The 53,053-nt window shown below is 38.0% G+C and overlaps 3 protein-coding genes across 3 annotated transcripts in view; 1 reads left to right on the top strand and 2 right to left on the bottom strand.

Moving 5' to 3' along the window:
- Positions 1 to 6,633: 6,633 nt before the first annotated feature.
- Positions 6,634 to 19,009, top strand: LOC140237261 (uncharacterized). The gene is made up of 4 exons (XM_072317205.1): positions 6,634 to 6,670; positions 7,433 to 7,759; positions 16,779 to 16,973; positions 18,806 to 19,009. The coding sequence occupies exons 2-4, from the start codon at positions 7,474 to 7,476 to the stop codon at positions 18,925 to 18,927; spliced, it is 603 nt and encodes a 200-aa protein (XP_072173306.1). The 5' UTR covers positions 6,634 to 6,670; positions 7,433 to 7,473; the 3' UTR covers positions 18,928 to 19,009.
- A 9,235-nt stretch (positions 19,010 to 28,244) lies between these two features.
- On the bottom strand, positions 28,245 to 36,068 carry LOC140236800 (protein FAM32A-like). Its single transcript, XM_072316735.1, has 4 exons — positions 35,923 to 36,068; positions 33,394 to 33,541; positions 31,527 to 31,580; positions 28,245 to 30,104 (listed from the first exon to the last, which is right to left on the bottom strand). Exons 1-4 carry the CDS (start codon positions 35,988 to 35,990, stop codon positions 30,036 to 30,038), a joined length of 339 nt encoding a protein of 112 aa, XP_072172836.1. The 5' UTR covers positions 35,991 to 36,068; the 3' UTR covers positions 28,245 to 30,035.
- Positions 36,069 to 42,988: 6,920 nt separating this feature from the next.
- The window catches only part of LOC140237147 (gamma-butyrobetaine dioxygenase-like), a 47,116-nt gene continuing 37,051 nt past the window's right edge, over positions 42,989 to 53,053 (bottom strand). The window contains exons 2-6 of the mRNA XM_072317089.1: positions 49,789 to 50,099; positions 47,016 to 47,121; positions 45,149 to 45,351; positions 44,226 to 44,392; positions 42,989 to 43,225 (exon numbers count right to left, since the gene is read on the bottom strand). Coding sequence (XP_072173190.1) covers positions 43,074 to 43,225; positions 44,226 to 44,392; positions 45,149 to 45,351; positions 47,016 to 47,121; positions 49,789 to 50,099 — 939 coding nt within the window. The 3' untranslated portion in view covers positions 42,989 to 43,073. The remainder of the gene's footprint in view (positions 43,226 to 44,225; positions 44,393 to 45,148; positions 45,352 to 47,015; positions 47,122 to 49,788; positions 50,100 to 53,053) is intronic.

Here is a 53,053-nt window from a genome sequence, read left to right on the forward strand (position 1 = left end):
GGGCACCGCTTTGCTATGCCGTTTCACGAAAAAACGGCGCGAAATTTAATAATAGGATTCGCGCCACGGCATTGTTGGAATCTTTTGGAACGCCACACCCAACCAAATAGCGTCTGCTACGGTAAACTCCGCTCACCTCTAAAGGTGAAACAATACAAAATATACGTTAAAACAAAGCAAATAAACACATATTAACGAAAATTAAGTAACGTAAATCAATACTTACTTATACTTTTGCCGTTTCCGAGCAGAATATTTGTTCAAAAACGGACACCCTGCTCGCAGCGCCATTTGTTGTGCGGCGCGCTGCCACCAAAACGCTGCTGTGATGCGCCGTATAAATTATTTGGTCGCGACGCCTCGCACAACATGGTAACTTATATAAATGTACTTACCTTGCTTGGTAATCCAGGACCACCGGAGAGACAGGTAGGCGCGGATGCCAGGTAGTAGTCCCTGGCTGGCATACGCTGGTATACGCTGTCGCTGGTCGCTGTGTCGCTAGATCGCTGGTTCCTTGGTTTCTTGTTCCGTTCCTTTACTTGTTCCTTGTCTCTCTCGTCTTCAGACCTTGGTCTCCCTTATATAGGGAGGCACAGGTTGAAGTAGCCCGCGCCGACAGCCGCCCTCAACGGGGGACAGGCCGCCCGCGCCGGGCCCGTGCGGGGACCGGCACGCGCCGCACGCCCCAGGTGTGTGTGTGGGCGCGCGCACGCGGCGTGCGTGCCACGCACCGGCGCACCGGTCATCGGCGCCCCGATTATCGCCCTGCATATAGCACAATTGCCGGTTTTAAGCCAGGCACTCTGCGCTGCACGGGCGAACATAACATAAACATGTATATCCCTATGTTGCCTTATGCAACATAACTATAGGAGGAGAAGAAGAGGAAGAAGAAGAAGAATAAGAACTAGAGCTAGGAGGAGAAGAAGAAAAAGAAGAAAGTAATAATGTCGGGTTTGGTTTGAGAATGTTGATATTTACTGGCTTGAACCCAACCCTGGCCCTGGCCCTGCCCTGTCATGATCACTATTGTGTGTACCTCACTAGATATTTACCTTATCATAATAGTCAGCCTCTCTATATAGCTAAGGCCAGTAAGGGCTGAAAAAAAGTAGTAACATGCCAGTTAAAAATGCATATATTTGAGATAGAGGTCTATACTTTGTCAACAGTCTTTGATGCAATACTGTAAATGCAGAAATTTTCATGGTACATTAATTTCGGCGTATTTCGCACAACTTCTGGCTAGCGCGAATTCTGAGACCCGCAAAAATATCTTCACAATTTTATCTGCACAATTGGTCGACAATTGCACAGCACAAATTCAAGAAGCAACGATTGCGAATATGTTTGTGAGCAGCTCAGCACGAAAAATGAATCAAGCGAAAATATTGACATTTACAGTAGGCCGTACAGTTTGATGCGATGGCGCATGAAGCAACTTTCAACTCTGTACTCCTCCATCAATAAAAACAAGTTTCATTTATCGCAGAAACATCTTTATGTTGTATGATTATCTTGGACTGCAAAAGGTGTGTATTAAGATCAGATGTTTTAAAATCAATCCCAGTGTGTTACATTTAAAATACATTTCTTATCTATTGAAAAGTACAAAGTAGATTGATATGTATTGTGTATTATGTTTATGATGATTCTCACCACCCACGTTCATTGTTACACAGGGTAATCTGTCACAACTGATACTGCAAATTGCTTTTTGTTCCCTTATTCTTAGCTCCTACAATTGTAAGTTCATGTCATGCTGCTGAGAATAGCTAATGGTTGTCAGTTGCTGATTTTATGTACACTATACATGGGCCATTTGTCTGCTTGTCTGCACTTAGTAAGACACAAAATTTTGTAACTGTGCAAAACTTTTGGAAGAGAATGAATAGTTTGCTGTCAGTTTCCAACTGCCTGAACCAAGTGCAAAGTTTGCTCAACTCGAGCCCGAGCATTCTGTGTCCATCTGGATTGTGTGAGAGTGACTGTATAATTGTGCTTATCTCATAATCTTGGACCATTATGCAGCATAAACACTGCTGAATAATCAAGCTTCACTAGAGTTGACCATCAATAATGAGCTTTAGGGAGCTTTAGATTTTAGACGCGCGGACGTTCAGAGGAAAAAAACATGTTCTGAGCGTGCGCAGTAGCGCGCGTCAAGTCGATCTATTTTTAGCTTGCGTCGCCTGAGTTTTTCACTACGCGTGCTGGGCTATTTTTACGTCCGCACAGTTTGCAACGTAGAGAGCTACTTCATGCACTGATCATTTGGGGGCGCAATTTTATTTTTTATACGTTGCGTCCCAGCGTAATCTAAAGCTACTTTTCAATGCGACGCATGGGATGGGAGAACGTCCAGCGCACTCGTCATCTCAAACATCGGCGCATCAAAATCTAAAGCTCCCTATTATATGCTACAGTACACATATTTGCCGATGAGCAATTCTATTCTACGATAGCAGGCATGCACCAGTCATGTTTTTTAATGTACCACGGTGGACTGCAAACAAAGATTGGTTCAATGGTAGAACCATATCTGACAACTGACTCCCTTTAAAAAGGGGTGTTTCCCCCAAACAATATGTGCATTCAGTGAATACAGAAGGAAATACAGTACTTAAAGGGACTGTACAGTACTACTGGTTGAGGTGGGGATTTATGTTTTGAACATTCCAAAGTGAGATAATGAAAAACCTCTTATGAAATATGAAAGAGCATGTAATTCTAAGAAGGATTCAATGTTTACTTGATGAAAATTGGTTTTCAAGTGGCTGAGATATCCAAAAGAGTAATAATAATAAAAGGCGACGGGCCATGCCATTTATTAGGATCTCTTTGTTTCACCTTGTTTTTGGATATCTCAGCCATTTCAAAACCGATTTTCATCAGATAAACTTTTGATATCCCTTAGAATTGCATGCTCTCTGACATCTCATAGAGTGGTTTCTGAATATCTGGCTAAATCCTCACCTCAACCAGAACTGTACACACCCTTTAAAGAGTGAAACACTCAAAATACCTGCTCATGGAAGTTGTAAGAATATGAGTCATTCAGAAGTTGATAAACTGTTCAAGTTTGATTAATTTAATGAGCTGCCCTAAATCTAAATTATTACTTTAAACAATTAGTGATATGACAGCAATATTAAACAAAAATGAGTCAGAATTTCACACAAATCAATTTTTCAAGGACAATGAATGATCACTTGACCAAGCTCTTCCTGAAGAAGGGGAGAATTTTACATACTGAATATTTTCTCAGTACTGTACTTTTCACTCAAAATGAATATTTGTAAATTTTTTCTTGTAGTTTGATAACATTGTACTTTTTGTCACCACAAACTGTAGGATCCCCATCTACAGAGGGCAGAATTTAAGCTTTTGTAACTTTTGAATAAATCTTTAAGTTTTTCTCATACTTTCACTTAGTGTTTTACCAATCTTTCTGCATTTGCTGAATACATATTGGAGAAAATTTTTCCTTCAATAATGATTAAAATGCATCTGTGGAGTTCTCACCACTGGATTCTGGAAGACATAATAGACATGTATTGTGATGTTTCAAACTGAATTAGATACAATGTTACAGATTCTTTGGAAAAGTATATGTGTAGTAGTTGCATCAGAATGCTTTCCTGGTGTTATTGTATTTTTTTTATCTCTCTCTTTCTTGGGATCATTAAAATGAAATTTTATCCAAGTCAAAGTAGACCACCCAGAAGTCACAAGTCATCCAATTGACTCCTTCATGAAAATAGAAAAATTATGTTTCTGGTTAGTTGAAGTAAACCCTATGCCACTAAAATTATATTTGCTGTGTAGGTTATTACTTCATGTTAAAATTCAAGGAACTTAAGGGAAGATTTTTTTTTTTAGGTTATCAAAGAGAGACTTGAAAGGCATAACATCATCACCACATATAATTTGCATATATGGTAGTTTATAATATTGTGCAACTGTTTCATGTGATGATATGATGTGTTAAAATTTGGATGATTTTAAATCAGTCATGGTGCAATTTTGATGAAATCTTGAGCTACCATATCATGTGTTTAATTCTATTTTGATCAGTCAACATGAATATAGTGCATTCTATATTGCACTTTGATAGATCACAGGTCAAAGGCCAAAGTTTTTTTTTTTTTTTTCATAACCTTTTCAGGACACTTGACATTTCATTAAATTTGGCATGTTAATGCTGTATGACTGTGCAGTTTGTGTTGGTCAAAGCTCGTGAATGCAAAAGAACAGAGCTCATTAACAGTTGAAAAATTAGAATTTCATTGTGGACACATTACCAAATGGTTATGTTGATTTCCTCAGATATCAGATCATCAAGATTTGTATGAAGAATGAGATATTATAACTGTCAGTGTCAGAGATTTAGTCAAGTCAAAGAATATTGCTTCATGCAGTGATGTATGGATTGTTTTTAAATACCAATTTTTGTACATGATTGCATGGTAGGCATTCCATGGTACTACTACTAATATGTGTATTAAGAATATAACAGGATAATGTGGAACACAATTTGTACATTTTATGATAAGTGAAAGGTTTGATTGAAGAATATAATGGGACAGAGTTTCCCCAAAGCTGGCATGTTGCAGCACAAGGCTTGTTGTAGTCACAGACTCTGTTTCTGTACTTGTTGTTTTGTATTAGTGACCAGCACCTAGGTAATCGGTAGCCTGTCCAGTGTGCAGCACAGCACTTGCAGCAACATGGTTGTTTATAGTTAGGTAATCTGTATTGGTAGCTACAGTGCACTCCCGTTAGAACGAACACAGTTATGATAAAAACTCTTGTGGTGATCATCAAAGTAGAAACTCAGGTCCCCCAAATATATTATCAATTGATGTAAATAAATTATTTATGTATCAGTGTACACTTAATGGTTTGGCTTCAGTGAAATTTCAATATATTCTATAATGAAAGAAAACCGCCGGTCCCAAGGATTTCGTTATTTAATTGGAGTCACCTGTACATTGTGTACTATGCAACCTCATGGTATACAGTTTTGTAGCTCAGAATATTCAAGCTGTGCAGGCAAACATCATTCTAGTTCATTCAGCATGTAGGGACAAGTGCACTGCAGCTGTTGTATTCATCCAAGCTTCAGGGCAGAGCAAGGGATAGAATAATAAAATGAAGATGTTAATTGGCCTTGCTTCTTAAGTTGCATTCAAGAAGGATAACTGGCAACTTCAGGCAAGAAAATACAACCGAAGAAAGGCATTAGAATTGGTTATTCTCTTGGTTTGAGTTGTTCTGGAAATATGGACATCCCAATTTTATTTGAAATATATCCTTGTGATATAGAATGTCATTTTCAAGACTGAATGTGTTAATTGATTCCCCATGTACTTGGAAGCATACTGGAGGCAAAAAAAAGAAGCATGTTTCCATAACATGATATAGTATAAGAGTTAAATTTTTTCTTTTTTATTTTGAGTGGTTTTAAGACAAGTGTATATTTATACAGCTGAAATATGAGATTTTTGTCATTTCTGTATGATAATATGAAATGAATAAGAAATTGTGAGAGCATGACATCATCAACTTGCTGATTTGAATATTCATAAGGACTGGTCAAGAAATGTTTTCTGAGAAAATGTGAAATTTCAAAGTGTCATATATATCTTCCTTATTTCTTACCTAATTTTTGTCACTTTTGTATCGTTCTGTAGGGATTTTTTTTCTTTGTTTTGAAGTTTATTTACTTTTGGGTGGATTTCCTCTGTAATGATTTGTGTGTGTGTGTGTGTAATGTGATTATTTTCAAAATTTTATTCAATTAGATTTTGTTGTCATCATAGCAGGATGAGAAGGCTAACATTTTGTGACATCATGGCAAAACAACAGTATAAAGAAAAAATGAAGAGAGTTCTGCAAAATTTTACTTTTCTAGCATACTGAAAGAGCAATTGACCAACTTCTATCAGAAAGCAGGAGAAATAATATTACCTTTAACATAGGTCAGTAAACAGTCAGATGACGATTCTTTTTCATTAAAATCTGAAATTTAGTGGAATTCTCTTTACATAACTTCTTTTATATCGTTGTTCAGCAGTGACATCGTAAACTGTTGTAGTCTACTCATCCAGAGATGGCAGCACCAACATTTGAAAAATTCATAACTTTTGAACGGATTGTTGAATTTTCCTCAAATTTCATGCTTTTGTTCTACTAATATTGCTGCATGTACTTAATCAGCCTCGGAAACGTCCCCTATAAGAAGATCAAAATTGCTGTTTCCGCTGTAAAGATTAGCACTTTTTTGTGTGTGTGTGTGGTAAATTACATTCTGATTTTGTGCAGATTTCATGAATTTCTACAGTTCCATCTGATCTGTCTCTTACATGAGAAATGCAGAGCAATTCAAATGAGCCAGTCCAGTGATAACAAGATGATAATATCTCCAATAAATTCTTCCAGAACTTGATGGATAAATAATCAAAACATCATTTTTCTATAATTAGATATTCTGTCTCTGTACTGTTCTATGTGTGAAACTATGTGGACTTATGTAAAATATTTTTATGTCTGGGTTTCCATTTCTCCACAGGATGTACCCAGCGCTTCAGAGGTCTCGACGTGACCCAGTTTTCTCAAGTCTGAATCGTCCTGATGGCACCATTGTAGCTGCGGTATACCCAAGGTTGCTTGAATGATTTGAGCGTTAGTTTTAAAAGCAAATGTAGGATTGCCTGAAGGGTGAAGCAAAGAGACAGGGGAGGATGTAAGAGCGAGAAAAAGACAAAGAGAAGAGAGAGAAAAGAGAGATAGAGAGATAGAAAGACAACTGGTGATGATGTGCCGTTTCTCACGCTGGGGACATTGAACTTTGGACGATATCTTCACTGGCAGCCCTCTCTGGGATCGTCTGGCTTACTAGCTCTTCCTGTTGATTGGAGGCACACTGTTATGACGCACCTTTAGCCCTTGGACTCTGTTAGAGTCTTAAACTTCACTCCGGAGATGACCTTGCTACTGAGATAATACTAGTGGCAGTAAATAAAGACCAGAAGGGATGAGAAAAGGTGAAAGTATGATAGATACATTGATAGGGAAGAAGAAATAGAGAAGAAAAATAGGACATTAACAAGCGACAGAGGTAGAGATAATGGTATACATACAGTGGAAACTCAAGGGTATCAATAGGTTACAAGAGAGAGGGAAAGAGGAAGAGGGAAAGAGGGGGAGAGAAGGTTAGAAGGGAGAAAAGATAGATTATGAGGAAGAGAGATCTGAAAATGGATCCTTTCTTCACTTGAGTGAATCCTAGTGTAAATTTGCTGGTAGCAGTAAACATAGTGTGTTGTGAAGTGTTGAGGGCATGGTTGTCCATGTATTGTAGGGCTTTTAACAAACTTTGCTCCTGTCTGTGTGTATGAGGGGGTGTGTTTGTGTTTTGTCTCAGTGTGTTAGGGGGGTGTGTCTACCGGTCTATCACCGTGTCCCATGGACGTCCCTGGGAGTCCGTTTGGCAGCGCCACCAGCAGCCCGCCAGCAGTCGGGCGCTGCTGTAGGCACTGTCATGGACTTGGCGGAGGGCGAGCAGAGAGTAGCGGTCGCTGCAGTGGTGGTGGTGGTAGCATCAGTATGGCACAGCACGAAGTCATGGAAGAGATGGTGCACAATGGCAGCAGGGCGGGGCCCAGCTTCTCAGACCGACGCAAACGTTTGAGAATGGATGACGAGCAAGAGAGCGAGATGGAGCAACTACAGAGGGTGCTTTCAGTCAGAGGTGAGCGACGGAAAATAAACATACACTGTAACTTTTTCTTGCTTTCCATGATTTATATCAGTGTATACTGCAGTTGTTTATACTCACTTTCTTGAGTTGTATTTATCTAAGCTCCTGTTTGTCGAATTATGTGGTGCATGAATAATTTTTTTTTTTCTTGATGAATTCCAAAGTGTGCAGTGCAACTGTTCCGTTTGATGTGGCATTGCAATTACCAACGAGATATGATCTGGCAAATATCATAATATGGTAGATGATCTTGAAGGGAACTGAGCAAGAGAGTACAGCTGTACAATGCAACAGAAACTTGACATGAGAGGGAGTTTCCAGCATCTGATTTCGTTTGACCTTTTTGACTGTCGCTGATGATTAGAGGTCAGAGGTCACATGGTGGAGGGGTCATTGGGGACATTTTTGGTGCTGTCTTGAATGAGGCATTGGACTTTGTTTTTGTGGGTTTTTTTTGCAGCTGTTCCATTCCCAAGAAAAATTCATGGGTAGATGAAATATTGCCTCTAGGAAGATTTTCTCAAACACTTGTTCAAATATGCCATGTAAGTTGCTATCCCACACCACGTTCAAGTTGACTCTTATAAATCAAGTAAACAAAAGCAAGTATTAACAAAATGGCAGAAGTTCATTAAATTTGGCCATGAAATTGAAAAAAAAAATGTTATGGAATTTTTATGATAACAAAAATAAATATTTTTTACCAGATAGTGGTCCCAACCACACATAATATCCATTGTATGAAAATAAGAAGAGGCACCAATGCGATTACTGCACACCAACATTCTCCCTTTTAAGTTTTTTTTTCACAAAAAAATGTTTCTAAGTCATATTTCAAGTCATTGATAAAGCAACCACAATTCCCTTTTTGCTGAATAATCATTAGCCGTCGATGCTAGGTCATAATTGCCAAACTAGTTGCAAAGGTTACAGCTTATTCTTGAATTGCTTTCATATCAAAGTGAGGAAATGTAGCAAAGATGTGTGAATCAGTTGGAGACTTTTGAGACGATGACATCATATTCCTCCTCCAATTTGTGTATATGTGGTTGCCCCTAGCAACACTACTACAGCACTACAGCATCTGCAATATTCCACAAGTTTCATGTGATGTCTGAATCTGATGAAACCTTTTCCTTATTAATCTGTAATGAAGCCAACTTTGATCAACTAACCCCTTTACCAAACACTACATTGGTTGCATACAAAACTGCCACTTACTTTTTATTTGCCTAGCCTCAGAAATCCATAGCTGAACCCTCAGCTGTCTACCCAGTATGGAAGAAATCTTTAATTTATGGTTTATTGAACTTTTGTCACAAAACACTTCTATGAAGTGCTAAAGAACTTGCTTTGAAGAGAGAGGTTTGGCCATCGTAAGGGACCTGGTATAGAGTTAGATCATGTACTTGATAGTAGTAGTACCAGCAGTAGTAGTAGTAGTAGTAGTAGTAGTAGTAGTAGTAGTAGTAGTAGTAGTAGTAGTAGTAGTAGTAGTAGTAGTAGTAGTAGTAGTAGTAGTAGTAGTAGTAGTAGTAGTAGTAGTAGTAGTAGTAGTAGTAGTAGTAGTAATAGTAGTAGTAGTAGTAGTAGTAGTAGTAGTGGTGGTGTGTAGTAGAGTAGTAGTTATTAATAGCACTAGTAGTAGTAGTTGTTGTTGTAGTAACTACTACTACTACTACTACTTCTTCTACTATATACTACTACTAAAGTGTGATCTACTCTGAAGCAGGTCCCATACGATATCCAAGCCTCCCTCTTCAAAGCCACTTTCTTTTCGCTAATACTTCCTTCAGCATTAATCTTCACTTTATGTCTCACCATGGAATATTCCCATTCAGTGATGAATTCCCAACTCTGAATGAAATGCAAAGGTGTAGTGGGAGGGAGAATTAAAAAAAAATAAAAAATGTCACATGGGACGGGATCAACAAAGCTGTAAAATATTCAGAGACGGGTCACACAATCTCACTGCTTGTCATGGACAATTTCCTGGGGTCGGGAACCCTCACATGATTCAAAATATGAATGTGGCATCTAGGTGAAAAGACCTACTGCCTCGTAGAATAACATTTCCGTTTTGCAAGAAGTCCCTCCTTACAGCCTTGATGCAGCAGGAAATGCTGGTACATTTTGTACAGTGTATGATTTTTGGATGGTTAGCTACAGCAAAGAGTTCATTTCATGCCTGTTTACTTAGTACTGACAGATTAATCATGGATTTGAATACAATACTAGTGTCCCACCGATATAACTCCACAGCTGTGTGTGTATGTATGTCTGCATCATGTGTGTGATCAGTGTTTGTGTTTGTGCATAACAGTTTTTTTTTTTTTTTTAATGTTTGAACCAATAATTTAGCTTTCCAGAAATTGCTCTGTTTCCTATAACTAAAATTAAACTAATCTAAAGGCTGCCACACACTATATGACTCTCCATCACATGACTAAATGACTTTGGATCCGAAATTAACTAGTGTGTTTATTCTGAGGCTAATGTGATTTATTTTGGATCCAAAGTCTGTCAGTTGTGCAACTGAAAGTTGTATAGTGTGCGGCAGCCTTAAGACAAAGACTGTTGTCTCGTCCTTAGAATATTGAAGATTACATGTGGAAGAAAAAAAAAGACCAACAACAAAAAAACCCCACGGTAATAGGTAGGTAGTCAATTCCCCATCTCCAATATAGACACAAAGTCAATTTGACAGCAGGCCTGCATTTCAATAACACTCGCTGTATAGGAGGCATTATATTTCAGATCATAATACATTCTAATGAAGACCTATAGTACTGAACAAATGATGTCACAGTCTTTTTTCACAGCTTAGGTTGGAAACAGGTGTGAGTATAGTTAACAACAATAAAGGTGAGGTTGTTTAGAATCAGTTGCCATGGCAATGAATGGCTATAAAATCATACTTCAGTACTCTAATACAGAGTGTAGGGAAACTACATGTAGCAAGCAGTGAAACCTTCACTTTCGAGTCCCGAACATACATTGTGATCAATATTGAGGGAGGTTATAAGTATATAACCTCCCGAAATAGCATTTCAAACCCTGAGAGTGGAACGTTTGGTTCATGTTCCAGACAACAAAAGTCATCATCTGTTATATTATATGGGTTAGTCAAATACGTTAAATACGTCAAAGGCAACTACCAGCACTACACACTCGATATCGCTCGCTCGCTCGCTCGTGTGTTGTAGGGTCAAATTCACTGTGCGCGCGTGCGTGTTCCTAGGCCTTCTGTCATTTATTATGTGAAAATGTTTTCCCATGGGAGAACATTACAAAAATGTTTGCCCATGGGCGAACATAACGAATGTGCCTCCATCACTTGACTGTGTTTAGCCAATCACTAACCGGTATTTGACTAACCCATTTAATATAATAGAATGTGTGATGTTGTGGAATAGTATGCTGTGCCTGCAACATTTATAAGTTCCATATTCATCAGACTTGGGAAAATAGGATTTACTTATGATTCATAAGTCTTATCATGATGTATTGAATGAATGCCATCTTTGTAATACCATCTAATGGATTACAGTCATGTAAAAACCACCACTAAAGCAGTTGGGGTGGGGGGAGAGGGGGAGGGGGAAAAAAGCTGAAGTACAGACACTAAGTCTATGAAATACTTTCAATGTCTTGTAATTGTTTGTCGTGACATGAAATGTTTCAAAAGATATGTTTAGCAACCTCTGGTTATAAATTAACTCGGTGATAAAAATCTAAACGACTGTGACTGGACATGACAGTCATGACAAGACATGTTCCAAAAGTAAGCTTTTACAGCCTATCTTTAATGTACAGAGTAACTTTCAAGTGTGTGGGACTCTTGTTGAGTGTAATTAAATATGACACAACCAAATTTATCAACTGACTGCACTCTTAATTAGCAGTAAAAATTTAGCATGTGCACTCCAAGCAGCAATGAGTAGCACTACACATTATGTTTGTTTTAGAGAGGAGAGTACTTCAATAGTGATGATTAATGACCAATATTTAATTGTTGGAAAGATGAGATGATATGAACTTGAGTTTCTTATTTTTCTTTTGAAGGTTTGGAAAGTCATGTCCCATCAATTTTAGAGGTACTCAGCAGAATGCCTTAGGATGGTCTTTGCTGCTGTTGTAAGATTTGAGGAAGTTTTGGTATTATGTATATAAAATAAACATCACTGCTTGAAGCAAAGTTGATGAAATGGTGGAGACATAAGAAGAGGAGACAAGAGGCATGAGAAGATGAAAGCATTGAGGATGAGGAAAGGGAGGAGGAAAGGGAGGAAAACAGGAATATGATGAAGAAAAGGAAAAAAAAGGAAAAATGATGAAGAACAAAATGAAAGAGTGAATGATTCTTGTTTCTTTAATAATGCTGGGAACAGAGTCAAAGTGCAGGGAATGCTGGGAAAATCAAGAAAAAAAAAAAAGCACCCAAAGATGTTTGCAGAATTTCTGTTGTGTGCATGTCTGATGTATGACACATAGTCGAGAGGCGCGCCAATGCAAATCTCCGTGGGAAGCATTGAAATTATTTCAAATGATTTTATAACTGGGAGGAAAAACCAATGGCTGCGTTTCATTTTTTAGACAGATTCCTGTCATACATCAAGAGTGAAGGGAATATTCTGAAGTGTACTTGTCTAAAAAAAAAAAAAAAAGAAGAAAAAGAAGAGTATGCTACCATAAAATACCCCCCCCCCCATAAGCAGAAGGGTTCAGGAATGATGGATGTAGGACCCCCTCCCCCCATGTGTGGAAAAAATATGATAGTCATGCGAGACAACTTGAAGTTGCTGCATTCATTCATTCATTCACTCATTCATTCATCCATTCACTAATTTATCTATCTATCTGTTTATTTATAATTCATTAATTCATTCTTGTATTCATCCATCCACTTGTTCATTCATACATGCATTAGAGAGAGATTAGGGAAAAGACATACAGATGGGGGGGGGGGGAGGGGAAGTAGGAGTTAAGTTTAAAGGTTTAGATGCATTCCAAGAAAGTCATGCAACAGCAATGTAGTTACAGGGATGATACAGTTTTGGTTGAGATGGGGATTCATATTATCACTTGTGAGATAACTAGAAACATGAAATATTAAAGAGCATACAATCTTAAGAGGAATTCAATGTTTATTTGGTGACAGTCGGTTTTGAAATTGCCGAGACATAAAAAAAAAAGAACCACAAACAAAAAAGTAAAACAAAGTGGTTCTATCTTTTTTTTTGTGTGTGGATATCTCAGCCTTTTCAAAGCCAATCTTCATCAAATAAACTTTGTATTCCTCTTCAAATTGTACACACTTTAATAATTTCATGAGGTGTTTCTCAATACCAGTATCTTACAAGAAAAGCTGGAAACCTGAAGCCCCATCTCAACCAAAACTATTTCATCCCTTTAATATTTGACATTGATTAAAGCATACAAAGGTATGAAAGTAAATGCATCAATCCAACAGTTCAAGTAAACATGGCTCAACACTTGGTGGTATAAAATATGAAGGGAACAGAATAGAAAAGAAAGACATGATTGTTTAAATTTAGCTATGTAAGGGGAGGGGGAGGAGTAACATTCTACCAAGTAAGATTGCATTGAAAAAAAAAAATCACCAACAGCCAAGTAAAAATGTAGTTGATCAAGGTTGGTAGATGAGTGCTGCTACCTTCTGACAGAGACAGTGTGTTGTTTGTATAGTTTGCTATACCTTGATGTGATTGTCCTTGTGGTCAATGGGGAATTGTCAAACTTGACCAAAACAATTTCTGCTTCAGTGACTGTGAATAATAACTTTCCTCTTTTTTTCTTGACCTGGTTTTGATTGGCTGTTTATACAGTCATTATTTTGACCACAGATTCTTGTTGCAGCTCCTGTAGAAAGTTAGCCTTGATTCCAGGCTTTGTGATACCGATGTGTAATTTATTTCCTCTTGTTCATCATAGCTGTTTAGCCTCAGTGAAATGACAATGGCTGTCAGTGCTACATTGTCGTATTGTTGGGTGTGAACAGGGAGGTTGGACCGATTCTCACCTCCCTATTGTGAAGCATTACATTGATGATCATCAAAGTTTACTTGAACAAGAAGAGAAGAAGGTCAAATGTTGAGTCAGGAAAACTTTTTGACGAGGAAATAGAACCATAGGTGAGAGAGATTTATTATTCTACGTATGTCATCACAAGTTGTACTTAGTAGTCTACTCTCCCAGCAATGGCAGCACTGAAACTTCAAAAATTCATTACTTTTAAACAGATTATCCATTTTCCTCAAACTTTGCTGCTGTGTTTCACTAAATTGCTACATTCTCTCAATCAAGATGTATATTTCTAGATGTTTACTTTTCCTTTATGATAAATGGGAGTTAGCTGACTTCAAATAGAGTTTTAAAGTAGGTTAACCTTTGAGGGAAGGGTTCATGTAAATTCTCTCCTAGCACACTAGCTTCAGATTACTGTATCTGTGAGTGAACTTGATGATCTTCATGAAAAGATATTCTGTGGTGTAGTCATGTATAGCTCAATGATACCTTGTCTTCATGGAGTATCATGGTTCACAGCCTTTGAATGCACTTATCAATGAGCTATAACTAATGACTGTCCTGTGTAGCTGAGTAAATGAGCATCTTTAAAATTTCCACATACTTTAAAGGTATTAGCCCACATTTGTAAACCTGCAGCAATTGGTCTCATAGTTAGCATGGAGTTTGGGTATGATTGCAGTAACACCTGTGCAAAATTTCGTTCCAATTAGTCCATTACTTTCATAAAAATAAATGAAAATGCACCGTAATCCGTACGCATGCATATAACGCTCGCTAGCTCCGGTCCACGTACGTGTTACATGTACAACGTACGTAGCTATAGCCCGCGCTCGTAATTCGATTTTGGGTCGGGTTGACCCGGTTTGAAAATTGTTTTTAAAATGATGATTTTCTCTCTTTTATCGAGTGGTATAGACAAAGAGCGACAGGTGAGGTATGTTACTGTTATAACTTGTACTTGAAGTCATATTGGACCTGTTTTATGCAGTTTTGATTTTCGTGGGTTTGCAAATGTGGGCTAGTACCTTTAATAAGCAAACCATACATATTGTACACATACAGTAGGTCCTACATTGTAAAGCATTAGCATTGTGTGTGTGTGTGTGTGTGTGTGTGTGTGTGTGTGTGTGTGTGTGTTTTGGGGGGAGGGGTGGTTGAGTTGTAATCAGAAACACAGTCACTATCCTGAAAGTTGGTTGCCTGTGATCGTGATTGTGGTAGCTAAGTAGTTGCACTGTTTGCTTTGTGATGAAGTATCACATTTCACCATGAATGTCCCCTCTGCTACAACAATTTAAGGTCATATCAAGCTACACACCGAACATCTTACACTTTTATCCTCAAGTGGTACTTGTTGATAAAAACTACAAGCCTTTATCAAGAATGATAAGAAGCAAAGTGTGAATGAGCTTTTGTTCAAAGTAGCAAATTCCCCTATCTCCAACATGTAAGTTTAGTGATGACAAGGTACATGTATGTGCTTGAACACAGCATGAATATTCTTGATTCAGACACATGCATATTCTATGTTCTTGAATCAGACACAGATATATGGCAACACAACACAGCCTTGAAGCTAGACTAAACATGGATAATTAGTGGTATAGGGTAATTTAAAGTTTCCACTACTTTGCCAATCTAATTCAGGTAATTTGCATTCCAAAGTACCCATTTCATATAAACAGGAACTAACATGCAATTACTGTAAGCCAGCAATAATTGCAGTTGCTATGGTAGCAAACAGAAATCAACCAATCAGCTGAAAGCATTTGAATCACTGCTGTTGTAAGACTGCAGTGATTGTTACCTATGTATAGCTATTGCAAATGCCTTTGTGATGAAGGTCCCAGATCATCATTATAAGGCAAGAGATTCAATTATGCCTATATATAGTGAACAGTTATTATGTGCTGTCATAAATTATAAACTGTAATGTCACATTTGAGATAGGAATTTATAGATCACCTGATTTAGATGCACTCAAAAGGGAACACAGTGTAATCTGGTCTAATGCAGAATGTAGAGCTTAGTCACAGGTGAAATACAGTTTTCCACATTTTTGATGGAGGAAAAATTAGAAAATGCAGTTTTTTTGCTTAAACATTACACTTTAATATCATAATGATTATAAACTTGGGTTAGAACCATTGGGAATGAACAAACAGAAAGGAGTATCATAACTGATTGGCAAATTGCCCCCATTGGCAAAAATATTCCCCATTTATTCAATGTTTTTTGAGTACCAGCTGTGATAAAAATCATGGGCATATTACATAGGTATACTCAGGTGAGGCTCAAATCCATGCCCGTGATTTCTATCATGGCTTTACCCCAAAACACTGAATAATTGTGTATATTCATGATGAAGGGCAATTTGTCATTGAGTTGCAATAGAAACAAATTTCTACAGGAATCATTAATTTGATTCTACAGAGAGGAGTATATTGTTAGGACTGATAGTTTCATTAGTTTCTTCAAACATAGTATGTTGATCTAGTGAACACAGAATGATAGTAGTGAAAAACTCACCAGAAATTTGAGGAAAATTGGATGGTCTGCACAACAGTAATGAATTGTGATTTTTTTTTTCAGGTTTTTGATGATCCTACGCACTGCACTCTCTAATTAGGAGGGGATCTTTACAATAAAATGATATAGAGAAATTATCGAGTGAATTTTCCAAGAATTAATTCTTTCTTGGACAACAGGGCAAAAAGAGCTCTACAACAGCTAAAACACTATTCCATACTGTGATAATGCATTTAATATAATCTTTAACATGATTATCACACTACACATTGACTAACCACTGGTCAATATTTTTCTAAGACTTCATTCAATAGTGTGCATATAGGGAATTACACGAAGTTACTTTTACTACAATCGTTGTTTTATCATTAAATGTCAAAACTGCTTCTCATAAAATCTTTGCTGCCAACTTTGCCTTGTATACCTTAAGGTCGCAGTTTTGTGCCGATCCGAGCATCACCGACAACATTCCACACAGAGACGGTTAAACAAACGAGCGAGACAATCTACATCCCGCTGTCGGACGACGTTCTCGTCAATGTGCGAACTTCAGAGCAGATCAGCTATGGTGCAGGCGTATATTTCATCGGAGACCACAGGGGCAGTTATGTTAGAACCAGCGAAGGTGAGATACAGACTGTGTGTACTCTTTTGGGGGTGGGTGTAGACCTACCAAGAATAAGCACAGCTAAGGATACCAGTACTAAAAATGTAGCTGCCAAGAGCCACATACAGCTGTAGTGTAGCTGATGTGTAGTCCAAATTTCTTACACAGCGTAGTAATTATACTGTGTGTAGTGTTTGGCATCATTTTTTATTTTTTATTTTTTTAACTGATGTGTCTCGTGATTTTGTGTGCAAGTTTGCTCATTCTCATGAATAGTTTTTATGCGATTATTCACTATGCATTCTCTATTTGTAGCAATAGGAGGCCTCCACCCAAAGCTCCAAACACTTGCAGTACTAAATATGCCAGTGCCGTTCACAGTTTGCTATGTAAACAGATAATACTTTCATGACAATGTCAAAGTCCGATCAGCTGAATTGAATATTGTTCAACGTCATTTTTTTTTATAATGCATTTGTGTAAAATGTGTTTGAGTATGTGTGCCTGTGTCTTTGAGTATGTGTGTGTGTGGGTGTGTAGGAAGTGGGGGGGGGGGCAAGTTGACAGGCACAGTAAAGGAAAAAAGAGGGTGAAGGGATCACATTCAAATCACATTTGCAAACAACATTCCAAATGCACTTTGAAATGTGATTCCCTTACTCAAGTTAGATGAATGCAGCCTAAATGTGAATGCAACATGACTCCGATCTATTTTGCTGCACAATTTTATGTTTAAACTGTTACAAGATAATCAAATGAGCTGCTATTTGGGTATTAAAAAAAACACCTTTAATTTCTACTTGTCCTGTGTAAAAAAGAATGATACACAGGAAAGGAAATATTTTTGTCAATTATGTCTAAATTGTGCAAATATTCTTTGTACAGTAATACTAGTCCTTGTATTTTTTGAAAAGTGTAGAATAGAATGAAAATCATTGGGGAAAAAAAGTTGTGTCATCGAGTTTGGTACAGGTTCAATATTCAGTGGCCTTAGCAACTTTTACTGTGTACTTTATTTGTGCTTTTTGTGTCGTCCATGCAAATGTCACCCAGCCATTTCATCAGGTTTTATATCTCTTAAATATTTTGATTGGTCTAGAGCAAAGAGTGCATGTGAATCTCTTCAAATAAACTGGATCTGGAAAACAACATGTGACCAGCAAGGTCAATTCTTTTCTCCTGGCCACAATTTCTGCCTCCCCCCCCCCCCCCCCCCCCACCAAAACTTTACTTTTTTTTTTTTGCACATTTCATATGAGATAGACAGATTGATTGATTGATAGATTGATCAAAATATTTATTTTTGTAGGTCTGAAACTGTATTTTGAATCTTTGTTTAACTCCACAGTGCCATTTAGTACATTTAGGTCTCTTTCTGTTTTGCAGTTTATTTGTGGTTCATCAAATTGCTATAGGGTTGTTCTTAACACTGTATAACCCTGCTGTCATAACACTATAATATATCCAATGCCCTTTTTTAGAGCTCACTTGTAATGCTTGCAAATTCACTAGGATGGGTCTACTGTGTTTGTATTCTTTCTGGAAAAAGGAAACACTATCACTTGTATAAAGGAAACTTTGTATTGTCTTGGAATGCTGATAGTGTCTTCCAACAGTTGAAAAAAAAACAGAAGGAAAAACAAATCAAATGTTGCGTGCAATATTCATCTGATGCATCAAAATTTTGAGCTTCATGGAGTTGATTTTCAATTTGTGCTCCCCCGCTCTATCACATCATTTTAGTCATCAGGGCACACATCCTCAGAGACCTGTGCCCCAATCTCTCCAGACTCTTTCCAATGATAAACTTTGACCTCCTGTCTCTCGTTCTCATTGGTGCTTTGCCGCAGGTCATGTGATCAACTTGTGGCGGTACAGCGAGATGACCCAGAAGCTCTTCATCTCCCGATCATTCCTCTTCCTCAACGTTGTGGACTTTGTCCAGATCAAGGAGATTCTGGAGAACATTTGAAGGACTGACCCTCTTGGTTGCCATGGAGACCTGGAAGAGGAACAGTTTTGTTTTTTTCAAGTTTGTTTGTTTTAGCAACTCATACATCTCTTGTGCGCCACATAACAAACAAACGAATGTAACGGCAGCAGATATATGAAAGTTGGAGTCGTTGAACCTTTGACCTCCCCCCGGATGCAGGAGATCCTGATTTTTTTCTCATCTGATCTGACAAAGATGGTTCATTCCAGTAAACAGGAGGTACACTGTATTTCAATGCTTTCCGAAACCGGCCAAGCAGTGTATGAATGTACAGTATGTGATTTCATCTAGAGTATTGAGAACTGGTCAAGACATTGCTGCAGAATCAATGTGTTATCATGTCTTACAGAATCAGTTTCATCATAAAGGAGGTATTCTGTATTTTATTTGTTCGTTCATTATGTTTTTAATTGTGACATTTATTAATGCAAATGTTGAGTGTTGTGTCTTCTTTAAAACCATTCATTGATGAAATGACTGCTGATATTACCTTTGTGAAGTTCAATATATGGCATGGAAATCTTCACTCTAGTGCAGGTGCAATGCAGGTAATAAATTATGCAAACAACTCCCCTCCCTATGCCAGGAAAGAAAAGAACAAATGATTAAGATTGAATTTGTTCTTTCTGTTATTAATGAGGTGCCAAATAAAAAGTGTAAGTTTGGTGCCAGTGTTTTACCAAAATATGCGTGATATGTTAAATGCATATTTTACAGAGCTATATTAATTTCCTGATATTTCATGTATGTACATATATAACATGATTTGGTAATGGTTAAGTAGGCATTGCATCACATTCATTGTTTTTATTGTAGTGCACAGTCATATAATAAAATTATGAATCTGGGCATGTGGGGTCAATATTTATGTGCATACACTAAAAAAGGTGTATGCTGTGCAGTACACTTTTATAGATTAATTATGTGCCCTCACAATGCATTTGTTTCACCAATGCCTTCATCCATAAGCCAATATTACATTTACCATGCATATAATCAGGTAAGGTGCCCTTCAGATCATGCAGTATAATATGTTTATATATGTTTTGTTGGTAGTTGAGCTGCATTAGTACTCCCTGATATGCCTAGAGAATTAGAGGGCTGGAGTCATGATATGAAATTATCTTGTGCCAACAGTGTAATCGAGTGTACTATTTTATGATATCATGTCCTATGTATCTATAAAAAGATGTAGTGTTAGTATTTTAGGAGCATAAGGCCCCCTTCCCCTCCCCCTCACCCACCCACTAAATAAATGAATGAATGAATGAATAAATAAATGAATAAATAAATAAATAAATAAATAAATAAATAAATAAATAACTTGAATAATTAGTTAATTGAGTAATTAAATAATCAATTAATGTTGCATTAGAGAAGCATATCACTGAAAAGTGGGGTAGGTAGGGCATTTGTATTTATTTGTTTTTATTTGTCTTATTTCTTATTAGTGGAGCAGCATGTGCTGTGCATGGCTTTCATTGAGCGAGATATGCAGCAAAAACTTACGACCATGAAATGTTGTTGGATATTTATTTCTTATAAAGGGAAAATACAAATTGCTAAAAAAAGAAAAAAAAACTCGTTCATCTGTTGATGGCGGCACTGTATCTGTAAAAATTCGTAACTTTTGAATGAATCTTCTGATTTTCCTCAAACTTCTATGATGTCTTCTCCTAATACATGTATTGCTGTATTCAATCAATCCACATACCGTATATATTTGGTATCACTAAGTAACAGCGAAATGAAGATAAAATTCATTGCCATACAGTCTATATAACTTTGTGTTGATATGAATTGTGATTCTTTGAAAGGATCAAAGGTAATGTCATTGTTTCTAGCAAGTGGTTGTAGTTATTAACAAGCAACAATGCAAAATTCAAATATCATTCCAATGCTCCACATGTTTCAGTTACTGTAAAAGTGGAGATTTGCGCGGTGTGGAAATTTTTGCACATTTTGTTTGACCGGAAACAGCGTAAAAATAAAGATGTGAATAATTACTTCTTTTCTTTTTTTTTTTACACGTCATATGTTCCACAGCATGAATGTCTTGATTCTGTGGAATTAAAACAATGCAAAATTCATCTCATCCAGCCGAGCGTAAAAAAAAAATTACTCACGCAAAATATTTACTTTTACAGTAATTGCACAAGACTGTTATGCAAATGTTTCAGCTTTTGTGGAAGTCATTCTCTCATGTTTTGTCTTTTTTCTGTATTGCCAAAGCTTTTTACAGTAAGCACCTCCAGTTGACCGAGGATCAATTGTGTGTGTATATTAATATATATTCTGTATATTTGTGTCTATAGTATGCAAAGCAGTCACATTGACCCATCAAATGTTGTTTCATGGTTATTGTGACATAGCACCTTCCTAAAAGGTTTAGGAGGCATATCATATATCATTTCGTTTTACTGTAAGAAACAGTAAGCAATTGATTGTGTGCCATATGTAGCTCTCTTTTACCACATTTGGTTGATAAAAGGTAGGCATGTTTGCATGTCACCTTCTTTTTGTATTTCACAAGTATTCCAATCTTGATGTTCAGGCATGCAGCTCTTTTGTTCAATGGCAGTAAATTACCTTTGTGTGTGAATATCAAGTGCCTGCAAAGTTTTGAAGGAGTTATGAACGACGGTAAGCTCTTGTAAAGAGCACCAATGCTTTAGAGTCCAAAGGTTTTGTTCCACCTGTTTAGCTCACCTGAGCCGAAGGCTCAAGTGAGCTATTGCGATTGCTCTTCGTCCAGCGTCCGTCGTGCGTCGTCCGGCGTCTGGCGTCCGTCGTGCGTAAACTTTTTACATTTTCATCTTCTTCTTGAGAACCTCATGACCGATTTTCACCAAACTTGGCAGGTAGCATCCCTAGGGGGATAGGATCTAAATTTGTTCAGATGGGCACCATGGCCCACCTGGGGGGCCCCAGGGGGCCCAAACCCCCTAAAATTAGGGAATCTTTAAAAATCTTCTTCTCTAGAACCAGAAGTGATAGTGCTTAGTTAATACTATGAGTTAGTACATTGATGACTGTAGTTTCAAGTTTGTTCATGGGGGAATGAGGGGTGTTCCCCCTTGTGACCTAGGGGAGGGGGATCCTAATGGGGCCTAAATTGTACATTTTCATCTTCACTTTGAGATCCCCATGTCTGATTTTCACCAAACTTGGTAGCTAGCATCCTGAGGGGGACAGGATCTCAATTTGTTCAAATGAGCACCATGGCCTACCTGGGGGGCCCCCAGGGGGGCCCAAACCCCCTAAAATTAAGGAATCTTTAAAAATCTTCTCTAGAACCAGAAGTGATAGGGCTAAGATAATACTACGAGTTAGTACATTTATGACTGTAGTTTCAAGTTTGTTCATGGGATTGGCAGAATCAGGGGTGCCCCCCCCCCCCCCCCTTGGGACCCAGGAGAGGGGATGGGGATGGGTCCTAATGGGGCCTGAATTGTACATATTCATCTTCTTTTTTTGAAAACCTCATGACGACTTTTGACCAAACTTAGCAGGTAGCATCCCTAGGGGAATAGAATCTCAATTCTTTCAAATGGGCACCATGTCCCTCTTGGGGGCCCCTAGGGGGCCCATCCCCCCCCCCCCCACATTAAGTAATATTTAAAATCTTCTACTCTAGAACCAGAAATGATAAAGCAAAGTTAATACCATGAGTTTGTACACTGATGACTTTAGTTCCAAGTTTGTTCATTGCAGATCCAGGGCTGCCATATATGCAGACCTAAGTTTCCAATGTTCTCAGGTAACAGCGTGCAAGAATGCATGGAAGGTGAAATTGCGATACTCAGGTGAGCGCGTGACCCCCGGGTCTCTTGTTTACATTGTATTTCCTTTCCAGTGTGTGTAGTAGCTCAATTATGAATGTACAGTGTATATACATTACACGCATATATGTAAGCAAAACTGGAAGCAAACACAAAGAGCCTAAGGAAATGTGCTACAACTCGCTTCAAAAGTTTACTCAAAGGGAGGGATGGTAAAGAATTGATGGAGATGAGGATTGGGCTTTTAACTTTCTGCGAGATAGCGAGAAACCACCTGCAAAATAATACAAATCATACCATTCTAAGAGGAATTCAAAATCTGTTTTGGAATGGCCGAGACATCCAAAAACAAAGTAAAACAAAACAATTGTAATAAAAGGTGGGTCCCACTTTTTATTAGGATTACACTGTTATGGATATCTCTGCCATTTCAAGACCAATTTTCATCAAATAAAGGTTGAATCCCTCTTGGAATTACTTGGTCTTTCATATTCTGTAAGAGGTTTCCCATTATCCCACCAAAAAACCTTAGGAATCTGAAGTTAGGTCTCAACGATCCCTTGAAGAGTCAATGATTTCTTTTCTCTTTTCTTTCACTGCTGATGTAGAAGCTGCAGCTTAATTAAGTGCAATATATTTGTTGTTGTTTTTTTTTTATGTGAGCTTCTTGGACTGAAAATGCTTGTGTGGACAGTACTTACACCACTTGAAAAAACCCCATATTTGTAAATTTGTAGGAAAACAAGCAATCATTTGTTGTTGATTTTTAGGTTTTTTTTTTTCTATTTCTAGATATCTGCATTTATTGAATTATTTGACGAATGTGTATATGTATTTTTCTCTTTAGAAAAAAAAGAAGTCGCAGTAAAGGTCAGTGAGGGGAACTCCCCATTTTACTGGTTCAGACAACTTGAATAGTGCCTTGAAGTTACCAGCCATAATTATATACCCACCTAAAAGTCCACGTAAAGAAAATGGTGCTAAGCATTTGTTGTATAAAATTGTGTAAATGTAGCGCAGTCTTCATTACGTTGCTTTTTCATGAAATGAACTCTGCTGTACAGGCCTCGGTGGAATAAATGTACACTTATAATTAATGTGGTTCACGTATTTGTGGTGCAGATTTTTGTTTGTAGAATACAGAGTGTGATTGTGGGACCAATAGAGCGAGAGCAATAGAGCGAGACACTGGAATCTGGGCTAGTTAGTATATAGAGGGATGTTTTGGTATGCAGCACTGATGCATGGCGAAGTAGAAAGGAACTTGGAGAGCGCAGGCCTCTGCCAAACAGCTCATTTTACTCATACATGCATGCTGAAAATCGCCCAATATAGAAGCCTTTTGTTTACGTCATCATCTTTAAGCTATGCCGCTCCTCGCCCAAGCAGAACATGTGCTTAAGAGTGTGTATGCAAACCTCAAATGTGTCCTGCTTGAACTCCCAAATTCATTGACCCTAATCTGCCAATAGATCAAAAATCCATAAAAATTTCCAGATCACTTCCAAAATTTGATCATCTCCTCCTTGTGTCACTATCAACTTTTTCTGCAAGTTTCATTCAAATCTGTTCACTCACTTTCCGAGTTATTTTGCAAACAGACAAACAAACAAACAAATACTGATGAAAACATAACATCCTTTCTTGGCAGAGGTAACAATGCGCCAGTACAGGGTATGATGCAACCTCATTATAATGGACATCTAACGACCATGACAATTTCCTTGTTATATCAGATTTTTCATTATATCAAGAAACAAAAACAAAGAAATATAAAGAGTTGAGGTCTGCAAAATCACCTTCGTTATCAAAGGGTCTGTTATATTGGACCTCTTTCATCACGAGGTTCGACTGCACAAGTCACTGTACCACTGCATCAAATGAAATGATTTGTGTAGGAACAGTTTAACCATTTTTAGGATAATGGGAACATTTAAAGGAGAATGAAACGCAAATATGTATATGTGGATTGAGTTAAGGCAGGAAGATTAGGAGAACACATCTGTGATATTTTAGAATAATTGCACAATCTGTTCAAAAGTTATGAATTTTTGTTTCAGTGGTACAATGTACCATGGCTGGACGAGAAGACTCCCAACAGTTTATGATGTCACCACAGGACAACAGTATAAAGAAAATGTGAAGATAAAGCAACATATTTGTTTTTCTAGCATAATGAAAAAGCACTTGATTTACCTCTTTCAGAAAGTAGTGAGAATACATACTTGCCAACTCTACCGCATTTGGCGGTAGACTACTGCTTTTGAAAGATTTCATTAGCATTCAAGCTAGCGCTGCTCGCATAGGCATCCTGGATTCTACCGCTTTCTCAAATGAAAATGTTAGCAAGTATGAGAATAATGTTACCCATGTCATATTTTAGTAACAATTTGAGGGAATGTGTCCTTTTCATAATGAAAAAAATACAATCTTATGGAATTCTCGTCCTACGCTGACGTTCAAAAGTGATGGTGGCACCGAAACTTTACATGAAATTAATAACTTTTGAATGGACTGTCCAATTTTTCCCAAACTTTGCTGATGTGTTCAACTAATACTGCTGCATTCCTTCAGTCCAGACATGTATGTATAATATTTATCAGGGTTTCATTTGGCGAAAGCAAAGATATTTGTCAAGCATGACCTCCTTCATTCTCAGCAGGTGCATGGTTTGCTCACCTCAATGCCACACCCTGTTAAAGGGACTGTACAGTTCTGGTTGACATGAGGATTTAGCCTTTAATGTTTTGTGAGATATTCAGAAACCACTACATGAGATGTCAAAGAGCATGTAATTCTAAGAGGTATCAAAAGTTTATTCGATGAAAATCGGTTTTGAAATGGCTGAGATATCAAGAAACAAGGTCAAATAAAGAGCTCCTAATAAAGTTGTGGCCTGTCGCCTTTTATTATTATCACTTTTTGGGATATCTCAGCCATTTAAAAACCATTTTTTAATCAAATAAACATTGAATTGTTCTTAGAAATACATGCTTTGTCATATTTCATAAGAGGTTTCTTATTATCTCACTTTGGAATGTTATAAACCTGAATCCTCACCTCAACCAGTACTGTACAGTCCCTTTAAAGGTAGGGGATACCTTTTACAGAACTCCTAAAATCCAGCAAAACATTAAATATGAACCTCAGTGGACTTGTTTAGGCCACTGCTTAGAAATTTGGAAGTAAACAGTTATCTACAATTTGAATAATGCACAAAACTCAACTACTCAGTAGTTCTGTGTGTCAGCCACATTTAAGCCTTTTTGTTGCAGTCTTCTGTATTTTTTATCTATAAACACAAATCTAAAAGTATAAGAGCTGATGTAATAACATATAGAGTGTGTGGCAAGAATGTATATAGAAATGTTTGTAAGTTTTGATGAACTTTATTCACAAAATATACATGATGGACACACGTGCAGTGCATGGGTCTGCAAAGGTAGCCTAGTAATGTACTGGAATTTACGGCAGAGCTGCCAACTTTTGTAAAAGCCTTTCAGTACTATGATGGCTGAAAATCAGTAATTTGCACCTTTTTTGAGTGAAAATCAGTAATCCTTAACAGTGTTATAGAATTTATCACAGACAATGATTTCTAAAATCAGTAATTTGCTTGTAACCTTCAGTATTCTTGTCCAATTTCAGTAGAAATTACTGAAAATCAGTACTAGTTGGCAGCTCTGTTACGGTGAGCCCCGAAAAAAATTCAATTCAAAAACGGTCAATTCAACGGTCAATAAAAATGTACTAAATGTTACCTTCCACTTTCAATACTTTATGGGAGTTTCTAAAATGATGCTTTCTTCAACATACCACTGTGTTTATACAACTCTTCATTTAAGGCATGCAAATGGGATTCCCTACCTTTAAATACACGTACAGAGTAAAATCAGATGACAGAATGATAGACATTTTATGAAAATAAAACAGAATTTTGAAAGTTCGGAAATACAAGGTGTACCAATAGATTTTTTTTTTGTTGTTGTTGTTGTTGTTTTTAAATCCATGAAAGAGATTAGTTTTATCCGCATGTAATATTTATCTCAAGTGACAGCTTGTGTTATAACCCCACTACTCTCTCACTGGTGCACAAAAATATCACAAAAATCTTGATTTCAGTCAAATAAAAGGCAAATGGAACATCTAGTCCTGACAGTTAAAGGTCACCCGGCTGACAATGGCTCACTTTCCTGTCCACAACAGCCGAGATAACTGGCGAAAGAGCATTACTGCACTTGTGCGACGAGAGGGAGCTGAAGGAAGCTTACTGCATCAGTGATCACCAACTAGCAGTACTGTAGCAGTGATGTCCATGGCAGAGCAGAGAGAGAATATAGCATCAAAGATCTTTGATAGCATCCAGTAATCCATTTCAAAAGGAGACCTGGGGGTCTCATGCTCACATGATTGTCCACATATTCATGCACACTGTTACCCAAGAAGAACATGGCAATTAAACTCGGGGAGCATTGAGGACCTCCATGAGGGCATGGTGTTCATATGCATACAGCTGTGTTCTATCACATTGGCAATTATACCTGCCAAGTTTTGACAATTTGACTCTGCATTTTCAGTAAGAAGTATATAGAAGTGGCTCCAAATTTGGTCCCTGCACAATGAGGCCACCCTTGAATCTACCATAAACAAATTCTCAAAAGTACACTTATCAATGTTCTGTGCATTGTATTTACTATGTTTTTGTGGTTTCATTTAAGATTTTTTTTTTAAAGAATGTGTAATTTGGGGGCTCTGGGACCCTTTATAACTGCCAAATTTGGTGAAACTATGACCATGCATTTTAATAATAAGATGAAAATATGAATACAACGTATTGTGCTCCAACAAAAAATCTCCTAAGAAGATTTCTAAAGATTCATACGTCAGGGGCTTTTGGATCCCTGAAGGAGGCATGGTGTATATTTGAACGAATGATTAGGATCCCATCACCCTTGGGATGCTACCTGTCAAGTTTGGTGAAAACATCCCAGTCCATTCAAGAAACTTAAAAAGGAAGTGGACGTTGGGCCCCAATTTAGTCTCCCAGGGCCCCCTAGGGGACTGTTGTGAACAAGAGATAACATATTTCTATCTCATTTCAAATGAAGAAAAGAGGAAATTTTATGCAGGTGCGTAATGCAGCTTTGTGTATAGGTGTATGTTTAAACTGACTCTTGACTAACTGAAGGAAATGATATAAACTGATGAATTTGTATCGGTACAGCTGTATATAGTTTATGCTGATGTCACTGTTTCAGGAAAGCATGTAAAACATAAAAAAAAAAAAAATCTTCCATGATACCACTTTTATTCTTTTTGTTTGATTTTGATCTACAGTGTTTTTATTACTGTACAGCCAAGCTGTGGACTTGCACTACAGTACAGCCTATAATCTCCATGGATGTATGTTAGCCTACACGTATGTCAGCACACAAATACACATTACGTACATGTATGTACATACAAGTTTATCTCAGCACAAACTTGCTCTCAGAGGTTTGCAACAAATTTGACCTTGATTGCACACAGGATTGTACACATGTATTTACAATTTATTTCAACTTCATCCAACAGTAAGTTGACATATATTTTCTTTATAAAACATTTTAATGTATATGCATTACAACCTTGATACATGTTTACATAAGTAACATGGTACATTGTCACAGTTTAAGCACAAAGACAGACAATGCACTAAATTACCTCTAATACATGTACCATAAACATGGAACATTTGTGGAATTATTCATGGTTTCCACCCTCTGGAGCTGGAGGCTGGAGGAAAAAAAAATACACAAATATATTTGTGAGATATTTGGATATGTATCAATAGACATAGGGCGTACATGTACTTTTATCCAGGAAAATCGAAGGCAAATGAAGAGTGCAAAAAATTGGCAAAAGCAGAAAAAGCAAACAAACAAACAAACAAACAAGCCCAAGTCTTTCCAGACATCCATTTTCTGTTGTGAATTTGGTGATTTGCCTGGATGATAAGAAGTATTCTGTCAGGTTTTTCTTTTTAAGGGGAATCCCTGTGCTACAATTTTTTGTAAGACTGGTTGCAGGATTTTAGCTTGTGATAAGATGATAATGACCAAGATCTTTTTTCTTAGTCCCTTGTCCCATCTTAAAAAAAGGAAAAATAAATATGCCCACAGACTTTGTTCTTCACATACTACCTTTGAAATAAAGCGAACTAACCTCTAAGCAATGTAAATTACATTGCTGTAAACTACATTACCTTCAAACAATACAATGAACATTACAGTTACCATATTTATGAAGTCTCTGCAGTTCTGATGTATGCCCACAAGTAATCACTCATCCATAAATGTTACAATTCTGTAAACTGGGCTACAGTAACTTCTCAGACCGAGTTTCTTACATTTACAACATTCAGTGAGGAATGAGCTACTACAAATGTTTATTGGTTTGTAACTTAAACTGTGCTTGAACAAAAAATTAACAAGCCATAGTCACCAACAATGAATTCCCTGAAGAAACATTTATGACAAACACTACGAGAAAAATGTACATAACAATATGCCTTTTATAAATAAATACATCACAGTCAAATCACGTAACCATTTCAAGAATCTATTTGCAAACTAAAATGCTTTCATGCACTTCTTGTATTACAATCTTCTTGGTTATCTCTTCCATGATTCTTACAACACAAACATGTACTTGATGGTTTCAAATGTGTGTCTGCCTTTTTTGAAAAAAACAAAAACAAAACAACAACAACCAATCTTTCCAAAAACAAGAACAGTCTTAAATCTAAACCTTGCAAACCACGATCAGATTGTTGACATATACATAACATTTCACCAGTCTCAGTTTTAGATGGATGACAAAGTGTCAAAGTCCAGTTTCTTAGATAATGTAAAGCCCCAGTCTACATTTTCCTTTGACAACTTACAAAGATTTTAGTTGTAATCACCCTGCACATGTGGCAAATGTTTGGTGATTTTTCTCTTTTTTGTTTTCGGTAACCTTTTCTGAAGGGCACATCACACATCCACTGGTGGCCAGGTTTGAGACGGGAATCCCTATATGGGTAGTGTGGTGGCTCTAAACTGATGATCTTTCCTATCAAAAGACGAAGGAGCCTCGTCAGCAGAGTCAGGAGTAGTTACTTGCAGTGTGTTCTCTGCTGGCTATCACAAAGGCGACCTCTATGAAAATATGCTGCTCTCTGTGTTTTCCAGGTCTTCTTCAGTTTTTTGGAATTTCTTCAGAATTGTCTTTAAAAAGTCTCCAAACTCCCATGTGACAAGCTGAAGAAATGCACAGGTGTCTTTATTTTGTCCAGCTGACCTTTGGAATGTCAAAATGTTCTGTAAGGGTGTCCAGTTTGGCGTTGAATTCCTACAGTGTGAAACAAAAGGAAATAATTTTAGGCACATACAGCACGATTACTTGGGTCAATTCCTGTTACAGCCATGTTCCTGTGCACAAAATGAACCACAGGTTAAACATAATCATTATATTGAAGTAAAAACAACTGCTTTGTGAGGACACTTCTGTCTGTGTAACTGCCTTTGTCATTCCTATCCATCACATGTCATCAAATAAGCATCTTGATCCTGAAATTTTATGCATTTATTTTTTTATTTATGCACCAATATTTTATACAAGTTCTATACTGTCATTCTGCCAACATTTCTGTGCTTGGAGAAAAATTCTTACAACCATGAAAGAAATGAGATACTGAAACACCGAAAGCATGAGTGACACTGAAGACAACTACTGGTTACGTCAGAACTACATGGCCAAATTTGTGTGAAAAGTCAAACATTTTAATGTCAGTTAGTATTCCTCCAAGGAACCTGGAACTCTCTGGGGTTTTTTTTATATTTGTTTTGCCACATATCTACAGAAAATGTTTTGCGCATAGTGTGTCAGAAATGCATTGTTCAAAACATGACCATAAGAAGTTTTGTTGTTGTTGTTATTATTGAAGGCACAGACTATCTCTGCCACAGATAAGCTGGAACATAACTTTCATTTATTGTGAACAAAATCTTTAGGTGCAGTCAGACTGGCAAAAGATCGAGAAGATTGCGTTCATGATCTATAAGATCTCAAAGTTTTGCCAGTGTGACCGCAAACTTCTCGTGAAACTTCTCGCAAAACTTCCCACTCCAACTAAGGGATATTTCCCTCATCCCCGCCAAACTTCTCAATCTATTTCCAGGCAGCGTCTCTGAAGAGCACGGCCATTGTCATGTACAGATGTGCATTGTTACATCACAATCAGTACCCACTGGATGGCATGCTATTTCCTCTTTTTTGCACACGTGTACCATTGACCCAAACTTCTTGATCCAAGTTTGGCTGTCAAGTGTGACTGCACGACAGAAGATCTCGAAGACTTCGCCATGTTCAACTTCTCAATCTTTTGCCAGTCTGACCGTGTCTTTTGAGTGCATGTTCCTCTTGTGAGAGGTCAAGAGGTCTCCTGGCCACGTGATTGACAATGCCTATTTGCTATCTGTACATATTACTAATGTTCACTGACTCAACGCACTGGACTGCATGCTTAACTATTGTGTTACTTTTTTCAAACGAATTGACTGCCACTGTAGCATGTCACCTCGTACAGACTGGAATCAATTTTGCCCTTTTGGGCAAATCGACATAGCAATAATTTACTGTTTACATCCTATCAAATTGATGGGTCGACAAAAACAGCATGTGGTATGGTTTGCTTTGGGAGAGCTCTCCAAGGCACCAATAATCATCATAATTATTTCCACCAATACAACTTTTTGAGAGGCTAACACTTACGTTGACTCTTTCCTTATGCTTCTTGGAGGCCTTATCAAGAACCCTCTCAACTTGCTGCAGAGTGAAAAACAAGATATAGAAAACAAAAGTATCATTTACAATACATGGCGGCATACACTGTGTGTCTAGATGGAAGATACTATTTGACTGGAAAAAATAAAAGAGCAGTCTATTCCACTTGCAAGGGTAAGTTTGGGACTATGGGTCAGTATTGAGCTGTTTCAAGTACATGTACCTACATTGTAAGGAAGATATGACACACATCAAATCCACTATATGTCAGCTAACAGTTTCTATGATGCCCATAAGTATATCTTGCACTCATATTTATATTTGCTCACTGTGAAATTATACTTTCTATACTTAATCATTATTATTATTATTATCATTCTATTTCATTATTACTATTATTATTATTATTCTATCATTATTGTTATTTTTATTATTATTATTATTATTATTATTATTATTATTATTATTATTATTATTATTATTATTATTATTATTATTATTATTATTATCATCATTATTATTGTTATTATTACACTTTACATAACTTCTCTAATCAGTAGCATGACAACTTCCATTTCAATCTCACAATTTAATGGGATGCAAGTACATAAGACAAATATTGACTTCTTCTTTTCAGGTCAAAATTCAAAACCACTGTAATTGTCCTCACTGATTTCTCAACAATGAGCAGTGCTATGCCTCTCAACTCTGTCTGAGGGCATAACACTGTTGAGAAATCACCCCTTGGAAAATAGTTTTGACCTTGCCCTCCAAAGTAGTAAATATTTGTTTGATATATACAGTAAACCTCGCATGAGTCGAAGCTCTCGGGACTGACAAAAATGCGTCGACTTAAGTGAAATTCGACTCTCGCGAGAGTCGATTTTTTTTCGACTCACAGTTATGTACATGTGTTATAGTACATTTGCATGCATGTGTGTGTGTGTGTGTGTGCGTGCGTGTGTGCGTTTGCATTCAAATTTGTCTGTTCTTGAAGATAATGTTCTTATTTTGTTCTAAATTGAACATGGAATTTGTATCAATACTAGTAGTTAAACGTAGTTCTGAGAATGTCTACGCTAATGTGGCAATGTGCATGTGCTATGTCTATGGTGCAACATAGGTACGGCTGTATAGCCATCTCTGTCAACCTACCCTGAGACAAACACTCTCCCAGGCCCATCCCACCTCCATTGAACAAAACTATACAGCCAGCCGGGCACGCACAAACAAGCTCCGCCCACTTGGCCTGTCACTAAAGTATTAAAGCAGCGATTGGTTGACCAAGGAGTTCTGGCTTGATATGGATAAAGTATGGATGTGCTGTGTGTATGGATAAAGTACAGTGTATATGGATCGCTGTGCTGTGTGTATACATGTATACATGTGTATGTATTCGACATGCGTGCAGACCGGTATATACGGTGAGTGTGCATGCTTACCTGCAGCAGGCCAGGGACGGGGTTCTGCGACATGCCGATTTTTTTTGTTCTCCTCTAAATGTAATGAGAATGCCAGACAAATCTTCTTCGGCTCAAGTGATGTAAACTACGTGTATTTTGTAAAAAAGGGACTGAATGTTTTATTTCGACACAGCCGAAATTCGACTCTCGTACTTCGGCTTATCCAAATATTTCTTAGAGAAAATACATAGGGAAAAATCGGGACTTTTTATTTTACTTCGAGTTAAGTGATTTTCGACTCACTCGACGTCGACTTATCCGAGGTTTACTGTATATTCCTGGAAGGATATCATCTAATGATACATCTAAATCTGAATGACTGCACGATGGAGGAGTGCGATACCTCCTTGATTGCAACATCAAAAGACAGCTTTTGCAACTGTTGGTTTTACCCTTTGCTCCTGGATCTTGTCAAAGGCCTTCTGAGCTGGGGTCCGCTGGTCCCTCTTCCTCTTGGTGCTTTCATCCCGCGATTCATCGTCTCTGATGGATGAAATCTGCTCCAAGATCTTCTTGGCTTCCTTGTTCTTCTTCTTCTTCCTAGATGAGTTCAAAAGGCAGCAATGATAGCAGAAATACAACATAATGAGCAAATGAATATATGACCTCATCATCCTTTTTTTTTCTCTCTTTTTTTTTTTTTTTTTTTTTTAGTTTGTCCTCACTTTGCCCTCACATAGGATCCCATTCCAGGCCTTCAAGAATGACTTTCTCAAACAAACAAACAAACAAAACATAACGAAACAAACACCAGGACTTCCTCCAGCCAGCTTGAGAGGCAAAATTGAAAGAGACTTGGCCATTCCCCTGAAAGAGGCTGAACATGTCATGTCAAGTCAATAACAATATGCCACAACATTCAGTAAGAACAGTGATGTTTTCTCAGCTATATTACTGTGACTTACTATTTTGGTTCTGTGGTCCCTAAAGTTATACTAGTGACTAGGCAAGATAAAGGTAAATATAAAATGAAAATATTAAATGAAGATTAATGCACATTTCAATCATGCCAAAATCAAAGCTAGACAATCACTTCAAACAAAGCAAGAACTGGCCATAGCATAAGATGATGTCCACTACCATACAACTACTGTAATTAAACTAAGCTTGTAAAACAATTAAAATTCTTCTATTATGCAGGGCAAGTGATAGGGATTAATTTCATCTTGAAAAATGCTTGAAATCACAGACAGCTATTCTGTTATGCTCTATTATGTAATACCAGTCTAACTTCTTGCAAGCAATGGTATGGCAATCTTGCGTGAACTAAGATGGGTTTTTACCAGACTGCTGTACAACTATACAATTAATTGCATCATTCTGCAGGTCTGTAACTAGTGCCAGTATGTACAGTCGTATAGACTCTACCATAGTATTACTTAGCCTATAGGTGTAGATCTTGGATATGTTATAAAATTATTATACATTAATCAATGCATGCTGCACACTGGCATTGGTCCGATGGTCCAGGACCAGTTAAAAACCCTTGTTGGACTAGTAACTTTTTCTGGAATGGACCAGTAAAAAATAGAATAACTGGGTAAATTTACTTATTCTACTGATCCGACATACAGCTGTTGGTGGACGACTAGGCAGAAAAAAAATAAGTTACTGTAGGGCCTAGACATGGCACTGCCACTGGTATTGCGCGCATGTGCAGCCCTAAATTAATGTTGACATGCACTCTACATTAAAACCTTTGCTATAGACTTGTTAGTTCTTTGGAAGGAAGCATTTTCAGGTTGTTTACAGCCAATAGATCCTCTGATTAATTTTGTAGTCATTCATATAGGCCCTATACAATGTAATTTACATTCCCATTATAACAAATGTGGTTATAACATAATTCTCATTAAATTTATGTATGATTAATGGTGTAAAATTCAGGGAGCAAAATTATCATCTCAGTTCGGGAAACCCACTCACAAGGGGGGCCCCTCCTTATAAGTAACCCGTCCCCCTTATAAGTAACCCCGTCCCCCTTATAAGTAACCCCCGGGGCACCCCTTATAAGGAGTCTCTACGCTTTTTTGCAATGCAACGCGAAAATGAAAGGACTGCGGCAATTCGCTTGATTATGTCCATAAAGCTTCACAAGTTTCCTAGTTACTCACGAAATTTGAGCAAAATCGGTTTGAGGCATCATATCTAAAATCATGGATTTAAATGCAATGTCAAATGACCCATGGGAATGCTGAAATGCGAGCGATTACTGGCGTGAGTGTCGCCAGGCGCGGCGGCGCGGCAATGTTTGAGTGCAGACATGGCGACTGACCTCCGTACTCAGTCGCCACGTCTGCACTCAAGCATTGCCGCGCCGCCGCGCCTGGCGACACTCACGCCAGTAATCGCTCGCATTTCAGCATTCCCATGGGTCGTTTGACATCGGTCATCGCATTTAAATCCATGATTTTAGATATGATGCCTCAAACCGATTTTGCTCAAATTTCGTAACTAGGAAACTTGTGAAGCTTTATGGACATAATCAAGCGAATTGCCGCAGTCCTTTCATTTTCGCGTTGCATTGCAAAAAAGCGTGGAGACTCCTTATAAGGGGTGCCCCGGGGGTTACTTATAAGGGGGACGGGTTACTTATAAGGAGGGGCCCCCCTTGTGAGTGGGTTTCCCGAACTGATCTTCAGACACCCAGGCCATACGATAACTTTACTAACTATGTACGGGATCGGATCATCAATGAAGCAATCGTTTAATCTGATGACTTGGGAAATAATAGTGTGGGTGGATCTACTAGTCAGATGGCACCCGGAATTGGTTGACGAGTGGTGTATTGTTAGCTGTCACACTTTCTATTTGCATTTTCAACAGCGTTTTTCCCAATAGGTGGGACTGACATGAAATGGGAAAATCGAACACTCGGCTCAGTGTCAGTGATCACCACAAAAAATCAAAGTACAACTTACTTTTTGGATCCTAAATCCCCTACTCCTTTCAGCTTTAATGCCCCACCAGCAGATTTATACGCCGACATCGCGGATTCGAGTTGGGTTTTTTTGTCTGCCGTAGTCGATTTCTTTCACCAACTTCACACCCGTGGCTGTGGACGATCGCGATACGTAACAAATCGACGAAACAGCTTGTTGGTAAAAATAACGAGAGAGCAAGCGTAGAGGGCGCCAGTGCTGTTCTAGTTTTCTTCCAAAGAGATTTTACTCGATAAGATCTTTGTTTTCCTTTCTCTCATCTGGCCCAGTACAACTGTAGCCCCCCCCCCCCCCCCCCCCCCCCCGATGTGTCTATCATTCGCAGTACAGGGCTCACACGGGTAAATAATTCCCCATAGAGACGTGTATTCAAATTCAAATTTCAAAAAATTCTGTAAAATAGCTGGGAGAAATGAGGAGTTTCATCTTCACTAACCTGGATAAGTGAGTATATACCTTTCATCCATCAAATTTCCAAGGCGGGTTCTTCAGCTCAAACTCTGTCCAAGGGTACGCAAAGCCAGACTACGAGTTCTTTTCTATAAAAAAAAAAAAAAAATCATCTATTTTCTGTACATGCACCCGATGAAGTATAGTCCCTTCAAATTCCATGAGAAAAGCTTTCATCTTCCAAGCAAAATGCATTTTGAAGAGAAATTCATGCTCAATATCTGCAGCTATTCAGTTTTGGTTTTTCTTTTTGCCAAACTGCATCATTGATTTTTAATAAACTTTTTCTTCATTTATTTTGGACATTCCATTTTATTCATAGGTGTGAGCCCTCTGAAAGAGCATAATACCGTAGGGGGCTTACTCTTTGAATGATACTTAAAAACAACATTTATTTTGGCCACTCTTTTCATCTCCCTTGGGTGACCTCCTCGTTTGGTTCCTGATGGAACGTTGAGGAGTATTTTGAAGAAGACGAAGAAGAAGAAGAAGAAGAAGAAGAAGAAGAAAAAGAAGAAGAAGAAGAAGAAGAAGAAAAAGAAGAAGAAGAAGAAGAAGAAGAAAAAGAAGAAGAAGAAGAAGAACTAGAAGAAGAAGAAGAAGAAGAAGAAGAAAAAGAAGAAGAAGAAGAAGAACTAGAAGAAGAAGAAGAAGAAGAAGAAGAAGAAGAAGAAGAAGAAGAAGAAGACCGCTATGGGCAAGTTTGACTGTATACATTATTATAGCATGATATAATGTGGATTGAATTTCCATATTGTGATGTGTTACGTGTCTTGTGCGTCAATGTATAAATCATGTCATGTACAGTAGCTGGACAGCGTGTTAAAAGAGAAATATAAAAATTAAAGAAAGAACTTTCTGGGCAAAAGGTTGTAGAGGGCTATAACTATATCATATTCACCTGTAATCACCTATCTTGTCGGGCCTCTGGAAAGATAGTCTTGTAATACCCTCCTACTTTCAGCAAGCTTCCACTACAGTGTGTCCCCCCCACCCCCCCCCCCCCCCAAAAAAAAAAGAAGAAGAAGAAGAAGAAATACAATCAGATTTTCGCATTGATAACACCCAATATGATTAAATTGTCTAAATGCTACTTCATAGTCTTAAAATATAACATCTTAGCTCCATTTTGCCGAAAACCCCATTCAATTGGGTTAAGACAAGTGGTCACAGAGAAATGTGGATTGTTGTAAAGCATGTCATGAGTCTGATTTTTATAAGTTTACCACTTGGATGCTCTTGTGTGTGAACACCGGACACAATAGACAGAACTTGGAGGGAAGAGATTCCTGACATGCTCTACAAAATTCCTCATTTCTCTTTGACCTCTTTGACTTTGACCTTTGAAGCAAATCGAATAGGGTTTTCTGTAAGATGTGGGTAATGAGTTATAGTTTCGTACCCTGAGGTTGTATTTGGATTGATTCACTATTTTTAAAGTTATCATTGCGGAGGGTCCCATTGTTGTTTTTTTGTTTTGTTTTGTTTTGTTTTGTTTGTTTGTTTGTTTTTTTTGGGGGGGGGGCATGATTATGGTATATCTCTATGTCAAACTTGAGTACCTTGACTTCTTTATTGCTGTATTGACTGTTAAAGTGCTACTGTTCGAGAAAACTACTGTTGTACTTCTCTTTGGTACTTCTTTGACCAGAATGCATCAACTTCAGACTGGAATCTATTAATTGTACTTGCTTCGAAAGCTGACTTTGGTAGCATATTTCAGTGAGACCCTGTGCAGTGAAGTTATTTTTCCTGATATTCAATCGTACGAGTTGCTTCCTGATCTCGAGGTTGTGACCGTGAAGATAAACTGTCGCATCTTTTGTCTTGAAAAGTTTGGACCGGTTGGTGTCAGTAAAGCCATTCATGATTTTGAAGACTTGAATCATTGTCACCTCTGAGTCTAACAACTCGGTAAAAATAAGAAAGAAAGGAAAGGCAGAAGGCGTAGTATAAACTAAATGACAGTGGTAATGATATGAGAAAAACATGGAAGGTACCCAAAGATTTAGTGCGAAAAAATTGAAAGTTATTATGATGAACTAAAAAGATATATTGATGGGGATTTTGATGATTTACATAAAATTACGACAGGGCTAAGTGATTGATATGTTCAGTGATGTTTAGCAAATTGTTTTGTAGTAATCCTTACCAATAGAAAGATGTATTTACTCCCTCGTTCTTTTGTTTAAAAAAAAAATTGTACCTGTACTTAAACAAATTTCTGGGGGACATAATCAATTTTTAAACGTTCCACATCTTACTTTATAGTTATTATGTTGTTACACAGGACAAGAACAACTCCAGCAGACACTTCTGTTCTTGGTTTTATGATTGTTAACTTCCATGAAACAAAAGTTATGCTATTTAGATATCGTTGTGGTTAATGGAAAGCTTTTTTTTTAATTTGTATGAATGATAAACCCTTGGAAATTGCCAGAAGACTCAAAACACCTTGGGGAAATCTCAGGGGTAATCTTTGAACAAACTCTTGACTGGTCTCCCCATGTCAATCAAACTGTCAAGAAAATTCTCGGTTTATTGTATGTCTACAGGCCCCACGAAGAATCAATAAACCAGTTTGTATCTTTTTTTTATGCTTCCACACATAGATTACCGTTGCGCTACATACGATGCGAGTTAAGTTTTTAACAGAATAGATTTAACCAGGTTGCAATGATGCCAAAACAAGTTTGCTCGATTGGTACATAGTTATATTATGGAGGTTATTTATTATAAATTGTGTCAGCACAAGTTCTTTAAAGCCAAGTACATAGGCCTTTTGAAGAGCTTGCTTCCAAAAGGCGCTAAATCCATCATTTTTCAATGGATTTAGCGCCTTTTGGTTGCAAGCTCTTATTATGTAAACCTAGAACTGAATACAACAAATTTGTTCCTTGCAACTGATTGACAAATTGCCCTATACATCGACGTAAACAAGCACTGAATTGATCAGTGTTTTGGTAGTGGCCATGATTTAAAAAAAAAAAACCATGGGCGTACATACTCGAGCAGGATTCGCACCTATACGACCTCCTGATCTCCAGACAGTCAGGCGTCATCTCCACTAGACCACATTTGTTAATCATAATTAGTAATATAGAAACAAAAATCACTAAATCAAATCAATTCAATTTAGTTCAACCATATTTTATTCCCAAATGAAATACAAAATGATATATTCATATTCAGCTGGTAAACAATTTAACAGTATAAATCATTACGTATTGTACAAATATGTGTACAGGTAATAATACAGCGGGAAAAAAAAAAGAAAAATGCCCACCTTGCAATCGTAACAAAAGCAAACATATAGATATGGTGATGGAAAAGAATGATTCACCGAAAAGCAAGGGATATAGGCCGTAGATCATTAAAAAGAAATGAAACAAATTAAAACAAAAACACCACTACCATTACCAATATGACGTAGGGAATAAACATAACATTTCTATTCCGTTTGAGCATTTGATCATTGATACAGTCATAGATACTAAAAGCACATCGTTTAATCTGTTCGAGCATGATCATTGATACATAGGATACTAAAAGCATAACGTTTACACCGTTGGAGCATTTGATCATTGATACATAGATACTAAAAGCATATCGTCTACAGTACTTGTTTTAAAGTAAACATGCAAGATACTTAATTATTCTCGAGAAAAGTAAGCCCCCTATGTACATTTCATTGTCATTTGTTTATCATTGGGATTTATACAGTAACAATGATTAACAGATGATGACAAAGTATTGATCTGACGTGCTTTTTTTTTTCGGGCGTATCCAAATAATCTAATGAAAATTAGAAAAATTATTATAAGATAATAATTTGACACGTACTTCGATATTCATTGGTCACATAAGTGATGTGGAGGGAATCATTAATCAACACAAGTCAACTTGTATTTGCATTGCATATCATAGTCCCTTTGATGTTAGTGTGCGAGTTTCGCTGACTCAGCAAATTTCAGAATGGATTTAAAGTCCATTGAACAATTTGCACCAATAATCCAGTCACGGTCATCGAACTTGAGCATAATGGCACATAGACGATTACTATTAGAAACATGAAAACACGTACAGTTGAATATCACCCACCTCTTTCGGAATGTCAAGTCTAATATTCTTATTAGACAAAAACAAAGTATGAGTTTTCCATGCAATCACGAAATTTCCGTTTAATCATTACATTGCCAGAGTTGCAATTACTCTGGCATTTTAATTCCAGTTATATGATATGGAATGCAATGAATAAAAAAGCGTCAAATTCTTAACACGAAATTTAAGTTTTGACATCATGATAACACAAATTATCTTATGTTATGAAACGTATAGGTTTATCATAAATCGAGCTTATATATACCTTGCGCATAATAATGATTTCAGCCTGTCTTTCATCAAAATACACTACATTGTCTATCCCCAATATGTCCATTGAAATACACTGCTGCAATATCAGGAAAATGTCGGATATTTCACCTAAGGTATACGAGTTCGACATATTATAGCAACAGAGTTATAGGCGAGGGTGCAGTAATCCTCACAATAACTGCCAAAACCATTCAGAACCATTAAAGGCATAATTTACTATTTGCAGGTGAAACAAAAACTCAGCATTAGTGCTTCAAAATAGTTCTAAAATGTAAGTTAGGAATAGAAACAACCACTGTAAAAATTTGAATTGGTAAAATCGATGTTAAACATTGTTAAATATACAAAATGTGAACAATAGTTATGATAAAAATGTTTCCAGACTAAACCGTCTACAGTTACGGTTTATTGAGAAAAATATAGATATCTTCTTATATTTCAGGCGTTATCGTGAAAATTGTATATGATAGGATGTTTTGTGGCACAACAGACCTACACATATGCATTAAATGTCATATCTTGAAAATTTTTTAAAGCACTGTTCCCAAAGGTAAACAGGACCTTAAAGAAATACAATTTTAAAGTATCACATGTGAATTCATTGTCATCACGGTCATAGTGTGGAATTACCCTTTCATGTTTTTGTAATCATATCTTCACAGCCCATTTTGTCCAGGACAGAAGAGTACTACATGTATTGTATAAGAAAGAGAGGCAAAATAACACGGCACGAGTGTTTGAATCTTGTTCTTTCTTTCGCCATGTAAAATTTGAAACAAACAAACAAACAAACAAACCGACTAAAACGTCTTGTATTTTCAAGCTATCTTTAACACAGACACAATGTCCCAATCCAACAAATTTTTGATATGGATACTTTTCCATTATTCATTTTTTCCCTCTGCATTATGTTTCTTGACTGTGGAATATCTTGTCTAAAATGATTAAACTATTTTTCGCTCCTTACTTGACTTATCTCATCACTTCATTTCTGGTCCAATCAAAAAGAAAAAACAAAAGACAAGGCAAAACAAAACAAAACAAACAAAAAAAAAAACCACACAAAACACACACATACACAAACAAACTATCAACCGAATTCGTACAGGTACATCCCTAAATAAAACTTAACTCGCATGCAGCCTAATAAATTGTGAATATATCACCTCGTTAAAACACGTATGTTACGTGAACAAAAATAGAGCGAGTACAAACACGACCCCGCAATGTGAAGATAAGATAATGTGTACGTACTGATAAGCAGCGTGTGAGTAAATGCATATAATGATAACAAGCGTGTGAGTAAATGTATATAATGATAACCACATTACAGCGACATTGATGTAAAGACAATACCAAAAAGAAAACTAACCATGCTACCAACCAAATAATGCCGAGTCGGCAGAAAACAGTGCCAATATCACATGATTTTGGCCTAGGCTTGTGAAGTTTCAGGGACAATAACATTTACCCTCTCGTCCATGATATTCCTACCACAGAGCATTATTTCCTCAATCGAGGAAATAATGCGACACGACAGGAAGAGGGAGGCTATACCCTGCCTAATTATACTCACATACCCACAAAAACTAAAGAAATATAATACAAACAAGGATTGTGCCAAGAGAGTAAACAAACATTTATTTTGTTCACATGGTAATGTAACAATTTAACGTAGGTGTCGGTAATGCGAACAATGTCTTTGATTTAATTTGAATCTATTTCATTTTATATAATTTCGTTTATTTCATTTACAAAAGTTAATTAATGTAGTCCATGGATGCTTACGCGTGTTTGTAATTAGTCAATAAACAAAAATTAAAGCATTGCATCTGGACTCACTGTTAAATTCCGAGAACGTTACCAATCGGCGCAGACGATGGGCTTTCCGCCATCAAACCAGACGATCGAGCTGATGGAGAGTCTAGGATCGGACGTGAAACCGTTCTCTGAATTAAACAGTGAGTCCAGATTAAATTCTTCTTTCTTCAAGTGAATGTTACCTGGATGAATCAGAACTTACATCAGTTTATAATACGTGCAGATAGATATTTATTCATCATTTCGCATCGCCGAGTATTTATGACCCGCTTCCATTCATCTGCAATATGTCTCATTCAAGCTGTAATGGTCCTCTAACGGACCAACACCACACACACACACACACACACACACACACTTCTTGCGTTCAAAAGTTCGCTATATAACGAGTCCACCCCGGAGGAAGCCTGCTGTATCCGGGCCACCAACTATACAGGTACAGCACACTTTCCCATCTCAAAGAAAAATGTGACATACGACGCATTTTACTCGACTTTCTGTCCTAGGACTCTGATCTTTGACAAGACGGCATCCCAGTCTAAATACCCTCCCTCCAAGTGGCGAGAAGAGCCGGATTTCATGGTGAAAGCCTCCCGACCATGCAACACACGATGGTTGTTCATTATGAGAATGTCTCCTGTAGGGGATCAAGAGGGAGTGCATTTACGAGAGACCAAGAAGGACAAATATTATATACAGATATGTATAGTAAGTAGATGAAGGAAGATTATAGTTAGGGAGCTTTAGATTTTCGTGGACGTCGACGTTCAAAAAAAAAAAAAGAAAAGAAAAGAAAAGAAAAGAAAAGAAAGGTGTTCTGCGCATGCGCAAATTTAATTTATAAAAATCGACCTCGCATCGTCTGAGTTTGCACGGTCGGTTCTGGGCACTGTTTCTGGGCCGTTTTGCGTCCGCTCGAATTCACACCGCAGAGAGCTCCTTAAACTTGATGCACTGATCATATGGGGGCGCCATTTTACTTTTTATAGGCTGCGTCCTCGCGTAATTTAAAGCTATTTTGCAACACGACTCAAGAGAGAGTAGAAAGGCCAAAGCAGTCGTCGTCCTTAAACGTCCGCGTTGCATATATTATTCAAACCATTATCATCATTACACTGTAATTACCATTTCAATAAAATTCTTTATCAAGGCTCACATTAAATGTCATCAACACCATCTTTCCACAGCTTGAGGAGAATGGCAGGGTCTCTTCTGCTGTATCATTCCTTTGACCAGGGAGGTAACCTCCCTGCTTTGACCATACATCAGTGAGAAGCACAGAGACCAGTCTGATGTCCCTGGGCGCTATTTCACTAACACCAAGACTACAACGAGCGAAAAAAAAAAAAAAATGAGCCCAAAGTTGGGACAGATTCAGATCAAAATCTAGCTGAAATGGACTCATCGACATTCAAGATGTATTCCAGAACGCGGCAAGGAGGGCGCAAGATATTGATCCCAACTGGCTTATTGAAACACTAATGATTACGAATACCCGAGGACTGATTGATCCCAAAACTGTCCGTAAGATCAATCGCAATTGAATTTAGGATTGATTTTATGACTGAGTGTAACAGACCCGAGCAGACCAATGTGTGAGTAAATAAACTTTGAATGCGTGTGGCACAAGCACTTACCATCTCTCATCCTATACCGGAAGACATTGACGGGGTCGTACAAAAGGTCCGCAAAGCAAGCCAGAGCCTCGTACGTCGCGACGACGTTGTCCACGCCCATGCGGAACATGGCACTCCGCCCGTGGTCACTGAATATGATCTTGTCGACATCGCCCTTGCCGTCTAGTCTTTGTCCAAATCGTGAAAAAAGGAGGTCATTACAGATTATCGGGAGGATCGAGGGTCATCTTGTTTCAATCATGTTTTTCAACGCTCACTGACGTTGACAAAAATAATCATCTGCGTGCCACATTATTTCCTGTCCACAGATTTATTTGTGAAATTTGTGCACATTGGCATAGAAAGGGTTAAATATAACTGCAAGTGTCATTGAATCAATTTATAAGTGGTGTATCTTTTACTTCTTCTTCTTTTCTTTTCTTTTTTTGTTACATTGCGCTATTGATATTGCCTTAGACTTTTTTCCAACATAAACACAAAAAGATACTGGTAAAAATAATTTTTCCTTCCAGAATATCAAAGGTCTTAATCTATTTATGCACCCAAGAAAACAAGTATTAAAACGGAAATCTATTTGTTGATTCTTAATCATTTAATCTCCCTGTTTTGTCTCCCTTTTGATTCATTGTCAATAGTTAGGTCTTCAAAATATACAATAATCGTTTACCACGTTGTACTTATAGGAACAAATTCAGGATAACAATAATATCGTATATATCATGACTTGGCAACCATGGCAAGCTCGTAAAAATTTATGTGCAATGTTGAGAGTAATGATGATATTCACGAAATTGTCCTTTAAAAGTCAACAGCAAATGAAACAACGACGGCAACAACAAAAACGACAAAACAACGACAACACTAACAACGGCAACAACAACAACAACAACAACGACAACTTAAGATATTATGTAGGCCTATACCTTATGGTTCGGACTCGTGAATGTTGGAAAAAGTCGCCCACAGCGTCGCGCCCGACATCGTGGTACTCGAGTACTTCTGTAGTGAGGATGTCGAAGAGTTTTGGAGCGCGCTGCCGGAGGTCGTTGGCGATCTTGAACCCGTCGACGAGCGTGTTCTCACCTCCTTCACCGTCCGCCTGGGAAATGCAATGCAACATCTGGATCTGCGGAGACAAGACGTTGCTAATGTAGTTAAAATCCGAAAAAGCTTAGACACAGCCATGCAATCTCGTGATACGAATTCCGAAAACCTACAACTAGCTTGTTATTATTATTATTATTATTATTATTATTATTGTTATTATTATTATTATTATTATTATTATTATTATTATTATTATTATTATTACTATTATTACTATTATTATCATTATCATATTATGTAGGACATGCAGCTGACACAGATGCAGAGCTTCGTGTAGTTTTGAGACATTGCGCACCATTTTACAAATTTCAAAATAATTAAACAGCGGGATCGTTAAAAAACAACAACAACAAAAACATCAAGAGGCTTGTTGAACATGAAATACTGCGTTTTTTTAAATCCGGTCTAATGGGGGATGAATACTTTGATCATTTTTAGTGCTGAATTCATGAATGCAACAATTCAGAATATATTGAGTATGATATATTTCAGAAAGAGAAAAAAGATTGATATTAAGAGCCAACAACATCTTATTAGAGGAGATGACATCATCTTAGCGATCTGTACAAAATTTTGATGCTTTGATCTCATCATCACCGCCGACAACCAGCATGGACGAAAAACAAAACAAAACAAAGAGAAACATGAAACAGCAAATATCTTGGCAGGTTAATTGTAATTTGTAATTTCATTTTTCCCATTTTCGCACATTGTTTCAGAGTAAATTATGGACAGTAGTGATAGACGACATGACCCTGTATGCAATGGTATTTACGCGACGTTCAGTGTCCATTATATGTGTCCACTTCAGTGATTACCAATTCTGTGACCCAGAATTTGTCATGTTCTGAGGTTTGCCGCTCTCTATCATCAATAGGGAGTTTTCGCTACACGACGGGAAGACCGAGAATACGCGGAAGCAATCACCTGTGACAGTCCCCGTACTCGGACTCCCGTCCTCATATCATGGAGCTACCAAATGGTAGCTCCATGCTCATATCTAACCAGTTTCGCTTTCCTGTTAGGACGGAGGCGTGGGGACAAGATCGCTGATTGGCTGGCTGGCTGGCTGCCTCGCTCCTACCCAGCTGCATAGAACGCTATTTTGCATTTTGTTTGGCCGAATACCGTACTCGTTTTCCCCAGGGCGGGAGGTTTCTCGGATTTGATCATGCGCAGAAGCACATTTTGCACACGGCACGCTCAAATACCGGCTGCGTCGTGCTTGCGAAAACTCCCTAATGTTTATTCCAATGCAGTGGAGTCTGAAAAGGCACTGTAGCCAAATAAAAACAAAATGAGGGAAACATAAATTTTGTTTGTGAATGTGCGATTACCAATATAATACTAATTTCAAATTTTCCAAACATCTGAATGTACTCATCAAGATGCAGATAATCAGGTGGCTGCAGTGATGATGGGATCAAAGAAAGGCATTCGTTCATAATCCATGTGTGTAGTAGGTCCGTGGTGATACTAATCAAAACAGTTGTATCTACTAACATGGACATTCCAAAAAACAGAACCGAATCACGCTCCGACTGATATCTCATGCCCCCCCCCCCGCTCCTTTATCACTCTTTTATTTTCCGTTTTGTATAAAGGGGGGGGGGGGGCTTGGAGTTTGCCTTATGGATACACTCATTCCTTCTTATAGATAAAAATGCCGTTGCTGACACTCACATCGTGTGTGTCGTTGAAATACGTCAGGTCTGTATGTATGCTCAGGGAGCCAGATGTGTAGGCTGCGTTACTCGGGTCCACCTTTGCCTTCACTTGGAACGTCTCGCTATAATACGTGCATATTGAGAAAGAAAACACCTTTTTAATGCAAATAGCAGAATATATAAGCCAGTTCGGGGTTCCAGTCTACGCATGAGCAGAGAAAGGTCATTTGTACTGAGTTACGGGTTGGTTTTCATATTCACTGAGATAAGCATCTGTGATGTTACATAGATGGTGCTTGCCAGTACGTCCACCTGACAGCGAGTCTGGTATTTGGCAATGTTAAAAGAAAAAGTTTGTTAATGCACTTAATACAAAGCAATGAAATGAATGCTCCCCTGAATGTTGATTGACAAACCAATCTGGTCACCTGGTCGATGCAGGTCCATTCTTTGTTTGAATACGAATTCCATAAATTGCTATGTTGGGCAAGATGAAAAGCATGTCGATTTGAATCGAGTGAAGTAACTAACCAAATGAGAAAAATGAAAGGTCATTTTGTACCCATGAGCACATGAGCTATCTCCGAACTGGCTTATTCCGACAAGCGCGTGATGCTTTTCTTCCCCTGTGGACTTATGGATCATTTCGGCATATTGAAATCTGCAAATAAATATGGATCCGACCACCTCACATCCCCTCCCCCAAATCAATGGTAGTTTATAGGGATAATTTTCTTACAAAGGCATCAGACATTGTGTCATGCCACTGCCAATCAAAGGACAATTCCGGACCATGCAGAAAGAACTTGATTAAAAAAAAAATGGACAAACTATTAACGAGGACAACAATGAAAGCGTTATCAGAATCGGACAATTAAATGAGGGAGTCATGAAAAATTGATTTTTTTTTTTTTTTTTTGCAAATCAATTGATTACAGTAACAGTCGATATTGATATACAAATGAGTGTGCTGATGTCATAACCTTATAATTTCCATTGATACTGTACGCCTACACAACAGTGAGAAAAAGAAATGTAAAATTTGATTTCATTAATTGTTATGCTCATAATAAAGCCTTATTTTTCTTTTTTGACATATATTAACTGGTCCAGAATTGAACTCTGATCCTCTCTAGACCATCATTTCAAACCGATTTTGACATCGAATGCATACAGGCTGGAGCTGTAGATATTGCATAATACGAATTATAACCAGGTTCAGTGTAATGATTATAGACGAAAATAGCAAACATGTAATATAAAATTATATTTCTATCACATAAATTCTCTGAACAAGATTCATGAATGTGAATCGTAGCACCCAGGTGAGAGACGGACTGAGGGAGAGCGAGAGAAGCACAACAGACCGGTTCTGTAATGTATTCAGATTTTATGCATGCATTTTTCACAAAGGTTACCCTTAGCAACCACAAATCTTGCAGGAGGCTATAGCCCCGCCTACCAACAATTCCATACACGTGAATTCCTACTTATTGTGAAGTCAGAGGGAGCAAGACAATGAAATTCTTCGTTACAAGGCCGTAGGGGGAAAAAATCCTGTATTTAAATATACATGCATAGAACCGGTTTATTCCGATTTAAGCTGACATTGGATTTGTTTACAGAAAGAAATCTTTTCCATACGCGACACAAATTCGGAAAGGTTCATCAAAATCTTGCATTAACGGAAACCGCAAAGGTTAAAAGGCAAAACCGCAATGTTCAAGTACAAACATATTAATTATATGCCCCTATTTTATGAAACTCTTTGTCGAGTTGTTTCTGCCAAACTGACTGACAATTGCCTCACATCGACGTAAACAAGCACCGAATAAGCCAGTTCGGGGTTATCTCATGTACATATGGGTACAAATGACCTTTCTTCTTTCTCAGTTGATTAGGCACTCCACTAGTCTTTAAGCAACATAATTCATCAGCTTGCCCGACAACAATTCATGGAATTCATCAGTCATGTTCGTACAAAGGATGTACTCGCGTAGACCAGGTGACCAGAATGATCCATCAATTGGCATTTCGCAAAACATCATTTATTTTGCATTGAATATATTAAATGACAATCTTCTTCTATTGATATTGCCAAATACTGCTTTTGCTGCCAGGTGGATGTGATAGCAAGCACCGCTTTAATACAAGGATTACTTGAATAATCATCACATCGCAGATGCTTATCTCAGTGATTTTAAAAACCAACATGCGCTGCTGGTACAAATGACCTTTTTCTGCTCATGCTCAAAGTGGAACCCCGAACTGTCATAATCATTTCTTCTGAACAAATGGAGAAAAAAATAAACAAACTGAAAGTAGTTTATCAAGATTTTAAAGACTTTGTTAGAGATTTAAGAGATTTTAAAGTTTCTGTTTCGCTGAGCAGTGTTATTGATTGAAGCTATAAATGCGCAATATGGTATGGAGGAATGATACTCGTCATTATTTCTCAATTAGCAAACACATTATGATGTGAAACATGCACGTTTTCTTTTTTGAAGTTTGTTTCAACATCATAGGGAATGGAATGGAAAATAAATGCGTGCATGGCCGGTCAATGGCAGATTAACTTACCAAATTTGCATATTTATATAATGATTTCAAAAACATGAATACGTTTATTACATGAAACTTGAACGTGCGTTTTTCACGCAAAAATTCAATGAATTAACCTCTGTACTACATCACAGGTTGATTTTTACTTGTTTCACTCAAGTTTACTATGCATGAAGCGGAATTGCACTTTTCACAGAATTGACCCGCTGATTATTATAAGGGCGTACCCGTAGTTGCAAGGGGTCAGATAGCCACATCTCTCCGCCAAACGATGAATCTGCCGGACCTTTTGCGGGACGTTTTCGATGATGGCGATTCCAAGTACTTTCACTTCGCGCAGGAGTGCGCAGAGGGCACGGTCGTCGCTCAGGAGGTCGTTGAAGTCGAAGATTTGAATTCGGTCCCGACACGTGGCCGCGTCCCACAACTGAAGTGGCATGTCGGCAACGGGGTCGGGGTCCGACTCGGAGAAAACATTGCAGCGAAGCCAGGTAGCTGGGTAGTGGCTTACATGGCCATCCTTCCATTGTATCGTCATCTGGAAATCAGTGTTAACAAAGGCAGACTGGTTTAGGTCTACGAGAATTTTTTGTAGTGAAAAATACAACATCCTCGACTTGTTATACTGATACTATTATAGGTTAATACGACTCTCCCTATGCAACCTTGGGATGAGTTAAGTCAGTAGTCTTTCATTATGCTTAAAAAATGTTGAATTTCCTTAATTGAATCGAAATGATTTGATTTGATTTGTTTTGTTTTTACGAGGCCGCTAAGGAAGCAATGCGTGTTTGTTGGTATAAAGCAACCACAAGACCTGTGAAGAACTATAGACTCGACGATAAAGTGCCTTGACTTGGGGCACCTTCGCTGCAGCCAAAAATGTACGGGCCTCGAATCAGGGACTTCTGAGAAGTCCAGAAACACAGAGGCCCCATAATAAAAGAGTTCTCCGTGCTCTCCACATATGAATATGTCAGACATCCTACTCCTTTCTCATCACATTTTGTGTACTGACCATTGGACATTCCCCTTGTTGAAACGAAAAAGTTTCTGGAGCATCTTGGGAAAAATTCCTTGTTGATTTATTATACCACTCCTGCACAACTTTGGCTATTCTTTTACGAATATGAACACGGTGCTTAAAAGCGAACGTCCCAGTTAAGCAAAAGCTCAAGCTCGTTTTACAGAGCTTGGAAAAACGTGAGCAATTACCAGCAAGAACAAGCAATGAACTGTCGTTTTATACGTTTTAAGCAAATGCTTGGTCTATAAGCAATTGCTTGTGCTCGCCAGCAAAAGCATTTGCTCGTAAGCAATAAAGATTGATGCATACGGATTCAAGCAAAAGAGTAGCATAAGCAATTGCTACTTTTTATGCATAAGGCCCAATGAAAATGCTGGAATGCTTAATTTCATAAAGTCTGGAACAGTATGTATCCAACCTATCCAAAAATAAATGAAAACACGGAATAGACATTGGCACGATAACTGCTGTAAAGCATAAACTGACACATGATTGGCTAATGATTATGAAATAAGACCAGGACACCCTCGTGTTGATTTGATTGCTTGAAGTGTTAGATTGCACCGAAACGAATTTGAATACTGGAAAACAGTATTATTGCGTAATCATACCTCCCCGTCTCGCTAACCGCGTATTGAATGAACGCTTCGCGAAGTTGGAGTACTTTCTATGTACTTGAATGGCAACATTTTAGATTTGACTACAGATTCGACTGATCGAAAAAGAACGCCAAAACCCTCAAAATTGAATGATCGCACTATCAATATAGTTGACAGGCCAACTTACGAAATCTCAATTATACGTCAAACAGATGCCCTTGTTCACTTTTTAAAGGTCGTATAGATTTTGACTCCCCCGAAACACAGAGTATGGTTAAAGTGCAATGGAACTAGGCACTAAAGATACCGACACCACCAAGTGTATACAGACAACGGCGTAGCCAGGATTTCATCTTAGGGGGGGCGGTTAGTCTGCGAGGGAGCGAAGCGACCGAGCCCGAGCGAGCGTAGCGAGCGAGGGGGGGAGGGTGTGGGAGGGGGGTTTCCCCCCTCCCACGGTAAGAACTTTTTGCATTTGGATGTTGTAAATGGTGCAATTTGATGCATGTTTTTGTGCGTTTTATCGACGTCGAACAGTCCCACTTGTTTGTGGTAGCAGTTTATTTTGATGTAGATTACTATTGAACAATTTGCTTATAAAATGGTGTAATTTAGATACACTTCTTGTATTAATTCTTTTCACTGAATATCATGAACGCGACTGAACCTGAGCGAGCGGAGCGAGCGAGGGGGTAGGGGAGGGTGTGGGAGGGGGGTGTCCCCCCTCCCACAGTAAGAACTTTTTGCATTTTGATGTTGTAAATGGTGCAATTTGATGCATGTTTTTGTGCGTTTTATCGACGTGAAACAGTCTCACTTGTTTATGGTAGCAGTTTATTTTGATGTAGATTACTATTGAACAATTTGCCTATAAAATGGTATAATTTAAATACACTTCTTGTATTAATTCTGTTCACTGAATATCATGAACGCGACTGAACCCGAGCGAGCGGAGCGAGCGAGGGGGGAGGGGAGGGTGTGGGAGGGGGGTGTCCCCCTCCCACGGTAAGAACTTTTTGCATTTTGATGTTGCAAATGGTGCAATTTGATGCATGTTTTTGCGCGTTTTTTCGACGTGAAACAGTCCCACTTGTTTAAGGTATAGCAGTATATTTTAGTGTAGATTATTACTGAACAATTTGCTTTTAAAATGGTGTAATTTAAATACACTTCTTGTATCAATTCTGTTCACTGAATATCATGAACACGACTGAACCCGAGCGAACGGAGCGAGCGAGAGGGTAGGGGAGGGTGTGGGAGGGGGTGTCCCCCCTCCCACAGTAAGAACTTTTTGCATTTTGATGTTGTAAATGGTGCAATTTGATGCATGTTTTTGTGCGTTTTATCGACGTGAAACAGTCTCACTTGTTTATGGTAGCAGATTATTTTGATGTAGATTACTATTGAACAACTTGCCTATAAAATGGTATAATTAAAATACACTTCTTGTATTAATTCTGTTCACTGAATATCATAAACGCGACTGAACCCGAGCGAGCGGAGCGAGCGAGGGGGGAGGGGAGGGTGTGGGAGGGGGGTGTCCCCCTCCCACGGTAAGAACTTTTTGCATTTTGATGTTGCAAATGGTGCAATTTGATGCATGTTTTTGCGCGTTTTATCGACGTGAAACAGTCATACTTGTTTAAGGTAGCAGTATATTTTAGTGTAGATTATTACTGAACAATTTGCTTATAAAATGGTGTAATTTAAATACACTTCTTGTATTAATTCTGTTCACTGAATATCATGAACACGACTGAACCCGAGCGAGCGGAGCGAGCGAGGGGGTAGGGGAGGGTGTGGGAGGGGGGTGTCCCCCCTCCCACTGTAAGAATTTTTTGCATTTTGATGTTGCAAATGGTGCAA

Source organism: Diadema setosum, chromosome 13 (assembly GCF_964275005.1).
Source record: "Diadema setosum chromosome 13, eeDiaSeto1, whole genome shotgun sequence".
Taxonomy (NCBI): Eukaryota; Metazoa; Echinodermata; class Echinoidea; order Diadematoida; family Diadematidae; genus Diadema; species Diadema setosum.

Coding starts and splice junctions, on each gene's coding strand:
- LOC140236800 (XM_072316735.1), bottom strand. CDS start 35,990: ATGTCGGCGTATAAATCTGCTGGTGGGGCATTAAAGCTGAAAGGAGTA. Junction 33,542..35,922: donor GGGGATTTAGGATCCAAAAA/GTAAGTTGTACT, acceptor GAACTCATCTAG/GAAGAAGAAGAAGAACAAGG. Junction 31,581..33,393: donor ACAAGATCCAGGAGCAAAGG/GTAAAACCAACA, acceptor TTCACTCTGCAG/CAAGTTGAGAGGGTTCTTGA.
- LOC140237261 (XM_072317205.1), top strand. CDS start 7,474: ATGGACGTCCCTGGGAGTCCGTTTGGCAGCGCCACCAGCAGCCCGCCA. Junction 7,760..16,778: donor GAGGGTGCTTTCAGTCAGAG/GTGAGCGACGGA, acceptor GTATACCTTAAG/GTCGCAGTTTTGTGCCGATC. Junction 16,974..18,805: donor TTATGTTAGAACCAGCGAAG/GTGAGATACAGA, acceptor GCTTTGCCGCAG/GTCATGTGATCAACTTGTGG.